The sequence below is a fragment of the Theropithecus gelada genome, chromosome 8, assembly GCF_003255815.1.
Source record: "Theropithecus gelada isolate Dixy chromosome 8, Tgel_1.0, whole genome shotgun sequence".
Classification (NCBI taxonomy): domain Eukaryota; kingdom Metazoa; phylum Chordata; class Mammalia; order Primates; family Cercopithecidae; genus Theropithecus; species Theropithecus gelada.
In genome coordinates, this window is record NC_037676.1 from 92,141,071 (window position 1) to 92,213,159 (window position 72,089).

The following is a 72,089-nucleotide window of genomic DNA, read 5'->3' on the forward strand; positions in this document are numbered from 1 at the left end:
ATCATGGCAAAGGGGGAAACAAACACATGCTTCTTCACATGGCAGCAGCACAGCAGCAAAAAGTGCAGAGCAAAGTGGGAAAGCCCCTTATAAAACCATCAGATCTTGTGAGAACTCACTATCAGGAAAACAGCATGAGGCAAACTGCCCCCATGATTAAATAACTCCCACTGGGTCCCTCCGATGACTGATGGGAATTATGGGAAGTACAATTCAGGATGAGATTTGGCTGGGAACACAGCCAAACCGTATCAGGCAATATGGTCATTTTAATTATAGTAACTTTCTGATCTATAAGCATGGGATGTTTTTACATTTGTTTGTGTCATCAAAAATTTCGTTCATCAGGCTGTTGTCAAGTTTTCCTTGTAGACATCTTTCACTTCTTTGGTCAAATATATTCCTAGTTATTTTACATTTTTCATAGTTATTGTAAATGAAATTGCCTTTTTTATTTGGTTCTCACCTTGATCATTATAAAGGTATAAAAATGATACTGATTTTTGTACATTTCCTTTGTAACCTGAAATTTTCCTGAATTCATTTATCAAATCTAAGGGTTTTTTTTAAATCAAATCTTGAGGGTTTTCTAGATATGAGGTCATATCATCAACAGAGATATATTGACTTTCTCTTTTCAATTTAGATGCCTTTTATTTCTTTGCCTTACTTAATTGCACTGGCTAAGACTTACAGCATTATGCTGAATATGAGTGGTGAAAGTGGGAATCATTATCTTATTTCCAGTTCTTAAAGGGAATGTTTTCACATTTTCCTCATTCAGTATGATATTGGCTATTGGTTTGGCACACATGGCTTTTATTATTTTGAGGTATGTTCCTTCTATGCCTAATTGGTTAAGGCTTTTTTATCATGAAGTGTAGATGAATTTTATCAAATGCCTTTTCTGCATCTATTGAGGTGATTCTATGTTTTTTTCCTTAATTATGTTTATGTGATGAAGCCCATTAATTGGTTCACATATGGTAAAGCATCCTTGCATATGTGGTATAAAACCCACTTGATGCTGTACTATCTTTTTGATGTGCTGTTTGATTTGGCTTGCTAGTATATTGCTTAGGATTTTTGCATGTATGTTAATCAGGGATATTTATCTGTAGTCTTCTCTTTTTGTTGTGTCCTTATATGCTTTTGGTATCAGCATGATACTGGCTTCACAGAATGAGTTAGGAAGAATTATCACCTCCTCAATTATTGTAAACAGTTTCCGGAGGACTGGTACCAGTTCTTCTTTGTATGTTTGGTAGAATATGGCTCTGAATTCATCTGGCACTGTACTCTTTTTTGTTGGGAGACTTGTAATTACTTGTCCAGTCTCACAACACATTATTGATCTATTCAGGATTTATATTTCTTCCTGGTTCAAATGGGAGCTTGTATGTTTCCAGGAATATATCTATTTTCTCTAAGTTTTCTAGTTTGTGAACATATAGTTGTTCAAAATTGTCTCTGATGGCCTTTTGTACTTCTGTGGTATCATTTATAATGTCGCTTTCTTCATTTCTCCTTTTGTTTATTTGGTTCTTCTCTCTTTTTTCTAGGTAGTGGTTTATCAATTTTGTTTATCTTTTCAAAAGCAGTATTTTGGCTGGGTGCAGTCACGCACACCTGTAAACCCATCACTTTGGGAGGTCAAGAGCAGAAGAGTTCAAGACCAGTCTGGGTAATATAGTAAGGTCCAATCTCTGAAAAACATTTTTTTTAAAATTTTTTACAAATTGTTGAGCATGGTGGTATGTGCCTATAGTCCCAGGTACTCAGGAGGCTGAGGTGGGAAGATTGCTTGAGCCTAGGAGTTCAAGGCCATAGTAAGCCATAACTGCACCACTGCACACAAGCCTGGGAGACTGAATGAGACCTGGTCTCCAAAACAAAAACAAAACAAAACAAAAAAGAAAATCCCTTTTGTTTCATTGACCCTTCCTATTTTTTGTTTGTTTATGTCTCTGTTTCATTTAGTTCTGCTATAATCTTTCTTATTTATTTTTCTTCTGCTAACTTTGGGCTTGGTTTGTTGTTTTATATATAATCAGCACCTTGAGGTGTGATGTTAGGCTATTAATTTGTGATCTTTCTTTTTTTTATTATACAGGCATTTAACACTGTAAACTTTACTCTTAGCACTACCTTTGCTGTATCCCTGAGTTTTCATGTGTTGTGCTTCCATTTTCATTCACTTCAAAAAAAATTTAATTTCCATCTTCATCACTGACCCAAACATTCATCAGGAGCATGTTGCTTAATTTCCATATATTTGTATAGTTTACAAAGTTCCACCTGGTATTGATTTATAATTTTATTCTGCTGTGATCTGAGAAGATACTTGATATGATTCCAATTTTTAAAAATTTATTGAGACTTGTATTGTGGCCTAACATATGGTCTATCTTGGAGAATGTTCGATGTGCTGATGAGAAGTTTGTGTATTCTGCAGTTGTTCAGTAGAATATTCTGTACGTTTGGTGAGTCCATTTGTTCTAGAGTATAGTTTAAGTCTAATGTTTCTTTGTCGATTTTCTGTCCCGATGATCTGTCTAGTGCTGTGAGTGAGGTGTTAAAATCTCCCACTATTATTGCATTGCTGTCCATATCTTTCCTTAGACCTAATACTATATGTTTTATGAGTTTGGGTGCTCAAGGATTGAAATACATATTTATATATGTATATATATGATTTATATCTATCTACATGATTGTTACATTCTCTTCCTGAATTGATCACTTTATCACTATATACTAGCCTTCTTTTACTTTTTTTTTTTTTTTTTTTTACTGTTTTTGATCTGATGTCTATTTTATCTGATTGAAATACAGTTATCCCTGCTCACGTTTCATTTCTGTTGGTATGGAATATCTTTTTCCATCCCTTTACTTTCAGTCTATACTTGTCTTTATGGGTAAGGTGAGTTTCTTGTAAGCAGCATATAATTAAATCATGTTTTTAATCCATTCTGCCAATCTAAATCTTTTAAATGGAGCATTTATTCCATTTACACTCAAGGTTAATATTGATATGTGAGGTTTTGTTTCTGTCACATTGCTAACTGTTATCTAGTTCTTTTATAAATTCTTTGTTTCTATCTTTTTCTGTTTGTCTTTCTGGTTTGGTGGAATTCTTTCAAGTTGCTATTTGATTCCTTTCTCCTGCTCCCTTGTGTGATTGTTTTATAAAGTCTGTGAGTTTTATACTTTCATTTCCACGTTTAGGACTCCTTTGAGCAATTCTTGTTTGGCTGGTCTAGTGGTGACAAATTCCCTTAGTGTTTGCTTGCCTATAAAAGGCTTTATTTCTTCTCCATTTAGAAAGCTTATTCTGACAGGATATAACATTCTTAGCTGACATTTTATTTTAGCACGTGGAAAACAGCATCTCATTCTCTTTCGGGTTGTAAGGTTTCTGCTGATAAGTCTATTAGTCTGATGGGGGTTCCTTTATAGGTAACTAGACGCTTTCTCCCTCTGATTTTAGAATTATTTCTTTCACGGTGCCTTTTCACAGTCTGATGATTGTATGGCATGGTGAAGTCTGTTTTGCAATTGATTTTCTTGATGATCACTGGGACTTTGATATCTGAATTGTCTAAATCTCTTGCTAGACTAGGGAAGTTTTGTCAATTATTCCCTTATATAGGTTTTTCTCAACTTTTTACTTTTTCTTCTTCCTCAGGAATACAAGTTTGATTGATTTATGTGGTCTCTATGTCTCAAAGGCCTTGTGCATTCTTTTTTGTTCTTTTTATTTTTCTCTGACTAGCTTAATGCAAAAGACTTGTGTTCAAGTTCTGAGATTTGTTCTCCTGCTTAGTCTAGTCTACTTTTGATGCCTTCAAATGTATTCTGTATTCTCTTCAATGAATTTTTCATTTCCAGAAGTTCTGCTATTTTTTAAGATGTTTATCATCTCAGTAAATTTCTTGTTCATATCCTGAATTGATTTTCTGATTTATTTGTATTAGTTTTCAGAACTCTCTTGGATCTCATTGAGTTTCTTTAAAATCAATATTCTAAATGCTCTATCTGGCACTCTAAGGATTTCTTTTTGGTTTGGATTCATTAACAGAAAATTACTGTATTCATCTGGGGGTGTCATAATTCCTTGCCTTTTAATGCTTCCTGTACTATTATGCTGATTTCTGTGCATCTGGAGATATAGTTGGTACTTCTTATTTTTAAATTTACTTTTATTGGCCCAGGCCTTTTCTTTTTCTTGAGAATGTGACTGTAGTATATGTTGGGTAGGTTCTTTTGGCTTTTCTTCTGGGTGTGTTCAGTGGTAAAGACGGTATTGCTTCCTTGGACATAGTCTTAGTGCAGTGGCTTTCTCAAATGCCAGTTTTAGTAGCAGCAACCTCCTGAGTAGCCAGGGTGGTAGGGGCAATGATTGTAAGAAGCTTATTTTGTTCCCAAGTGCTCTATAGTTACGTCAGCAAATGCTGTAATGGACTGTGCACTCCACCCTCTAGGCCAGTAAGTAGGTGACACTTGCAGGTAAGACCCATCTGCAGTGGTAGCAGTACAGTTTATGCCCAATTTCCATTATCCCAGAGAAGTGCTTAGGTGTCCCAGATGATTGGTTGGGCCATGAAATGCTCAGTGGTCTGGATACCATGCTGTCTGAGGGAGGGGGATGCACAGCTGGGCCCAGCTGGACCGGTAAAGCTTGCACTCAATTCCTTCAATGGTGGCTGCCAGCCCCAGTGGGGATCAGAGGGCAGTCCCCAGGTCCCTGGAGAAATGCCCAGATGAGGAGTGGTGCAATGCTGCTGCCCCAAGGTCCCAGCACAGGGATGGAGGGGTAGTCCCAGTGCCACAGCCAAGTGAGAGGGAATAAAACCTGCCTCCCACTCAATCCCAAGATGTGGAAAGGCTCATTCCCCCATCCCTATTGTGGCATCCAGTTGGGGCACCTACCAGTCTCTACAGTTTGATTCCAGTCCACAAAACTGCCCCAGGCCATAAAACTCTCTGCCCAAGTCAAAACCACAACTCCTGGACAACATTCCTCCTGTTTTGGTCCTATTAAGAGGGAAATCCCAGTTCTAGCACCAGTGGCTGGAGCCCATGCTACATTCATTTCTCAGTTCTGGCTGTGAGATCCCTTCCCCAACTCCAGTTATGGCTGTGAGAGCCCCTCCCCAACTCAAGCTGCAGTTCTCCAATCCCAACCTGAGTCTCTCTAATGCCAACAGCTGTTGTCATGCTAGCTCACAAGATCCCATGCAGTTTGTTATAAGCCAGGGTCAATAATGCCATCCTCCTATCAGTGCCCAGGTCTGGGAAAGTACATGTGACACTTTAGGAGCCATTCCTTTTCACTGGCTCCCTGCTGCTCCCCAAGTTAGACTCAGGGCTTGGGAGGGTCAAGGTGCTCTCCCTTGGCCTGGATTACACAATTTCCCCCAATAGGAAGGTGGATCGCAGACATGGTCACTCACCCTCTCCTATACTGGAGATTCATTTGTGGATTTTAGCTGGACTCAACAATGCAGGCTACTGACCCACCTTCTCTTTCCCAGAATCTAAAGTTTTATTTTACACTTCTATTGAATTCCCTTGCTCTTTTTTGGATGAAAGTTCAAAGTTTGACTCTCTACACACTATTTTGCTTCTTTCAAGTGAGAGAGGTGTGCTGGAAAAGCCTCTAGTCTACCATCTTGGAGGAAAAAAAGAATGAATTTTAAATGTTCTCACTACAAAGCAGCAATAGGTATTCAAGGTGATAAATATGTCAATTAGCTTCATTTGGTCATTCCACAATGTATCCATGTATTGAAACATCAGATTGTACTGCAGTTATTGTCAATTAAAAGTTAATAAAACTATAAAAAATCATTTGTGCATGAAAAGCAGAAAGGAGAACATTTTTCTTGCTTCCAAAAAAGCAAAAAGAAAATGTGGTAACAGAATAATAGGTATGCAGTACTTTCAGCTTCCTTTCTTCTTGTAAGCACAGGATCAAAGTAGGTGATTTTAAGGAAAATTATTTTCCCCATCTTCTTATACATAATAGCCTATATATTTCACTTGGATGTAATTTTATGAAAGAATGATTACAGAGAGGTAGTCCAGTCAACTATATCTTAAATCCAAAACATTCCAGTTTGAGGATAGATGAAGGGCAGCAAGGGGTAAGATTCCTTGGGTCTTTTGCCTAGTGCTCCAGCCAGCTAATCAGAGCTTTTAAAATGTAATGCTTATTTTCCTTCTGTTGCTACTATTCTTTATGTGTAGGGCTTTTTCAAAGCACCTCACAGAACAGGGTAGCTGGGCCTAGAGAAATTATGTTGCTAATCTTGAGTCTCCTGGCCTAATGCCATCAAATAGCACCTAATCCCTACTATCATCCCATATAAATATGCACTTTTTAGCAAGCAAGATCCCACATATGGAATACTACCAAAAATTTTACTTACTGATTATCTTACTCTAAATCACTACAATGAATCCTTTATTTAAAGGACTTCAATTCTTTTAGCTACATAACTCAGATCATGACAATGTGGTAAGATTTGAGTCAGAATTCATGTACGAATTGCATGTTTTATGTCAGATTGTGCTCCATATTTCCAATGTTAATGACTGAAAAGTATAAACTGTTTCAGTGAGCAAGTAAAATGAGCAATTTGCCCAGGCTATAATGTGAAAAATTATAGCAAATGAAAATTTTCTGAAGATTCATAATTTAAATGAAAAAAAAATTTTCTAGATATGAATTTACCTGGTTAATTAACGAAGGGAGGTCTCTAATTACCTTTAGATTCTGAACTTGTTTTGTCCTGGTCCATATTTCTATTGAGTGGAAATCACAGAAACAAAAGAAAATAGCATCTACTAAGAGTATGCCATATACCAGACACTTTTACATAAATTATCTTACATCCCATATATATTAGTTAGAGCAGTAATTTCACAGAGGAAAAAAAAGATCATCAAAAAGATTAAGCAGACTGCTCAAAGTCACACACTGCACAAATGACAAAGCAAAGAACTGAAGTTGTGAATATATAAATCCAAATGTTGTATTTTCAGGAGAGGACAGCCAACATAGCAAAATACACTTTGAAAAAAATCACAAAAGGCTAGAAGAATTACATATATATGAAAAAAACCTTATTAGTTTCAAAAATGTGTGTATATAAATCAGATATTATACACATTTATTAGAAAGCTAATATAAAAAATAGAGATAGATTCAGAGAAATGGAATCTTTCATACACTGCTATGGGATGTGAAACGAAGCAGTCACTCTGAAAAAGAGTATGGCTGTTTCTTAAACAAATTAAAAATACTTTTACTGTGCAATGTAGGAATTATACTCCTGGCCATTTATCTCACAGAAACAAAAACTTATCTCTACATAAAAATCTGCACACAATTATTCATAGCAGCTTTATCTATAATAGGCAAAACTTGGAAATAACTAAAATATCCCTCAACAGGTGAATGGTTAAAACACTATGATACAGTACACAATGGATACTAAAGAACCAAACACCAATTCTTTTTTTTTTTTTTTTTTTTTTTTTTTTTTGAGATGGAGTCTCGTTCTGTCACGAGGCTGGAGTTCGGTGGCACAATCTCGGCTCATTACAATCTCTGCCTCCTGGGTTCAAGTGATTCTCCTGCCTCAGCCTCCCGAGTAGCTGGGACTAGAGGAATGCACCACCACACCCAGCTGATTTTTGTATTTTTAGTAGAGATGAGGTTTCACCATGTTGGCCAGGATGGTCTCGATCTCCTGACCTCATGATCCACTCACCTCGGCCTCCCAAAGTGCTGGGATTACAGGCGTGAGCCACCGCGCCTGGCCCCAAACACCAATTCTAAGCAACAACTTGGATGAATCTCAAAGTCATTATGCTGAGTGAACAAAGCGAATCTCAAAATATTTAATGTAATAGAGATGGAAAATAGATTAGTGATTAATAGGGATTAAGGATGTTGGGGGAGTTAGGAGGTGAGTGTGAAAGTAAAGAGATAGTATAAATGAAATCTTTGTTGTGGTGGGATAGTTCTGTACCTTGACTGAGGTGGTGATACAGGAATCTACACATGTGATAAAATGACACAGAACAATATACATATATTAGATGAATGCTATATTACTGGTTTTTATATTGTATTATAATTCTGTAAGACATAACCACTGGCAGGAACTGAATGAAGGATACATGAGACCTCTCTGTATTACCTTTGCAACATCCTATAAATTTATAATTATCCTAAAAAGTATTTTTAAATTGTAGCTGAGTATATTAGATTCCTGGGGCTGCCATAACAAAACTACACAGAATGGTTTAAACAACAGAAATCTATTGTCTGGAAGTTAGAAGTCCAAAATCGAAGAGCCAGCAGAGTTGGTTCCTTCTGGTAACTATGAGGCAGAATCCATTCCGTTCTTCTCACTTAGCTTCTGGTAGTCTAGTCTGTTCAATAGCTTGCAGATAGTGTTCTCCCCATGTCTTCACAGTATCTTCCCTGTATGCATGCTTGTCATGATGTACAAATTTCCCCTCATTATAAGGACACAGTCAGGATTAGGTCCCATCCTAACGACCTTACCCTAATTTGATCAGCTGTAAAGATTCTATTTCAAAATATGGTTGGTCACATTCATCAGTATTGAAGGTTACGACTTCAACATCTTTTTGGGAAACATGATTCAACCAATAATACTGGGTCTAAAAGAATCAATTGTGCAAGTACAAGAGGGAAAACCTGTTTTAAAGGCATTTCATTAAGAAAAAAAGATGAAGAAAGAAGAAGAGGAAGGGGGAGAGAGGGAGGGGCAGGAGGAAAAGAAGGAAAAAAAGAAGGAGGAGGAGGAAGAAAAGAAGAAAGAAAAGAAAGAAAGAATGAATAAAGAAAGAAAAGAAAAGAAAGAAAAATTAATTGAGGCCCAACCTAAATTAATAGTTTAGCAGGGCTGCCTACAAAAAAAAAAAAAGAATGCCATCTTCCTTTCTGTGAATAGATTCAGATCAAAGACAGGTACAGTCACAATCCCTCTCATCGGTCAGATTTCACACAAAATTTTCTAATGTATTTGGAGGTGGGGATATTGATGAATATAGGACAACCACAGAGACTAAAAACCAAGGTGAAGTAAAATAAGACTAAAGATGACATATCTATCTTCAAAGTATTTATCTTTTAAATCCCTCATACCACCTTAAAAGGGGTAGACCCTTTGTTTCAATTCTCTAGGTAGGAGAATTAGACTTAATACAGTAAAAGCCGATAATATTAAGGCCAGAATCACTTCCTAAAATTTAGAATGTTAGACAATTTTATCAAAAGAAATCTGTAACCAATGGAAACGGCTTGCTCAAAATGTAATGATTTCCCTTTTGCCAGGGAATGTTCAAAAGAACTGGTCAACTCTTCATTAGATATTCTTGAATTAGGTGGGAGATTGTACTAGCTCAGTATCTCCAACTGCTTTGTTTTGTTTTTATTTTTCAGCACTTTCACAGGAATATATATTAACTTCACCTTCTTAGAATTTTTTAAAAATAATTTCACCATTTGTCCAAATGGTAAAAGATTTAAATGTAACTTTAAATTGAAAAATGTTGGGAGCAAGCCCCCCAAAATCTGGCCATAAACAAAATCTCTGCAGCACTGTAACATGCTCATAATGGCCCTAAAGCCCAAGCTGGAAGGTTGTGGGTTTACAGGAATGAGGGCAAGGAATACCTGGCCCGCCCAGGGCGGAAAACCGCTTAAAGGCATTCTTAAGCCACAAACAATAGCATGAGCAATCTGTGTCTTAAGGACCTGTTCCTGCTTCAGTTAACTAGCCCAACATATTCCTTTAATTCGGCTCATCCCTTCATTTCCCATAAGGGATACTTTTAGTTAATTTAATATCTATAGAAACAATGCTAATGACTGGTTTGCTGTTAATAAATATGTGGATAAATCTCTGTTCGAGGCTCTCAGCTCTGAAGGCTGTGAGATCCCTGATTTCCCACTTCACACTTCTATATTTCTGTGTGTGTGTCTTTAATCACTCTAGCACCACTGGATTAGGGTCGCCCCAAACGAGCTGGTCTCGGCAGAAAAATATTTGAAAAAAGTGTTATTAGTAAATATCATATTAAAAGGTTGATTTCCATGTAATGTTTCCTAATAATTCTAAAGAAAAAAACATCATTTTATCAGCCAATTTAAATATGACATGTTCAATTTTAGGATGGCCAAATGAGAAACATGATTTTTCTAATTAGATGCAAAAAGTATATTTTTCTATCTCCTCATAATAATAGACTATCATCAGATATATCAAGTATTAAAAGTTTTGAGGGGAAGGTACCAAATGTACCCCAAACATTAGTTTTCCCATGTAGTACATTTATTATTATGCAATTATAGAGACTTCCCCGGGATTTGTGCTTTTAAAACTTATTAGGTGCATTTAAACCAAAAATTAGAAAAGTCTACAATATGAAATGTTTGAAATTCTTAAATTTGTAGCTTTTTAAGTAGTTTATTTTTCCCTTTTGTGTCTTGTGTCTAATTGAAGAGATACACAATTTCAAGGTGCAATTTCCTAACATAATACATATAGGTATAAATAAGCCTTATCTCATAGAAAAACAAATCTTGATGTAATTTTATAGAATTTTGACCAGATGAAATCAGTATATAGATGGGATTCTTGTTTTTCAAGCCAACTTTGCATTCATATTCTAATATTTTCTTTCTTGTTTAGTTGATGTATTTCAGCATCAGTATCCCTTAAACTTTCTATCTTTAGCCAATTAAGTGTGGGAATTGAACTATATGTATATGAAGATATATATAATTTAATTATTTCCCATATATGTCTGATAATGTATGTTTTTAAAACTGTATACTGGTAAATCCTATCATGAAAGCTAAAGGTTTAGGGTTGTGATTAAAAAATATTTAGAAGGCTTCTGATAAAAAGAATCTTAGCATTTACATGAATTTAGAAGCACTGACCACTTCAGGAATCAGCAGACCAACAATGTACTATCCATCTTAAAAAGGAAGGAAAGTAAGTGTGTGAAGAAATAGCTGTTTTCATCATCTACAGGAAAAGAAAACTAGTATAACTTCAGTGAAGAACAATTCAATGACATGAACCAAAGTTATAAACCAATATACTCTTTGATCCAGCAATTTGGCTTCTGGAATATGTAGATATATATGTATGAAATAACACAAGCAAAAATTAACTATTGCAGCATCATCTGTAATAACATATGTGTGAAAACAAAGTAAATGCCCATTAATGGGGGATAAATTATGGTATATCCATCAGCCTTTAGAAAATAAAAAAAGATGAGGGAGCTTTTTATGCATTCATATGGAAAGATATCCAAGATACATTAAGTGAAAAGTAAGCAAAGTGGATGGGTATATAGTGTTGTAACAATTACATAAAAGTGACAGATATTTTATATATTTTATATATAATTAAATGTAAACATGCACACATAATATATAAATATAATATACAAATATATAATATAATGTTATATTATATATAAATAAACACATTCTCTTTTTTTTTTTTTTTTTTTTGAGACGGAGTCTGGCTCTGTCGCCCGGGCTGGAGTGCAGTGGCCGGATCTTAGCTCACTGCAATCTCCACCCCCCGGTTTTGCGCCATTCTCGTCTCTCCGGCCCCCGGGGAGGTGGGAACACCGGCCCCCCGCCCCCCCCCCCGCCTATTTTTTTTTTTTTTTTGTATTTTTTAGTAGAGACGGGGTTTCACCGTGTTCGCCAGGATGGTCTCGATCTCCTGACCTCGTGATCCGCCCGTCTCGGCCTCCCAAAGTGCTGGGATTACAGGCTTGAGCCACCGCGCCCGGCCGAATAAACACATTCTCTAGGAGCTTTCTTTAAAAAAACAGAAATCGAGACCGGGCGCGGTGGCTCAAGCCTGTAATCCCAGCACTTTGGGAGGCCGAGACGGGCGGATCACGAGGTCAGGAGATCCAGACTATCCTGGCTAACACGGTGAAACCCGGTCTCTACTAAGAAATACAAAAAACTAGCCGGGCGAGGTGGCGGGCGCCTGTAGTCCCAGCTACTCGGGAGGCTGAGGCAGGAGAATGGCGGGAACCTGGGAGGCGGAGCTTGCAGTGAGCTGAGTTTCGGCCACTGCACTCCAGCCCCGGCGACAAAGCGAGACTCCGCCTCAAAAAAAAAAAAACAAACGGAAATGAAAAGAAATATATATTATATAATATATAAATAAATACATAAATAATATAATATATATATTTTAAATATATAAATATATAAATATCTATTATATATTATATAAAATATTACATATTATATATTTATATTATATTTAATTTATATTTATTATTTTATAAATTTAATAAAATTATTTATCAATTATTTATAATAATTTATATTTTTATAAATAATAATTTATAATATATACTTATAAAATATATAAATTATTATATATTATAAATGATAATTTATAATTTAATTAATAATTAAATATGTAATATTAACTTATTTAAATAATAATTTATAATATATTTAATATAATATAAATATATATTACATTATATATTTATATATAAAAACATATATGTTATACATTATGCAATATATTAAATTATATAATATATTTATAATATTAATATTTTCTATTATATATTAATTATATAATATATTATATCATATTAATATGTATGTATTATAAAGTATATAATATATATATTTGCATATAACATATAAATATGAAAATATATGAATATTAAAATATAATAAATAATATATAATATATAAATCTATATTTATATATGCATATACAATATATACTTATATTTATATATGTGCATGTTTATTTTATATTTAAACCAATTAACTTTTTATTGAAGTATAAGAGTGAATGTGAGTGTAATCTCCAAGAATTTTTATAAACTGAACACACCCATGCAACTGGCATCTAGATCCTAGGTCCTGAATAAAAAAATAGAACATTGCCATCATCCCAGATACCTCATCATTCCCTTCTAATCAATGCCTCTCTCCTACTAGAGAGAAGATTTCTATAAGCATAAGTTAGTTTTATTTATTTTTGTACTTTATACAAATGAATTCATGCAATATGTACTCTTCCATATCTGGCTTTTTTCATCCAACATTATATTTGTACACTGTTTAATTTCATTCCAATTTAGTATTACATTGCATAAATATGCCAAAATTTATTTATGTATTCTACTATTTATGGATATCTGGATAATTTCCAGATTGAGACTATTATAAACACCACTGCTATGAACATTCTAGTAGATGCATACACATGTCCACATACCGAAGCAAGGAATTACTGGGTCATGGGGTCTTCATATCTACAGTTTTAATAGATACTGACATACAATTTACAAAATTGATTGTACCAATCAACACTCCCATGAGCAGTGTATAAGAGTTCCTGTTGCTCCAAATCCTCACTTGCACTTGGTATATTCTGTCTTTTTAATTTTATTCTTTCTACTATTTGGACAGTAGTGTTGCACTGTGAATAAAATTTGTGATTCCCTGATAATGAATGATGTTGAGCACCTTTCACCTCTTTTTCAAGGTATCTAAGTCCTCTTCTCAATTTTTCCATTGCATTGTAAGTCCTTATTGTTTTAAATTTTAAACCACGTGAATATGGTTTTAAAAAGTAAATTTAAAACTAATGTAATTAACAATACAAATAAATTCCATAAAGTTCTATGCTTCATGTTCTCTCCTTCTTAGAGATGTATATTAGCATTTGAAAAGCTCTGAAAAGTTCTACATTTTTCACCACCACAAAACAGTGTAGAGAAATGTTTTTTCCCTTCTGATATAATTTTCATGGAATTAACAATTGTCTCCTTCTTTTTACTTGTATTTTTTTACAATTCATTCTCCAATTTTATCCCAGATTTCATTAGATCTATCCAACATCTACATAATTTCTCAAATACTCAAATTAGATAATCTATCATTTCAATTACTGTAACTACTGTTTTCTCTTAAAGTCTGCCATCTCCCTGTTCAGTGAAAATGGGTTGCTCTCCAATTCTGTCATATTTCTCTCATTCTGGAGTTTCCCTTCTTAATTTCCTGGTCCTGTTTTCTGGATCCCATGTCTTTCTTTTTTTAGGCCTACTCCCATGTTTTGCTGAACACATTCTCTAGCAGATTTCTTTAAAAAAAAAAAAAAAAGGAAATGGAATGAAAGTATTTCATCTTTGTATATGTGAAAATGTTTTTATTCTGCCCTTATATTTGACAGATAGTTTGACTATAGAATTCTAAGTTGGAAGTTACTGTCCTTTAGAATACCGAAAAAATTTCACTTCATTATATTTTAGGATAACAATGACTTAGTAACATTGTTAAGAAATCCAATGCCATTCTAATTCCCATTCCTTTAATTTTTGTTTCTGCCCTTTGAAAACGTTTAGAATCTTCCCTTTATTCTTAATGTTCTCACCTTTTTAATGATGTGCTTTAATGTAGGTATTTTTACTTGGTGGGCCCTTTAAATACGAAGACACCTGCCCTGGCAAAATTTTTTAAACTATTATTTTGATCATTTCTTCTCTGTTTATGCTTTGTTCTCTTTTTCTAGGACTCATGTTTTTAATTAATTGACTGGATAAATATGTCAGGCCTCTGAGCCCAAGCTAAGCCATCATATCCCCTGTGACCTGCCCGTATACATCCAGATGGCCTGAAGCAACTGAAGAACCACAAAAGTGAAAATAGCCAATTCCCGCCATAACTGATGACATTCCACCATTGTGATTTGTTCCTGCCCCACCCTAACTGATCAATTGACCTTGTGACACTCCTTCTCCTAGACAAGGAATCTCAGGAGCTCCCCACTGAGCACCTTGTGACCCCCGCCCTTGCCTGCAAGAGAAAAGCCCCCTTTAACTGTAACTTTCCACTACCTACCCAAATCCTATAAAGACTGCCCCACCCCTATCTCCCTTTGCTGACTCCTTTTTCGGACTAAGTCGGCCTGCACCCAGGTGATTAAAAAGCTTTATTGCTCACACAAAGCCTGTTTGCTGGTCTCTTCACACTGACGCGCATAACAGAATGAATGGATAGGAAAGTTTTCTGAGTACTTTTTAAGAAAAAAGCTTATTGGCCGGTGGCTCAGGCCTCTACTCCCAGCACTTTGGGAGGACAAGGTGGGCGGATCACGAGGTCAGGAGTTTGACACCACCTTGGCCAACATGGTGAAACCCCGTCTCTTTTTTTTTGTTTGTTTGTTTGTTTGTTTGTTTGAGACGGAGTCTCCCTCTGTCGCCCAGGCTGGAGTGCAGTGGCCGGATCTCAGCTCACTGCAAGCTCCGCCTCCCGGGTTCACGCCATTCTCCGGCCTCAGCCTCCCGAGTAGCTGGGACTACAGGTGCCGCCACCTCGCCCGGCTAGTTTTTTGTATTTTTTAGTAGAGACGGGGTGTCACCGTGTTAGCCAGGATGGTCTCGATCTCCTGACCTCGTGATCCGCCCGTCTCGGCCTCCCAAAGTGCTGGGATTACAGGCTTGAGCCACCGCGCCCGGCCAGGTGAAACCCCGTCTCTACTAAAAATACAAAAATTAGCTGGGGGCCGGGCGCCTGTAATCCGAGCTACTTGGGAGGCTGAGGCAGGGGAATTGCTTGAACCAGGGAGGCGGAGGTTGCAATGAGCTGAGATGGCGGCACTACACTCTAGCCTAGGTGGCAGAGCAAGACTCCCTCTCGAAAAGAAAAAAAACAAAAAAAAGTGTATTAAGCAAGAAAGCACAGAGCATCAGACCATATATTTAGTGCTGAACATTTTATTATAAATGATCAAAAATTTTTAACACACTATCGTTTACAACCTTCCACTATTGTAAAACCTAACATTGCTACTTTCATTTCAGGTAATGCAAAAATACGAGACGCATTAGCTGTCTGTAGGCAGAAATCTGTTCGAGTCATTCCTTATTACTGAAGCCCTAGAATTAATTAAACATCTAGTATGGACTTGGTATTGTATATAACATTTGCACTCATATCTTACAAAATAGTCACCTAAGTAGAAAGGTGTTCAAAGCAGCAAGATGGAAAAACGTTTGCAGTCTTTTTTGGTTGGCATGAAACACTGACTGCATTCCTCCCAGATTTATAAGAAAGAATTATTTGCAGTCTTACCTGGAGTCAGAGGGATGGACTCTCTCAAGGTTATTTTTCACTCTGTGCATATATATACTTACGGAAGTAAGAAAGAAGAGGGAGAAAGGCAGATCCCACATAACAGCGGTTAAACACCTGAACTTGCTCCACTATGACAGGGTTTATCATCCATCTCTCAGTCCTGAAGTGACTGGAAATATGGAAATTGGAGTCCAGGTAGACAGGTGAGAGTACAACCTCTTAAGTGTGGGGCCCTCGGAATTCACAATACCCCCAAATCGCTTCCTGCGCAGGCGGAGAGTCTGGAGGGAGTCAGAAAGCAGAACCCCGAGCCCCCTAAGAAAGACCCCAGCCGGACGCTGCAGCTACCGGGATTGGCAACTTCCGGAAGACCTGTGGCCCAGAGAATTTTGGCGGTCGGGGTGAGGGTGAGGGTGAGGGTGGGGGGTGGGGGAGGAGTGGGGGGAGGGGTGGGGGTGGGGGTGGGAGTTGGGGGAGGGTGGGGGTGGGAGTGGGGGGAGGGGTGGGGGAAGGGGGTTGGCGGCTAACCAATCCGACACCCGCCAGGCTGAAGAGAGGGGCTTCCCAAAAGCAAAACTTTCCCAAACCTGGGGGATGGGAAGAGAAGACAAAAGGAGCGCCTCTGGCTCCCTTTCCCACTTCCCGGCCGCCCGCCCCAGCTCTCGGCCTCGGCTGCGCGACCCGGGCGGAGGATCCCGGTCGCAGGCCGAGGCGAGAGCCAGGCGGAAGGGCCGCGAGCGGGCTGCCCCTCTCCCCGCCTTGCTGTCCGCAGCTGACGTAGCCTGCGAAGTTTGGGGAGGGAGGAGCTCAGGCAGCCTGAGCTGGTGGCGGCGCGCGCCGGGGAGGACCGGCCAGGGCAGCGAGAGAGGAAGCTCCTTCGCGGCACTACGGCGTTGGCACTAGTCTCTAGAAAAGAAGTCAGCTCTGGTTCGGAGAAGCAGCGGCTGGCGTGGGCCGCCCGGAGAATGGGCGCCCTCGTGACCTAGTGTCGCGGAGCAAAAAGGGTCTTGCCGGCCTCGCTAGTGCAGGGGCGGATCTGGGCTCCCGAGTGCGGCGGGGGAGCCTTGGGAGCCGCCGCAGCAGGGGGCACAACCGGAACCGGCCTGAGCGCCCGGGACCATGAACGGGGAGGCCATCTGCAGCGCCCTGCCCACCATTCCCTACCACAAGCTCGCCGACCTGCGCTACCTGAGCCGCGGAGCCTCGGGCACTGTGTCGTCCGCCCGCCACGCAGACTGGCGCGTCCAGGTGGCCGTGAAGCACCTGCACATCCACACCCCTCTGCTCGACAGGTAGGCAGCCAATGGGGTTCCCGGGAAGAGCCCCCAACTATCCTGCATCCCCTCAAGCCCCCTGACAAGCGGGCTCTAGAGCCCAAATGGCAGTGACCGCTTGGGGCCGGCCCCACCTCGTCACCTCTAGGCAGCCCTTCAAGCTTGGGAGGTAGGGAGCACCGACCCTTCAAGCTCTGGCACGGTAGGGAGCACGCACTTCTCTGGAGATGCAGCAGTTGCATTCCTCCACGCATCTCTCCATTTCCCTTTCTCTCCTTCCCTCTTACTCCTAAGCGTTCTCTCTCCGTACTCCAAAAATCAGCAATCACTGCCTAACTCTAAACGCCGGGTTTATTGAAATTGGTGTGTGTTTATATGTAGTGGGTGTGGGTTTTGCTTGCTTTGTTTTTTCCTTATTTTTGAAATCGGGCTGTAGGGCTGCAGAGTCCAGTAGGTAGCCCTTAGCCACAGGTGAGTACTGAGCACTTGAAATGTGCCCGTCCGAACTGAAATGTGACCTAAGTGTAAAATACCAGAGTTCGAATGCTTAGTATTTATTTTTAAAAACTTGTAATATTTTATTAATATTTGATTATATGCTGAAATGATAATATTTGTGATATCTTGGGTTAAATATAAGATTAAAATTCATTTTAATGTGTTTCTTTTTACTTTATGTGGCCATGAGAAAATTTTAAATTGTATGTGGTGGTTTTCACATTATATGTTTATTGGACAGAGCTGCTTTAGAATCTAGGATGTTTTGCTTTTTATTGTTTTTGTTTTGTTTGTGGTTTATTATGTGTTATCAGGAATGTTTTATATCAAACTCAATACAATTCAGTTTCTCCCACTCTCAGTTTCTCTCATGGGAAGATTGTTAAGTAGAGGAAATGTGTGCTATTTTTGCCACAATAAATTGAACCAAAAGACTGTTAAATGGCCAGAAATTGTAAATGGCTTTCACTTACTGGTTTGTACAGGTTTTAAGGGAAGGTTAACATTAGTTTCTGTTTTCAGAAGAACATTACAACCACGTGCCATAGACCTGTAACTGTGTATTAGTCAATGGGTCTGGTCACTAGTCTTGTGTATTTTACTTCCTACAGGGATTTAACTAGGCCCAGCATTCAGTTCTTAGTGAGTTAACATCCATGATTACAACATTCTCTTCTCCTCCTCCTATATCTAATGTGAAAATACGTCATCACAGATGCCTGATTGGCCAGAAGCTGTGAGTATCCAGTATCAGATAAATTCCTCAGCTTCTGCCCTGCCAAAGTTACTGGATTTTCACCTACCTGTGACTTTTCTTCATTGTCTCACTGTCAGGCTTGGATGGCATAAATGGCACAGGAGATCTGGGACACCTCTAGAGCTTGTTTCCACTTCTTTTCTATCATAATCCAGATTCAGTGATATACAAGGTGTGGTGTCTGTTTACTCTGGGCCTTATGTTCTGTGGCGCAAGTGCTGGGCAAGTGTGTATATGTGTCTGTAGTCAACTTTTAAGGGTGGTGGTTGGTTAGAGAGGATGGATATATGTTAGAACCAGTTATGCAAACACTGTATGGAAATAAATATAGCACTGATGGACCCAATGGGTATTGAAAAGCCAATTGATCCTCCCACTTTGGGTGCTGCTTCTCAGGATTTTAGTTTATCTAAGCTTTGTACAGTTTGGGGACCAAGAAGTGAAGAGGGAGTTTCTTTCCCATACTCATGAACAATTTTCATAGTCTAAAATTCTTCACTGAATTGGGTAGGAAATTAATTCTGTCTTCGAGGAAGCCATAAGACCAGTGAAACACTCTGGCATTACTGCATCACATTCTTTTTTCCAATTTGTTACTTAAGATCTTATCAGTGCAGTATTTATGTAGTCTGAGCATTAGACAAGGCTATGCAGTTGACTCACTGGTGTCTCTTTCCTCACTTATAAAATAGGAATAATAAATACATGTGTGTCTCGGGCTATGGAGAAGAATGTTTGCATTGTTCTTTGGGATGACCTGAAAGAAAAATAAGTTTATGCAATGTTACATGCCCTTATTTTAATGATTGGTGAATCAGTCTCCATAATCTGACTTCTGTCTGATGAGTGGACCTTCCCCAACAATCTTCCCACCCCTTATGAGTAATGAGTCCAATTGGTTGTTCAAATACCCTGTAGATGACGTAACTTTTTTGATGAAATTTTTGAGTTAATTTTGGTGATGTGACTATAGAAGCTGTATTTTACGCCTTTATTTTCAAAATATAAAAATCAATTTTTACAATCTTTTGGCTTTTAAAAAAAATTTCCTACTCACTCAATCTTGCCAAAAATCTATCTTCAAGAACTGTCCAACTATATTCTTTGACCAAGCAATAGGGTAGAAAGAATGCAGGCTTTAATGTCCCATAATTGCAATTCAAATCTGACGCCAACCCTGCCACTTATTAGTGTGACCATTAGAAAAGTATTAATTTTCCTGAGCCTCAGTGCCCTCATTTATGAAGTGGAGATAATGAAACTATGTTTAGAGGGTGATCTTAGGATGCTAGTGCATGCAAAGTGACTGACGTGTAATAGGGTCACAGTGGAAAGAAGAATGTCTTTTAATGGGAGGAGGAAAGAGTGTATGAAGTATCACTGAGACTTCTGCAGCATGCACTCTCTATTGTTCTTAGTATCCAGGAATCTTCAGGGTCATCCTCTGTTGTTGGCCCAAATCTCTTGGGGCAAATACAGAACTATTTCCATCTAGGGAATAAACGTTTAATTGAAATGGGTCTCACAAACTGATATAATTGGTTTCCTAGCAGTTGGAGTATTAAGTGATTGAAGGACAGAGAATGAGAGAAGCTTTTCACTTTATGCCTTCTTGTTACTCTTGAATTTTAAGACATATAAATATATGACCTATTCAAAAAATAAATGACCAAGATTCTTTTGCTTTGTTTTTTTTGTTTGTTTTTAAAAGCAATCCATCTTAGTCTGGTCTAGAATGTCTGTTGCTATTCATATTTCAACAGCCATTCATTCAGAGTTTGAGAGGTATAAGAATTAACTTACCATCATTACTTACCTAATAGGCTTCTCCTGGAAACATTTCTATTTCTGTCATTGCTGCAACCAACATCCAGTCACCCAGGGTAAAAAAAATAATGACATCTCCCATTCCTTTTCATTTTTTGTTTAACCCCCTACAGTCAGTCACCACAACCCGAGCATTCTATTCACTTAGTGGTTTTCTTTCCATTTCCACTGCTACCTTTGTAGTTTTAAGTTCATGTCTTAACTGGTATTAAAATCTCCTAACACCTGACTTTCAAACTCTACCACTTTCTTCTAATCCTACATCTTGTTGCCAAATTAATCATCTTAAAATTTTATTCTACTGTCATTCCCTGACTCAAAAACTTTCAGTCACACCAGCTACGTTGGCACACCCCTGTAGTCCCAGCTACTCAAGAGGCAGAGTAGGGAGGGCCAGTCTGGGCAACACAGCAAGATCTGGTCTGTTAAAAAAAAAAAAAAAAAAAAAGTTTCCAGCATGCATTCTGTATGTAAAAAAAAAAAAAGCATCAAACAAACCATCAGTCACAATTTAGTGGCTGCTAAATGAAGTTTCACCACCCTAACCAGGCTTTAAGACTGAGAAATGGCCCTAACCTGTCTTATTCACCTTCACTCCTTTTATATTACATATCCTGATCTGCATTAAACAATTCACAATTTCCCAAATTGAGCCTTCCCTTTAACTTCCTTGAATACATTTGATACCTACCTATTTGAACATCTGATACATTACTATGTCCAGGGCACTGTTCCAAGTGCTAGGCATTATACAGGTTAAAAAGAAAGCACATCCCCTCTTCAAGTGGAGGCCTCATTTGTCTTAGATACCCTCCAGTGTTTAAATTCTGTTCATTCTTATGGTACAGCTGGGATCAAAATCCTACTTTTCTGAAGACTGTAAATGACTCTCCTAACCTCAAATGTACTCTCTTTTCTCTGATTTCCCAATAGCTTCCTTTTCTTTTCTCTTTTGGTGGCATTTATTACCTTCTGCCTTGTATTTTTATTTTACTTAAAAGATTTCTGGGCAACTCAAAGGCAAAGACTATATCTTTTTAATTCATATATTTTCCATAATGCTGAGCATCATTCTTTATCCATAATAAAAGTTAAATGTGGCCAGGCAAGGTGGCTCACACCTGTAATCCCAGCACTTTGGGAGGCTGAAACTGGAGAGTCACTTGAGCCCAGGAGTTTGAGGCCAGCCTGAGCAAAATAGTGAGACCTTGTCTCTACAAAAATAAAAAAATAAAAAAATAGGCATGGTTGCATGCCTGTGGGGCTTGCTGGCTGCTGGGGAGGCTAAGGTGGGAGGATGGCTTGAATCCAGGAGTTTGAGGCTGTAGTGAGCAGTGATCACACCACTGCACTGTAGCCTGGGTGACAAAGAAAAATAGAAAAAAAAAATAGTTAAATATATATTTGTTTTACATATGCATAAGCAAATGAACCTGGGAGCCAGTTACCCCAGCAATCTATTAATATTATTAAGCATTTACCTGTTCTCAGTGTTCTTTTCCTGAGTTCTGGTATATAATTTATAAATATTATTGACTTTTATGCAGCTATTAAATCTATAACATTTAAATGTTTTAATATTCGGGATATTTGGAAAATGTTTATATGGTATGCAACCATAAAATTTAATATAATATTCTGATAAAACATGTTCATTTGAATACAATGTATGTGTAAACTTAATTATGTAATTAGTTCAAGCACCGATTATTCTAACCTAGATAGACTTTATTAATTTAATACTATGTTCTTTCCCTTTCCTAGGAAAAGTACAATAATAATAACCTGTGTTTAGCACTTTTACCTGTCAGTGGCTTATAGAAGTTATTTTGGTCTCTAAACAGACTTGTGGAATATATAGGGTAGGTATTATTTGTGTTTTAAATATGGTGAAACTAAGGTGCAGAGAAGTTGCATAATTTACATGAGGTCACATAGTTAATTAATGAAAAAAATCCAGGCTTAATCTTATAGGCATGATAATTGTATATTTTGTATTACTTGAAGTAATTATGCATTTTCTTCTCTTAGTGAAAGAAAGGATGTCTTAAGAGAAGCTGAAATTTTACACAAAGCTAGATTTAGTTACATTCTTCCAATTTTGGGAATTTGCAATGAGCCTGAATTTTTGGGAATAGTTACTGAATACATGCCAAATGGATCATTAAATGAACTCCTACATAGGGTAAGTATTACACATTTTTAGTGGCCATAATTGCCATTTTCACTATTCAAACTATATTTTACTTTGATTTTATGTTTGATCAGATTATTTCGGGGTATATAGATGAATCAAAGAATAATGAAAAACTATCACAGGGATAAAATTTTACCTTTTGTGACATTTTTGTGTTGATTAAAACACTGTGGATTCGGGCCCTGCACTCTAGATTATTTTGCCTGAGTTACCATTCCTAACATTTATACCAAATTCTAGTATTTATATGCATATTACATGGGTAGAAGTGGAAAAGATAAACTCTGCACACTGTAAAATCCACTGTTAAGTGATATTTTATTTTATGTTAATAGCAATTTCAAATTCAAATTTAATGTTACTAATACCAGTTCATGAAGTTCTGAATTAGCAGGCCAGATATTAATAAATTATCTCTGAATACCAGATACATTAGCTTTTCTAATAATAGACAGTGGTATGAGCCATTTACCTTTTTTCTCAAGGTACCAATCACTTTCTCTTTGTGAATCCCATGAGTAAACAAATTCAGGGGTCCTCATTCTCAAAATATATGTATTCATTATTAATATTATCATGAGTCTGTAGTTTCAATAAATCTTTTTAAACCACTTGGTCCATTTTGTGAGGGTTGGCTTAATTAAAACTGTAATAATCTATAAAATCCAATCAATGGATACTCCTAAATGATAGTGTAACACAATGCCCTGTAAGTGGCCAAGGGAAAGTGGGTGCCACTGTCAGTCAGTCATAGAGTAACTTCCTCTCTGTTTCAGAATACATCACATTCTATTCGTGACTTGTGATCATTTGAAACAAGGATGGAATAAGTAACTGGTGTCAGTCTGTAAGATTTGTATAACTACCACAACAACCAAGATACAAATATTAATAAATCATAATTTCTCGTTTATTTTTGTTGAGAAATGAATATAAGTAGAAATCTAACATTTTCTTCCCACACCCCAGCAGATACTCTGGCACCCAAATTTGCAGCTCACTGGACATTCTACAGCCTCCTCCAGGGGACTGCTAACTCCTGGAAAAAAAATCATAAAATATAGAGTGAGCACTTCTCTCCCTTGTCTCCATGATCACAAGCCTCCATATTACATTATGCTGCAGAGAGGCCTGGTAACTGCTTTAAACTGCGTAATTTTCAGAAAAAGTTACCTTTTTTACAGATTAAAAGATTCAGTTTCTCTAGGGGACAGGGCTCTGTGTGTACCAGAGAAAGTAATGTTCCACATTAGTCTTTTGTGTTTCATTTGGTTTCCTGTATTGCATTATTTAGGGTGGGATTTATCTTGACGTGCCCTCCCCCAACCTTACAAAATTCATTGAAAAAACTCAAGATGTATCATAAATAGTCTAAAATATTTTGAACCACTCCCCCTGCCAGATTGATCACTGAACTATAAGCTGACGCATTTGCAGAATAACTTCTCAAGATCAGTTTTGTACTTTCAGTAGAAGCAGTCTTTTTCATAGCATTTAGAAAAATGTGGCATGGTGCCTGGTGATTCATTGTTGATCTTCCCAAATTGCCTGGTCTTCCGAAGTATGTTCATTCTCCTGGGAAGCTACATTAACTTTTGTGTTCAGAAAACATTTATTTTAAGAAAGCTCAGATGGATGTTGAGTACTATGAAAAATAAAACATTATGTTTTAAATGTGTCTATACTGTATAGTTTTAGAAACAAAAATGATTGTCCCCTTCCACAAAAACAAATCAAAAGGCTAATTTTATAAGCTGGAATGCAGACAGATTAATTATATGATTAAATGTATGATAACTTAGTGCTTAGTCAATAAATATGGTCATAATTTATAACTGATGCAGTGATTATAATAAAGTCTGATTTTATATTAATAAAATTAAAATAAAAATTTTGAATGAATGGCTTGGTATTTACTAGAAATAAATTGTGTGTAATTTTGTGTGTATTTGTGTGCGCTCAAATTACTTGATTAAGACATAGAATGGAGAGGTGGATGTGGGTGTAAGTGTATGACTTTTGGCTATGTATAGACACAAAATAACTGAGATCTGTGTCAGTTGAAGAAAGACCCAAAACCATGTAGTTGCATGACCAATATAAACTAAAAGGAAGTATTCGTGCTATGAAGTTATCATAACTTTCTCTAGAAAGTGAGGAAAGTAAGACACGTAAATGTTAAACCCTATCAAATTGACGCTATTTTATAAAAATGTGCATATGTTTTAACCTTAGTTTATACTGTATTTCCTCATGGAATATTTAACTTCTAAGTGTGAAACGTAGTGAAATTTGGACTAATTTTATTTTGTTTCTTTTCACATATATATGAAGAAAACTGAATATCCTGATGTTGCTTGGCCATTGAGATTTCGCATTCTGCATGAAATTGCCCTTGGTGTAAATTACCTGCACAATATGACTCCTCCTTTACTTCATCATGACTTGAAGACTCAGAATATCCTATTGGACAATGAATTTCATGTTAAGGTAATTACTTTTTTAAAAAGTTTATCTGTTTCCTTGTCCTTATAGTTTTAAAAATACTTTTTAGTTATTTCTTCGACCTAGACTGTTTCATATCTCTCCTTAGAGTTAGAGACCAACGAATAGTAATTTCCGTAGCCCTTAATTTCTATCTTCTATTCTCCTTCTTACTACTGCAGTTAGGAAGCTATTCCTAGACAGAGATAGAATTACGATATAAAATACAAAGCCATTATGTTTCTTCATTGAATTGTCAAGATCACCTTTTTTGTTTTATTTTTTATTTTAAAATTATTATATGTTTATAGGAAGATGCAAAGGTAATAAAGAGGTTTCATGTATCCGTCACCTGGTTTCCCACATTGTTATGTCACACATAATTATAGTATAATTTTAAGACCAGGAATTTGACATTAGTACAATGCGTGTACATAGTATCATTACTTTATCACGTGTATAGATTTGTGTAACCACAACAATCAAGGTACAGCACTTCTCATAACATCACCACAAAGATACCACTCATGCTACCTCACCCACTTCCTCTCTACCACAATCTGTACCTCTAACAACCACTAATCTGCTTTCCATCTCTTTAATTTTGTCATTTTGAAAATGCTATATAAGTGGAATCATATAGTATGTGATATTTTGAGATTGGATCTGTTCACATCACATAATGCTCTTGAGATCCATCTAAGTTGTGCTTGTAACAATAGTTGTTTTTTATTGATAAATAGTATTCCACAGTATAAATGTACCACAGTTAACCATTCAGGAATATTTTGGTTCTTTCCAGTTTGGGGTAATTATTTACAGAGCTGCTGTGAACAAAGCTATACAGGTTTATGAGTGAACATAAGTCTTCATTACTCTGTGATAAATGCCCAAGAATACAAATGCTGGGTCATATGGTAAGGGTGTGTTTAGTTTTTTTTGTTTTTTTGTTTTTTTTGATACAGAGTCTCGCTCTGTCGCCCAGGCTGGAGTGCAGTGGCCGGATCTCAGTTCACTGCCAGCTCCGCCTCCCAGGTTTATGCCATTCTCCTGCCTCAGCCTCTCGAGTAGCTGGGACTACAGGCGCCCACCACCACGCCTGGCTAGTTTTTTGTATTTTTTCAGTAGAGACAGGGTTTCACAGTGTTAGCCCAGATGGTCTCAATCTCCTGACCTCGTGATCCACCCGTCTTGGCCTCCCAAAGTGCTGGGATTGCAGCATTGAGCCACTGAGCCCAGTCGGTGTATTTACCAGATAGGCCTACCAACTTGGAAGTCTAATATGTTTAAGTGCATTAAAATATTTTATAATATACAAACCATTTATACATTTACTCTTTGACAGTATTACTACTGTCAAGAAAGGAAACCAGGCCAGGAGCGGTGGCTCATGCCTGTAGTCCCAGTACTTTGGGGGCCGAGGTGGGCGGATCACGAGGTCAGGAGATCGAGACTATCCTGGCTAACACGGTGAAACCCCATCTCTACTAAAACATACAAAAAGAATTAGTCGGGCATGGTGGCGGGTGCCTGTAGTCCCAGCTACTCAGGAGGCTGAGGCAGGAGAATAGCATGAACCCGGGAGGCGGAGCTTGCAGTAAGCAGATATCACGCCACTGCACTCCAGCCTAGGCAACAGAGCGAGACTCCATCTAAAAAAAAAAAAAAAAAGAAACCAAATTGGTTATTCCTTTACTTAATGAATGTTTATGAAGCAACTACTATGTGCTGGGCATTGTGCCAAGCACTTGGGCTGTATTACCCAAGATCAAGCACTTGGGCTGTATTACCCAAGATCAGAAATTGACTACTGTTCTGATATAATTTGTTTTTTGAGAATTTTTGCTGGCCCTTTCATTTTCTATATACTTATAAAATACCCCTTTTTGTAAACTTTTTGAAATTTTTAAGCCAGGTGCTATGGTTTGAATGTGCCCCCCTCCAAAATTCATACGTTGCCAATGTGATAGTGAAGAGGTAAGGCCTTTAAGGGGTAATTAGGCCATGAGGGAGGGCTTTTCCATCCCTCCTGAATGAGATTAAGAACCAAAAAAAAAAAAAAAAATGCTTCATGCAGCTTTCAGGTAGCTTGCCTTTCTGCCTTCTGCCATTTGAGGAGGCCACAAGCAGGTGACCACCAGACCAAATGTCAGTGGCTGGATCTTGAATCTCCCAGCCTCCAGAACTGTGAGAACAAATTTATCTTCTTTATAAACCACCCAGTCTGTGGTATTCTGTTATAGCAGCACAAAAGGACTAAGACAGAAATTGGTACAATAAAAGTAAGGAGTTTCTACAACAACCATCTAAAAATGTGGAGGTAGCTTTGGAACTGCATAATGACATATAGGCTGAAATCATTTTTGAAATGGATGCCAGAGAAAGCCTAGATTGCCATGAAGGGAGCATTAAGGGCAATTCTATTGAGGGCTTTGAAGTGAAGAGAAGGGCTGTAGAGAAACCTTCATTCTTTTAGAGATTACTTGAGTGGTCATGAAGAGAATCTTGCTGGACATATGGACAGTAAAGACTATTCTGACAAACAGGCTCAGATGGAAAGGAAGAACATGGTATTAGAAACTGGAAGACAGGTCATCCTTGTGGTAAAGTGGCTAAGAACTTACCTGAACGATGTCTGTGTCCTGGGACTTTGTGGAAGACAGCACTTAACATTGAACTAAGATATTTGGCAGAAGAAATTTCTAAGCAACAAAGTGTTCAGAATGCTGGGTGGCATCTGTTAACTGCTTATAGTAAAATGCAAGAAGTAGAAATGACTTAAAGGTGAAATTTATAATCAAATGGGAATTAGAATGTAAAGATTTGAAAAATTCTCAGACTGACCATGTAAAGAATAAAAAATTCTTTTTAGGAAAGAAAAACAAGAGTGTGGCAAAGTAACTGGTTGATAAAGAAATTAGCATGGATAGAGGGAAGATAGGTGCTATTCATCAAGACAATGGGAGAATGACCCCAGACGCATTTCAGAGATATTCAAGGCTGGCCAGAGTGTGTGTTCCTTGGTTATTCCAGTTGTGGTTCACATAGATCCAGATGTGGCTCATGTCACTGCTCCAGAGGGCAGTATGCCTTGGTGACAACCATGTGGTGCTAATTCTGTAGGCATGCAAAGTGCAAAAGCTGTGGAGGCGTGACTTTCTCTACCTAGATTTTAAAGAGTGCCTCAGAAAAGCTCAGGGCCCAGGCAGAGATCTGCTTCAGGGTGGATCCTTCACAGAGTGCCCACTATAAGGCAGTGCTTAGTGGAGCTATGGTAACAGGGCTACCCCTAGAACCTCAGACCTGTAGAGCCACTGGTGTGCAGCACCAGCCTGGGAAAACCAAAGCATGTGACTTGAATATGTAAGAAATGAAGCGTGGACTATATCTAGCAAAGCCACAGGGGCAGGGCTGCCCAAGGCCTTGGGGTTCAACCTCACCCCAGTGTGTCCAGACGGTAGTACATGGAGTCAAAGAAGATTATCCTCAAGCCTTAAGATTCAGTGTTGTTTGGTCTGTTGTGTTTTAGACTGACTTGGGACCTGTTACTCCCTTTTTCTTTCCTGTTTCTTCCTTCTGGAATGGGAACAGCTATTCTATGCTTGCCCTACCATTTTATTTTGTAAGCACATAACTTACTTGATTTCACAGGCTCACAGCTAGAAAGGAATTTGCCTCAGGATGAATTTCACCTTGAATCTCACCCATATGATGTTTAGAAGAGACTTTGGACTTAGGCTTTGAAGTTGATACTAGAACAAATTGAGACTTTTGGGGGCTATTGGGCTGGAACGAATGTATTTTGTATATAAGAAGGACATGAATTTTAGGGGGGCCACAGGCAGAATGCTGTGATTTCAATGTGTCCCCTCTAAACTTCAGATGTTGGCAATGTGATACTATTAACAGATGGGACCTTTAAGAGGTGATTAAGCTGTTAGGGCTTCTCCTTTATAAATGAGATTAAGGCCCTTAAAAAAGAGAGACTTCATGCAGTGTTGGAGGATTGAAACACCAGAGTTTAAGGATAGGCTCCTACAAATATGTCAGACTTATTCTTAGGTTCCTAGGTTGCATACTTTAGAATACTCCATATATTTCTATAGGTTGCAAATGTTGATTTGCAAAGTCAACATTTTTTCCCCTTTTTAAAAAATCAGACTGGCATTCACTTTTCTGATATCCTATAATACCTCTCCATTTTGTCCCACAAAGAACACTAATAGCACTGAGGAGGTATTTGCAAATTATCTGAATAATTTGAAATATATAGTTGTATAACTTTTCAACTTCCTTAGACTTCATTTTCTTCATCTCAGACTAGAAACTATTCTTGATAGAGAAAACAAAAGCAAAGTAATAATGACCTCTACTTTCTTTTTCATCCATCAATAGCGTATACTTGGTCCTTTTCTGTGAATTCAGTTTTTTAAATCTTGATTATTTTTATTTTTTTTCTTAAATTTACTCTTTTATTGTAGCAAATGAATGGAAGACTCATTTATTCTACCCCTCCTTTTTGGGGATGGAGGCCATAATTTTTTTTTGTCTCAAATTCATCTAAATGCTAATAAAATTATGTATTTTGTTAAAATCAGTAAAAAATATAGGAAGTAAACAATGGAAACAAATGATGTGCTGCATGGAGCCCATTTCACTCTGCTGAATTCTAAAGTATGCAGTAAAATGTTCTAAGGAATTTAAATGTCTTTAAGGATTTCCCATACTCCCTTGTCAATTAAATATTATTTCTGTTCTTACATTTTGTCTTACATTTTTAAAAAATAAAGTAAAAAATAAGGAAGCTTTTAAATATTTAGTTATAAGATACTGTATAATATGTGCACAAGATTTACAATTGAAGCAAAACTGTACAGGACGTATCAAAGGCACAGAATATTGTCACTGATAATTCTTTAGACACCTATTGTATTGGACATAAATATGCTTTATATGCAATTATACTATTTCTATGAAATACTTCATTTAGTGATCAGCATAAAATTGTATAATAATTATCTTTACAATTTTGAGATTTTGCTTATTTCGTAATTTAAGAATGCTACCTTTAGGGCATTATGAATACAACTGTATAAACCAGAATTGTAAACAATGACCAGTGACAATTGCATGAGATGTGAGTAGAATTGGCAGCTCTGTGAGATGTGGAAAGCACATGGTACCAAGCTATATGTCATGACAAGGTGTGCAAGGTACACACTCATTGAGAATAACAGACAAAAAATGTCTCTCTTTAATTTTCAAAAATTAGTTTCTCTTTTGAAATTTGTAATGTTATATTAAACTTTAAGTCAGTATGTATTGCTTCTAGAGTTATTTGGCTCAGCACTATGGAATTTAATTTTGTAAAAAGTTGGTGGAATATATAGAAATAAAATATTAAAATATATTACATTTTCTCTGGTTTGATATCTAAATACAGTGAATATACACAAAGATAGTTGACTTTTGGACTTTTTAAAGAGGAAATTTCTTAATTCAATTATTTGCTCTTTTCTCTTACAGATTGCAGATTTTGGTTTATCAAAATGGCGCATGATGTCCCTCTCACAATCACGAAGCAGCAAATCTGCACCAGAAGGAGGGACAATTATCTATATGCCACCTGAAAACTATGAACCTGGACAAAAATCAAGGGCCAGTATCAAGCATGATATATATAGGTATAATAAGGATTGCTTTTTCTCAGAGTTAACCTTGTCTCAGACACAAAATTAGTCAACCAGAATTTTGAAGCTACATTTTAAACTGTGATTTTTATTCTTCTCTCATAATTGTGGTGAAAATAAACTTGAGGCCATGGTGATTAATATTTTTCAAAGTAAAGAAATTTAATGATTTGCTTTAAGAAACTTTTACATCCTTTAAGAAATTTTAAAGCATCTTTTCTTATCCTATCAATTTATAATATAATAGTTAAGGATTTTTATCATATGTGACTTGGAAATGCAGAGGGAAACAGTAGTTCCTAACATTTTAGCTTTAAGTTTCTCAACCTGTTCAACCTTTCAGCTTTTGATATCTATACATCTTTTTAGATAAATAGACCAACTCTTAATCATACTGGGGATATTTCTATTTAAAGAATCCCTAATATTTGTATATGTGTGAATTTTTTATACAACAAATCAATGGATTTGATCGTATTTTCATATTTCCGATGCATATTACTTATAGTCTCATAATGCAGTAATAAGCATAAGACATTGCTCTTGACACTGGTTATTTAACCAGAATAAAAGGAAGATGATTATTTACATAGGTTTAAGAGATGGGGACATTCACCTCATGTGTAAGTTACTCTTATCTCTTTTAATATACTAATGAATGCAAAAGCACACTCTCTAAATTTGCTGTGAACACATTTTATAGTCCTTTAAATGGCTTTTTGCCATCTTTAATAAATAACCTGTTAATGAATCATTTTAGGAACAAATGCCATATCTCTACCAGAAAACTATATATTTAATTAAATTGCATATTCCTTTTCTTCAAAAGCATTTTAATTTTTGTTATTTCTCATTAAATCCAAAGCCAGCCAATCCATTTTAGTGGCTGCACTAAAACAATTCATATAGTGTCTTTTACATTCACATTGTATGAATATAAAAAATTGCCCTTTTATATTTTGTTTTCTGATATTTTTAATTTATTTCGAATGACGTACTGAGGGGAGGGGAAATGTATTTATAGCTTCCTAAGGTAAAGATCATGTTCTCCTCAACAATTCTTGAAAACTGGTTTGATTCTATAAAAATGGGCCAATTTAAGTCTACCAGTCATTCATTTTGTGAATTTTCTCTTTATGTTCAATTTCAATATTCTCTGTTGGGGAAATATGAGGAAATATTATTCCTTTATTTGGGTAGGAATTCCCTCTGTACTCCTCGCTTTCCCTGTAACAAAAGGTGTTGGTAGTAATAAATTCTATGTGTCCATTTTGAATGCATGGTTAATGTTGGGGTGTGGCAAAATTCTTATATCCTATTTAACCATTTATTCTAATTATAAACTCTATGCAGCTTAACCCTGTAATTGACATCTGAAGTTAAACTGTAGGCAGGATATTTCTACTACCAAAGAAGATAGTGCTGAGAGCAGAAAAAAGGCAGTAGAATAGAGCTCCATGAGACAATTTTTTTCTTGCTCTTTGTTCTTTGTGAAAAGTAATATCATTTAATTAAAGGGCATAGCTTATCTGAGTGTTCAAGAATTAATCCTAGTATTAAATCATCCACAAAAAGTTAATCTTGCATGTAACGTTAAGCTTTTATTATAGTAATTTCCTAATTTTTTAACTTAAAATTGATTTTCTTTCAAAACTAGATGAGCATTTGTCATCTTCATTGTATACAGTAATTCTTTGCTGCCTTATCACTTTCAAAAATGGTATCTTCACAGTCAGCTTTTAAAAGTAGTGCTATTTTAGTTTATTAGATAGAGTTCATTTAAAATATATAACATGTATGTTCTTATGTTAAACAGCTATGCAGTTATCACATGGGAAGTGTTATCCAGAAAACAGCCTTTTGAAGGTAAGTATGTTTTGACTTTTTTATGCTCAATAACATCATGTTAGTAGGTCACTCTCAGAACTATCTAAAAATCATGTTATTTTAAATCTGCTTATTCATTTTGTGGAAAGCACACTAAAACGACAATTTATCAATTGTGAATGCATCACATACTGCAAAATATACTGGGTTAAGGATCCAGTTGTGAGTCTGCTATATACTGGAAAATGTACTGGATTAAGGATCAGAAAAACCCAGATTTTAATTCTTGTTCTGACAGTAATTAACTCTGTGATCAAGTCACAAAATCTCTTCAGTCCTCATTTTTGTCACTTGCATAGTAAGAATTTTAAATTACTATTTCCAAGTTCTAGTCTAGCTGTAAAATTATTTATATGATAATTTAATTACTACTCCCTCTATAAAGACTAGCAAATATTGAAGACTAATCTGTCCTTTTTATTCCCTGAAAATATTGTTTATTTCTTTATTCTGAGGTTTGTGTAGGTCAGCTTGTTGTGTAACAAAAAACAACCTTGGAATCTCCATAGCTTATGAAATAAACATTTATTTCTCATTCACATTAAATATTAGTTGCTGTAGCCCTTCTTAGTTCGGCTAGGTTTTGCTCAGCTCTGCTTTACAAATATTCTGTTTACCAAATCCAATCATATGGCCAAGCCCAGAATTAATGAGGTGAGGATATAAACTCCTTCCATAGGAATAGACAAGTCTGGCAATGGTTTGGGATATATATATTCCTTTTACAGAAAGGGGGGTAAGACATTATTCCTAAAATTTTAATATTCACTTATTTTCTTTTAGTTAGTTTTAGATGTAAGTAATATGCTAAATCGTAATATATTTCTAATGAATGCAATCTATTTGTTTTGACAGATGTCACCAATCCTTTGCAGATAATGTATAGTGTGTCACAAGGACATCGACCTGTTATTAATGAAGAAACTTTGCCATATGATATACCTCACCGAGCACATATGATCTCTCTAATAGAAAGTGGATGGGCACAAAATCCAGATGAAAGACCATCTTTCTTAAGTGAGTATATAGTTTTAACATGGACTCTTTGAATTACAGAATTAGTTAATATACTGTGAATAAAATATTCCTTGAAAAATTGTGCAAATTAGATGACTAGCTAGAAGTAAAGTTTAAATTATTTTCCGACTTATCATAGCATTTATATATGAGTAGCTCCTTCTAGAGCAGAACTGAGAATTCCTAACAAAAAAGAGAAATTGTGTGATAGGAGTAACAATTTCCTTCATATATTTAACAAATATGTCTTGAACCCCTACCATGTGCTGTGTATATACTGGAGTAAGCCCTGGGAACAGAGTAGTAAAGAAGACAAACTTTCTGTAGCTAGTTCACATTCTAGTTGAGAAGGCAGAGTGAAAACAAATAAATAAGCAAGACACAGATTGTGACAGTCTTATTAGGAAATAAGCAAGGTAATAGACTAATCAAGGGAGGGAAACAAAGGCCTTTTTCTAGGAGCGAGCATTTGAGCTGAGATTTGAAGCTTGAAAAAGAGCCAGTCATTCAAATGCTGAAGAAAAAGTATTCAGCCAAACAAAACAGCAAGCATAAAGGCTCTGGGCCTAGAAGAGAAAAAGTTTTATATTCTCAAGAAACAGTGAGAAGGCCTGTGTAGCTAGAATATAGTAGGCAAGGAGAGGAATTAGATGATATTGGAGAGGTAAGAGAGAGGCTATTGGCCATCATTAAAAGGTTAGATTTTTATTCCAAGTGGAATGGAAAGCCATTAAAGTATGTTTTGCAGGGAAGTGACATGATCTGATAAGAAGTATAGGTGAAATTCTTACTGCTCTGTGGAAAGTTGATTGGAGAAAGGCAAAAGTAGAAGCAAAGAGGCTAGGAAAGAAACTTTCAGGAATTTTCTAATTGAGGTGGAAATTCTGAAGATAGAAGAGTTACAGAATTAAGATAGTATTTCAGAGGTAGAATGGATCAGACATCCAAATGTAAATGTAGGAGAAAATCTTCATGACCTAGGGTTAGGCAGAATCTTTAAATATGACATCAAAAATAAATAGGATTCATTAAAAAATTTATAATCAGACTTTGAAAACATTGGAAACTTTTACACTTCAAAAGGTCCTATTGAGAAAAGAGACAGCCAGGCGTTTAGTGTCCACGACTTTAGTCCCAGTTACTTAGGAGGCTGAGGCAGGAGGATCACTTGAGCCCAGGAGTTTGAGGATGTATCATAATAGTGCACTGTGATCGTGCCTGTGAAAAGCTACTGCACTCCAACCTGGGCAACATAGCAAGACCTCATTTCCAAAAAGGAAAAAAAAAGCAGAACCACAGACTGGGAGAACATATTTGCATAACATGTATCTGCTAAAGGGCTTGATTCTGGAATATATAAAAAACCCTGACAAGTCAATAATAGGACAGATAGCCCTATTTTAAAATGAGTAAAAGATCTGAATTTCACCACGGGAGATATACAAATAGCTAAAAAGCACATAAAATGATGCTTAATATTATTAGTCATTTGGAAATGCAAATTAAAACTGCAATGAGTTACCACTTTATACCCACAAAAATAGCTATAATTAAAGACAGAAAATAACAAGTGTTGACAGTGATGTGGCAAAACCAAAATCCTTATACATTGTTAGTGGGAATATAAAATGATACTGCCTCTTTGGAAAACAGTTTGGCAGTTTCTTAAAAATGAAAGATAAATTTACCATACAACCAAGCAATCCACTAACAGGTAACCCAAGATAAATGAAAACATGTGTTCCCACAGAGACTTGTATGTGATTAGTGATAGGAGCATTGTTTATAACAGCCAGCAAGTAGAAACAGTCATAATTACTGTTGCTACTACTACAACAATACATGAATCTGTTCCAGGAAGAGTCCAGGATCCTAATATAAAATTGAACATCACTAACATATTGGTAGTCTGGACTGGTTCATCTAAGAAGGTAATGTAGATAGCAAAGAGGGACCCATAGTAGAGCTCTGAGGCATTCCAGCACTTAGAAATGGAGAAGAGGAAGAAGAAAAAGAGACTGAGGAAGAGAGGACAGTAGAGAGTATAGTCTTTGTGTCTTGGAAGTCAAGGAGGGGTATAGTCAGACATGTCTAATCTGCCAGGAGGCCAAATGAGACAAGCAGGATTTTCCAACATTGTCATCACCAGTAATCCAAACAAATGGAGTTTTAATAGAGATATGAAAACAGAAGACTGATGTACATTTTAAAAAAAAAGAAAGAAGTGAAGCCAAATATGGACAATTCCAGCAAGATGCTTGGCTCTGAACAGAAGCAGAAAAAAATGAGGTGATAGCTAAAGGATGATATGGGGTCAAAATTTTTTCCTATGGCCAGGCACAGTGGCCCATGCCTGTAATCCCAGCACTTTGGGAGACCAAGGCAGAGGGATTACTTGAGTTCTGGAGTTCGAGACCAGCCTAGGCAGCACAGCAAGACCTTGTCTCAACTAAAAAAAATTAAAAAATTAGCTGGACATGGTGCATTGCCTGTAATCCCAGCTACTTGGGAGACTGAGGCAGGAGGATTGCTTGAGCCCAAAATGTTGAGGCTGCAGTGAGCTATGATCGTGCCACTGCACTTGCACTCCAGCCTAGGTGACAAAGCAAAATGCTGTTTCTTTAAAAAAAAAAAACAAAAAATCCTGGAGAAAGGTAAGAAACAGTAATAGAATATGTGAATGATACTGTTTACATTTGTATGAGTATATGGACACTTTTTTCTACTGTAAGAGAAATGAGGTTGGAGAGATGGATACAAGTACAAGAAGTTTGTAGATCTGGTTGTAGGACCCTGAAGGAATTCCCTCTCATGGCTTCTATTTTCTCAGTGTAGTGTGAGAGCAGATGATCAGCTAGCTCAAAGGAAAGATGGAGGATGGGATGTAAGAGGTTGAAAAGGGGAAGATAAAATACAATGGTGTTACCCCTGCTTTCCCTTTCTAAGTTCAGAATATATTAAGAAAAAGATGAGGAAGAAAGACAGATGGTGGTCAAAATATCAGTTTCATTACTGATAAAGCTAATTGGAGAATGTACCTTTAGATCTGCAGCCAAATGGGCTTAGTAGCATTTTACCCCTACAGTTGATAGCTTTACCAGCCCACCACAGGCCTCACCCTGCTTCTACATAGGGAAGCAGAAAATGTATGCATTCTTTAGGCAAGCTGACTTTTAAAAGAAGGAGAAAACTGCAAAGGAACCAGATAAGCATGCTGAGTTTTTCTCCAAGATTAACAAATGAGGTAAGTCTGAGGGGCAGAAAGAAGATGGAAGAATTCCTCCTATACTTCTCCTTCCTGAGGATTGAACTGGAAATGTCATCTTCCTGTTGGAAACATGAAGAAAAGGACTTAAGCGTCTCCTCCAGCAGTACAAGATAATCATGTAAGACAGCAATTCCCAAACTTTTAGATCTCAATACTCTTCAAAATCATTGAGGACCTCAAAGAGCTTTTGTATATGTGGGTCATATCTATTAGCATTTACTGTATTAGAAATTAAAACCAAGGAATTTTAAAATGTAGGAATATACAAGAACACGTTCCATTGTCTGTTGAAGCAGTGTTCTTATCACACCTTACTTATGGGCCTCTGGATAAATCCACTATATACTCGTTTGGGGATGACAGTAAACAGGGAAAATAAGTACTAGTTACTTTGAATATAGTTTTGACTTCATGAACCCTCAGAACCACCCCCCCACCCCCAGGGGTCCCTAGGCCACACTTTAAGAACCACTTATCTATGAGAACAGTAGATGTATTTGGGAAGCAAAATAGGATTGCTGAGAAGTAGTATTTAGTGTTTAGTTTGGGCCGTTAATCTAGAGAAACTAGTGACCCCACTTCTGGTCAAGATGGAGTAACAGGGGCCAATTTGCCCTCCTGCCTGAAACAACCAAAAAACCTAGACAAAATATGTGAAAGAGTGGTTTTTAAGACACTAAATATCAGGAAACAAAGAACAGCAATCTCTGATGGACGGGAAACAAATGAAGTCAGCCTTCCGATTGCCCAGCTTCCTGCCTTGAGAGTTTCTAGATGCAGCATGGGGAGAGGAAACTGAGGTGGAACCCAGCTGACACTCAGGGTCTAGGAGACAGGGATGACAGTGTGGGTAGACCAAGGCAGATAGACTTCATAGGACATCGCACCGGAAGGGAAAAGGTACACAGAGGAAGAGCCCCAGAGATTTGCAGAGGGTTCCTCTCAAGTATTCAGTGGAGCACTGATCAGTACAGCGTGGATAAGTCAGTAAGCCAAAAGCCAAAATCTTCAATGAGCATAGGAGAAAAGCAGAAGTTTGCAGAGAAGTGTTGCCCAATGGCATGAACTTTAGAGGATCTAGAATTTTCACAGAAAGAAGAAATTACTATTTGGAAATGGCAAAGAGAGGACAACAGAGATATGTACCCTTCCTCATAGCTCTGGAAAGAAAGAAAGATAAAATATTAACCCATTACCTTAGCAAATTTTGATTTGTAAATACAATACTGATGAACAATGGATATAAGTATTGAATGAAAAATACAATGCATTGCTTTTTTTACTAATGAGAACTCAGTTTATTTTTAGACTGTCTAACTAATATTGCCTATAAACATATCCAGCCTTATATCTGACAGTACGGTGTGAGAGTGTGTGTGTGTGTGTGTGTGTGTATTTAATTTATCACATTTCTTACAAAGTACTGTTGTCTGCCTTAGACATTTTTCATTTATAGCCTTTGGGATGCTACTGGTTTTGTTGTTATTGTTAGGTTTTGGACTTTGTTTTTAAATGGAAGCACAACTTTTTTTTCCTAGGATGACAGCTTCCTATTTTCAGTGGGAAGGTACCGTCATTGATTTATAAACACACTACTGCCCTATACAGCCCGTCAGTTTTATTTTAAGGCTCTGGTGTATATTGGAATGGTGTGAAAAGCAGATTCTGGGAACCTGAAAGGGAAAGGAAGAATAAAAAATCAATAATAGGGAAAGTTTAAGTGTATTCAATAAAGAAATTCTGTCAATACGACCAAATGGAAGAACAAGAAATTACAAAGGGATTTCTAGATACCAGAGTAAGCACAAGATGCCTACTTTTGGATAAACCTACTGAAAAGAAATGAAAAGTTCACAATGAAAGAAATTTTGGTAAAAAAATAAAGGAAGCTTGAAAAACTAAAAGCAAGCTATATTTTTCCTTTTTTAAAAAAATATAGGTTAACTGAATTAAGGAAAGGAGGAAGATCAGTAAACCTTTGTTGAAAAAGTGACTAGAGAATATACATTCTGAAAATGGATTTAACTGTTCAATTAATGTACATATTAAATGGCAAAGTAACACAGTAGCAGAGAGGAATCATAAATATTCTGTTTTTCAAAAGCCTATCAAAGTATAGTTTACTTACCTTAAAATTTATCTATTCTAAGTATACATTCATTGACTTTTTAGTATTAATAATTTTACAGTTTGCAGCCATTACTATAATCCAATTTTAAAGTATTTCCATCAACCCCCACAAAATCCCTCATAACTATTTACAGTCACTGCCTGTTCTCATCACTAACCCTACGTAACTAGTAATCTATTCTCTGTCTTTCTAGATTTGCTTTTTCTGGATATTTCATATAAATGGAATGATAACAATGTGTGGTCCTTTTGCATCTGGCTCTTTTCACACTTAGCATAATGTTTTTCAAGTTCATCCAGGTTTCAGCATGAATCATAGTTCAGTAATTTATTGTTGAATAATACTTCATCGTATGGATGTATCACATTTTGTTGATCCATTAGCCAGTTGATGAACATTTTGATTGTTTCTACTTGTTGCCTATGTGAATAATGTTGCTATGACTGTTCACATACAAGTCTGTGAACGTATGTTTTCATTTTTCTTGGTTAATTATCTGTGAGTAGAATTGCTGGGCTACATGATAAATTTATCTTTAATTTTTAAGAAACTGCCAAACTGTTTTCCAGAGTAGTCTACATTATTTTATTCCCACCAGCAATGTATGAGGGTTTCATTTTCTCCACATCACTGTCAACACTTCTTACTTTCTTTTTAATTATATTTTAGTGAGTATGGAGTGATGTCTCATTGCAGTTTTAAAGTGCCTTTTCTTATGATGTTAAGCATCTTTTCATGTGCTTCTTGAAGACATTTGTATATCTCCTTTAGTGAAATTCAAATCTTTTACTTGTTTTTTAATTTTGCTATTTTTCCTATTATTGTCATGGGTCTGTATTTATTGTAGATACAAACCCTTTAGCAGATACATGATATGGAAATATAGTGTACAAGATTGCAGCTTATCTTTTTATTTTTTCTTAATACTGTCTTGAAGTGCAAAAGTGTTCAAATTTTTTGAAGTCCAGTTTTCAGGTTTTTTGTTTGTTTGTTTGTTTTGTTTTTGAGATGGAGTCTTGCTCTGTTGCCCAGGCTGGAGTGCAGTGGTGCAATCTTGGCTCACTGCAAGCTCTGCCTCCCGGGTTCACGCCATTCTTCTGCCCCAGCCTTCTGAGTAGCTGGGACTACAGGTGCCCGCCACCATGCCCTGCTAATTTTTTTTTTTATTTTTTTATTTTTTTGTATTTTTAGTAGAGATGGGGTTTCACTGTGTTAGCCAGGATGGTCTCAATCTCCTGACCTCGTGATCTGCCCGCCTCAGCCTCCCAAAGTACTGGGTTTACAGGCATGAGCCACCACACCCGGCCCAATTTTTAGGTTTTTTTAACGGATTTCATTTTTGATGTCATATCTAAGAACTCTGCCTAACCCAAGATCATGAGGATTTTCTCCTATGTTTACATGTAGGTGTGGGGTCCATTTCAAGTTAGTTTTTATGTGTAGTGTGATATAAGTATCTAAATTTATCTGTTTCCAGGTGTATATCCAACTGTTTTAGCATCATTTGTTGAAAAGGCTATCCTATCCTTTCCCCATTGAATTGGCTTAGCACATTTGTCCAAAAACAGTTCTTTTAGGTTCTCAACCCTATTCCATTGTTGCTTATGTCTATCTTTATGTCAGTAATAAAAGCTCATAAAACAGCTGAATGTCATCACTTTGGGAAGAACTGACTTGAGGCCTTGTACGTTAAATGTTAGCATTTCACTTTAATAATTAGAAGCAATCTGAATTCAACCTATATTTTTTTCTCTTATGTAGAATGTTTAATAGAACTTGAACCAGTTTTGAGAACATTTGAAGAGATAACTTTTCTTGAAGCTGTTATTCAGCTAAAGAAAACAAAGGTAAATTGCCAAATGGAATGCTGGAAATTAGTAATTTAAACAACTATATATTATTCATGGAGTTTTTTGGTTAAGTGTAGTTTTTAATATATATACTTTTCACAGATATAAGCTATAGTTTTGGAGTGAGAAAATTTACCAGAGACTATCAATACTACTTTTCCTTTGTCACCAAAAGCTTTTCTATTTCATTCAAATGGCCACCTTCAGATTTTAAAGACATTTCCAGGACCAGGCGTGGTGACTCACACCTGTAATCCCAGCACTTTGGAAGGCCAAGGCGAGTGAATCACTTGAGCCCAGGAGTTTGAGACCAGCTGGGCCACATAGCAGGACCCTACCTTTATTTAAAATGTAAAAAAAGAAAAAAAAAAAAAAAAGACATTTCCAGAACCCTTATATATCAGACGTAAATTTAAAAATGAATAATCACAGCCAGTTGTTTACAATGAATGCACTGAGCCATTAGAGGCATTTGTTTGTTTTTTAATGTACATTTATTTTCCTAAAGTTGTAATGCCTAGAGAATTATAGATGTCTGGGTTCTCGCACTTCTCTTTTAATTTAATGTACATTTTTTTCTGACATTCCTTGCCAAGTTTAACTGTAGAATTTTTATTATATTTGAGACCAAAGTGTGTTTGTTTTTTCATTTTTCCTCTCAAACACTTCATGTTTTATAGACCAAGGTAGCAGTAACAGTTGATATGAATTACCTGGGAGAGCTGTGTTATTTACTCACTCTGATTCTTGTGGGTCGGAACAATTGAAGGGGCTATTACTGCAGGGTTGTTTTTTTTTTTTTTTTCAATATTACTCAAAATTGTTTAAAAAGCAAAGCAACCACAGTTCATTAAGGCAAGTGCTAAACTATGCTTACTTTGCCCTAACGAACTGTGGTTTGTTAGGAGATGTGGGTTTCATTAAACTGTAGTTAATATACAATATAAAAACCAGCCATTAGCCAAACTCGTGGGGTGTGAACAAGCAAAATCTACAATTTTTATAACCAAGTGATATTGCTTGCCCCTTGTGGCTTGCTGGATCTAGTGACATAACCCTTGGTTTCAAAGGGAAATGCATAAAGGAAGGAACTTAAGAGGAACTGTGTTTTCGTTCTTTTAATAACTTGTCACTGGCTCCACCACTTCTGAGTAGGTAGTGTTTTCCAGAGGATACCAATTTCTCTATTCCTTAATAGAGTCAATTTTTTTTTTTAGTTTGTAAAGATGGGGTGTCCCTCTGTAACCCAGGCTGGAGTGCCGTGACAGGATCATAGCTCACTGCAACCTCGAAGTGCTGGGCTCAAGCAATCCTCCTACCTCAGCGTCTCCAGTAGCTTGAAACTACAGGCGTGGGCTACCACACTCAGCTACTTTTTAAGTTGCCATATTTTTTCCACTTAGGATTGTTCTTTTAAAAAAAAAAAAAATCTTGTATCGATTCTGTGATACTTATAGGGCAAGAATATCATCTGATTTTTATAGATGAGATAACTAAGGTACAATAGTCTTCCCTTATCCATGGGAGATACATTCCAAGACCCCAGTAAATGCCTGAAACCATGGGTAACACTGAACCCCATGTATACTGTACATACATACCTATGACATAGACATATATACTTTTCCTATACATATATACCTATGATAAAGTTTAATTTATAAGATAGGCACAGTAATACATTAACAATAACTGACAATAAAATAGAACAATTCTAACAATATTCCAGCATCACTATTCTTGCACTTTGGGCCATTAGTACTAAGAGTTGATTAATTAGTAATGAGTTACTTGACCGGCCTAGGCAATGTGGCAAAACCCCATCTCTACAAAAAATAAAAAAATAAAAAATAAAAAAAAAAGCTGGGTGTGGTGGCACATGCCTGTAGTCCTAGCTACTCAGGGCTGAGAAAGAAGGATCACTTGAACCCAGGAGGCAGAGGCTATAGTGAGCTGGCACTCCAGCCAGGGTGACAGAGTGAGACCCTGTCTCAAAAAAAAAAAGAGTTCCTTGAGTACAAGCACTGTGATCCTGACAGTTGTTCTGATACTGACAGGGTGGTGGCTTATACAGCATGGATATGCTGGACAAAGGGATGATTCACATCCTGGGTGGAATGGAGCTGTAGGGTATGATGTTTCATCATACTACTTAGAACTGAATGTGATTTAAAACTTATGAGTTGTTTATTTCTAGAATTTTACATTTAATATTTCGAAACCACAGTTGAGCAGGGTAATAGAAACTGTGAAAAGTGAAACCAAGATAAGATGGGGACTACCGTATAGGGAAGTTAGTCACTTATGTACACCTCACACAGTAAGCTAATGTCAGGGACAACAGTGGAACACAAATTAAATAAGATTCTTCATAAAGAAATTTCTGAGCTAGGTGTGATGGTACATGCCTATAGTCCCAGTTACTCTGAAAGCTGAAGCAGGAGGATCGCTTGAGCCCAGGAGTTCCAGTCCAACCTGGGCAACATACCAAGACCCTGTCTCTTAAGAAAAAAAATTTCTGAAAGCCAAGATTAGTAGGGAAATTTGTTTTGAGTTTCCTACATTTTTTCAGCTCTTGGAAGCAGCTCCCATAATTTATGTTTTCCTAGGTAATTGGCTTCTATATCTTGAATAATAAACACTGAACAAAAATAGGTTTTTTTCAACTCATTTCTTCTTAGGGACTGATTCACTAGTTCACAAGTAATTTGAATTATCATAACTGATCATTTATGAAAAAGTGTTACTAATTCAAGGATATTGCATTATCAGAAATGTTTTGGCAAATTTTATAAGCACAGAAAAACCTTACATAACAGAGACAAAACCAAAAACTCATTTTAAAGGGTCATATAACAGTACATTTATAGATGTTTTTTGAACTGCTGTGTTTAAAGCCCTGTGCTAGGTACATTATATACACAGAATAGGAGTAATTTCCTCCTGAAGTTCCTTAGCCATGTAAATGGAGCATGCAGTCATAAATGTGCATAATGGATGGCTGGGTGTGAATTCACCAGTTTCCAAATTCTGAAGAATAATTGGCATTATGATGGTCTGGGGAAGAAAATGATTGATAGGTTTTTAAATCACTGAATAGTGATGGAAACTAATCCAAGTCTAGCTTATATAGACAGGAATAAATCACTTAATTTTAACACAAAAGAATAGTATTTTAAGTAAATCATCTACTCAGCAGCTACCATTTATTGAATGCTTACAAGTAATGTTAGGGCCTTTTTGCATATATTACTTTTCATTTTCCTTACAGTAATCCTTCAAAACAGGTATTTTTATCTCCAGTATACAGATAAGTAAACTGAGATTAAATCTAATGTCCCACATCAAACAGATGTGGGAATCTAAATCACATCTGATTGGCTCCATGGCCCCGCCATTCCATTATTGACACTCTACCCCCTTTACTTAGTCTAAGCCTCAATCTCTTAACTATAAAATGAAAATAATAATACTTACAGGCACAGTGCCTAAAATGTGGTAAATACTTTATTATAGATAGACATACAATCATACTCCCCAAAATTTATTAAGTACCTAGTTTATACCAGTTATTTCGTATTTATAAGCTCAATCTCTAGAACCATCCTGCATGTAGGTATTATTAGATTTTAAGGATGAAGCTCTGAGACACTGAGAGAAGGTAACCAATTAATATTAGGTAAGATTCAAAGTCTGTGTTTCTAAAGTTATTTCCCTTGTTCTACACTGTCTCTTCCTTCAGTTATATGTTATATTCCCAACTCTTTATATTTTCTTGCCATGTATTTTGCACAAACATATAAAATGTGTTAATTAGATTGTATTTTACTTCTATAATTTCCTAATCACCTCCAGTTAAAGTGTATATGCATTTATGTATTCATTCCAGTTACAGAGTGTTTCAAGTACCATTCACCTATGTGACAAGAAGAAAATGGAATTATCTCTGAACATACCTGTAAATCATGGTCCACAAGAGGTAAAAAAAAAAAAAAAAAAGTTACATTAAACTCAAAATGTGAGAAGAATTTGAAAAAATCATTTGGTCTAAGCGGTTCTTTTATAGAAGGAAAACTAAAGCCCAGGTAGCTTTTAGGATTTGTTTGGTAGCTCATGGCAATCTCCAACTTGAAACCCAGCTCTACTGATTCTCAGTTCATTTTTCATCCCATCAAATCACAATTATTGCTTTTTTGTTTGGCATTGAGTTCTGTCGCTGTCATTGGTTTATACAATAAATGACGTCCCAGGGTAGTATGTAGGCAAATCATTGATTACAGTTTTAACACTATATTTATGCTACCTTGTTCTTACCTCTTATCATAATTAATGAGAGGCTAACATTGCTGCCCAAGAAGAAAGATTTCTTTAGTAGCATTCAGTCAGACTTATATTAGTCTGAATTAGTAATTTCTGTAAAATGAACATACATATACATTCTTAAAAGAAAGTAACATAGATTGAGCATCCCTAATCCAAAAATCCAAAGTGCTCTACAATCCAAAACTTTGAACACCAACATGATGCCACAAGTGGAAAATTCCACACTTGTGTTAGTCTGTTTAGTGTTGCTATAACGAAATACCTGAGACTAGGTAATTTATAAAGAAAAGAGGTTTATTTGGCTCACAATTCTGGTAGCCAGAAAGTTCAGGATTGGGCAGCTGAATCTGATGAGGGCCCTAGGCTGTTTGCACTCATGTTGGAAAGTAGAAGGGGAGCAAGCTATGCAGAGAAATCACATGGTGAGACAGGATGCAGGAGAGTGAAAATGAGGAAGTCAGGGTCTTTAACAGCTTGCTCTCTTAGGAATCCATTCACCACTTATAGAATGGCACCAAGCTATTCATGAAGGATCTTCCCCCATGACCCAAACACCTCCCATTGAGCCTCACCTCCGAACACCACCACATTGGGGATCAAATTTCAACATGAGATTTAGTGGGGACAAATAAACCATATCAAACCATAGCAACATCTGACCTCATATGATGGGTTGCAGTCAAAACACTGTTTCACAGGTGGGCACAGTGGCTCAAGTCTGTAATCCCAGGACTTTGGGAGGCCAAGGTGGGTGGATCACTTGAGGTCAGGAGTTCGAGACCAGCTGGCCAACATGGCAAAACCCCATCTCTACTAAACATACTGGGCATGGTGGCCCATGCCTGTAATCCCAGCTACTCGGGGGGTTGAGGCAGGAGAATTATTTGAGCGAGCCAAGATTGCACCACTGCAGTCCACCCTGGGTGACTCCATCTCAAAAAAAAAAAACTTTGTTTCAGGCACAAAATTATTTTAAAATATTGAATTAAGTTACCTTCAGGCTGTGTGTATAATGTATATATGAAACATAAATGAATTTTATATTTAGACTTGAGTCCCATCCCCAAGATATCTCATTATATATATACAAATATTCCAAAATCTGAAAAAAAGTCCAAAATTCCAAACACATCTGGTTCCAAGCATTTCAGATAAGGGATACTCAACCTGTAGTATCTTCAAAACTAACCTTAAAAATAGTACATCACTTTTTTAATCACTTGATGTACAGTATTTCATTTGATCCTTGAGCCCATTCGTGCATATTTTTAAATAGACAGTGCGGATAATACAGCCAAAAACCTGAGAGCCAGAGAGTTTAAATGCCTTACTGAAAGTTAGCTAGTAATTCCATGACAGAGCTAGGAGTAGAGTTCTCCATTACTTTTTCCATGGCTTCCTGTGCCTCCATGTGGAAGGAACCTGAGATGCTGAGAACAGGCATTTCTAAATCTGTAGGAGACCAGACTTGCAGATACCAAATTTCTCATTCACTATTCTAGTTACTGGCCACAGCCTCTGAGATCATGTAGAAAATACTGAAAAAAAATAATTATTCTGATGTCACATTATTCCCCTATTTCCCCCATTTGTGTTAATTAAGAAAATAAGTTTATCTTTGTTGGTTATTTTATAGATGTATGTGTTTCTTTAATTTTGTAAAGTATAATTTTTAGTACTTTTGTAGGCTGGGCACAATGGCTCACACCTGTAATCCCAGCACTTTATGTGGCCAAGGCTGGTGGATCACTTGATTGCAGGAGTTTGAGACCAACCTGGGCAACGTAGCGAAACCCCATTTCTACAAAGAATACAAAATTTAGCGTGGTGTGGTGGTGTGTACCTATAATCCCAGCTATTCAGGAGGCTAAGATGGGAGGTTCACCTGAGTTCAGGAGGGCAGGGCTGCAGTAAGCCTAGGTTGTGCCACTGCACTCCAGACTGGGCAACAGAGTGAGACCCTGCCTCAAAAAAAAAAAAAAAAATTAGTAGTTTTTATCTTCATTTGTGATAAGCCACAAACAAGAACTATTTAGAAATTAAAGCTCTATAATTTTTATTAACCTAAACCCTTTATTTTCTATTTACTTTAGGAATCATGTGGATCCTCTCAGCTCCATGAAAATAGTGGTTCTCATGAAACTTCAAGGTCCCTGCCAGTTCCTCAAGACAATGATTTTTTATCTAGTATGTAAATTTTCCAATCATTATTTACTTGCAAGTCTTCCATTTTCTTTCAAGATCATATTTCTGGCAAGCAGTCATGATTTCTATGGAACTTTAATTTGCATTTATAACTCATGTTTTAAAGTGACAGAGTCTAAAGATATGAAAAAATAGTAGTGTGATATTCAACAAATACATTTAAGTTTTAAGGCATTATGTTTGGCCAGGCGCAGTGGTTCACACCTATAATCCCAGCATGTTGGGTGGCCAAGGTGGGCAGATCACCTGAGGTCAGGAGTTCGAGACCAGCCTGGCTAACATGGTGAAATCCCATCTCTACTAAAAATACAAAAATTAGCCAATCATAGTGGTGGGTACCCATAGTCTCAGCTACTTCGGAGGCTGACACGGAAAGATTGCTTGAACCCGGGAGGGAGGTTGCAGTGAGCCAAGATTGCACCACCGCACTCCATCCTGGGTGACAGAGTAAGACTTTATGTCAAAAAATAAATTTTTAAAAAAAGGCATTATGTTAGACACTGCCAGAAAATGTCCACAAAAATAATCTCTTATAAGAAAAAGAAGTGTTTCTAAATAACTATTATATGAGATGGAAAGTGATATAAGAGAGACATAGATCTAGAGCTATGGTAGTATGGGAAGAGTAACACTGTACAAAGGACTTGCACAACAACTTTGTGAGAGAAATGTCCTCATTTTACAGATTTAAGGACTCTGGATCACATAGCTAGTAGCTGGCACATCTCAGACTTTTGATAAATATTATCGTGTCACTCTACTGTACCATGTTATCATCATGAAATTATTTCTGGCTGAAGGCTGGATCTGTAATAACAAAGGATAGGCATTCCAGGGAAAAGGAACAACATACAGGTACAGAAGCAAGAACATGCAGAGAACAGTGAGTAATTTGGTTTAGCTAGTAAAGAAGATGAATGAAAGAAGATAAAAGCTAAGTAGATTGGAGTCATATCATCAGAATTCTAACCTTCAGCTAAACTATTTGGACTTTTTTACTTCAGTAGGAAGCAACTATTGCAATTTTTTGAGCAAGGCAGTGACATAAAATTTTTTACTTTGGGAAGATTCATTCTGGCTGGAATGTGTAGGATATTTTGAAAGGAAAAGGAAACTTGAGATGGCGAGATCAGTTAGGAGACTATTACTGTAGTACCCATGAGAGATTATTAAGAACCGATATAGAGTGAAAGAAAGGAGGGGTGGTATATGAGATGTTATAGACAACTAGATGATAGGACTTTGTAACTTTTCACTTATAGGAGCGATGAGAGAAAAAAGCGGTAAAGCCAAATAAATTGTTAAGCCTAGGGACTGGGAGAATGTTGGTGCCATTAAAAGAAATAGAAGTTAAAACAGGTTGCGTGCGGTGGCTCACACATGTAATCCCAGAATTTTGCAAGGCCAAGGTGGGCAAATCACTTGAGGCCAGGAGTTCAAGACCAGCCTGGCCAACATGGCAAAACCCTATCTCTACTAAAAATATAAAAAAATTAGTGGGTATGATGGTGCACACCTGTAATCCCAGCTCCTCGGGAGGCTGAGGCACAAGAAACGCTTGAACCCAGGAGGCAGGGGTTGCAGTGAGCTGAGATTGCGCCACTGCACTCCAGTCTGAGTGACAGAGCAAGACTCTGTCTCAATTAAAAAAAAAGAAGAAGTTAAAACAAGTTTTAGAGTTAAGAAACATTACACTTTCAATGTTTTTTGTTTTTAATTTGAGGTACTAGGAGCACACAAAGGGTTGATGTCCAGAGGGCTTTTGAAAATATAAGATTAAGGTTCACGGCTGGGTGTGTTGGCTCACAACTGTAATCCTGGAACTTTGGTAGGCTGAGACGGGTGGATCACCTGAGGTCAGGAGTTCGAGACCAGCCTGGCCAACATGGTGAAATCCCATCTCTACTAAAAATACAGAAATTAGCCAGTTGTGGTAGCATGGAACTGTAATCCCAGCTACTTGAGAGGCTGAGGCAGGAGAATCTCTTGAACCTGGGAGGTGGAGGTTGCAGTGAGCTGAGATCGCAACCATTGCACTCCAGCCTGGGTGACAAACTCCAAAAAATAAAAAATTGGGGAGGGAGGGAGGGAAGGAAGGAAGGAAGGAGGGAGGGAGGGAGGGAGGGAAGGAAGGAAGGAAGGAAAAGAAAGAATATATAAGGCAAAAGTTCAATGAAGACAGAAAATGTAATTGTGTGGATTGGGGAATAGAGGGGATGATTAAATCCCTGAGGCTGAGTGGGATTCCCAGAAGAGAAAGTAGAAAGACAGACATCATATATAGATTTAGAGAACATACTTAAACTTCAGAAGGAGTAAGAAGACACAGGAAAAATATGGGACTATGTGAAGAAGTAAAATTCTATGATTTATAATTTACATAGGACAGACAATTGCTGACAGAAATTGTAGTGAAAGCATTCCATATAAACCCTTTTTTGTTTTAAGAAATATCTACTTGCAGAATTCGGTTTCTGAACTAGCCTTAATATTAGTGGAAACTAAAGACATTGGAGCCTACCTTCTGTCTGCTCAGATGTTGACATGTTAGCCAATAGGAACTTCTAAGGCGTATTCCACCTCTAATGAAGATGTTGTATTTTGTAGGAAAAACTCAACACTGTTCTTTTATGATGCTGCATCGCTGTCCTGGAAATCACAGTTGGGATAGCACCATTTCTGCATCTCAAAGGGCTGCATTCTGTGATCACAAGACCACTCCATGCTCTTCAGCAATAATAAATCCACTCTCAACTGCAGGAAACTCAGGTAAATATTTACTGTGAAACACCTTGTAAGTGATGCCATTTAGCTTACATATTTATGTTCAGTGGGTTTACCATACAGTGAGATTTATTTGTCTTTATTTCCTCAATATGATAAATACATACCTTCTTAAGTAGGAAAACAAATCCCAGGAGATGGGAACGATGACATGGCCCAAATGGTGTTCTGTGAACATCTAAATAGGGAGGCAGTACTAAGAGGAGGTATTAACATATTACTAATTAACAAATTTGCAGGTATCTTTTATATTTGAAACAAAATGGACATTAAACAAAACTGAACAAATCCTAGAAGATGGGAATGATGACATAAAGTGGTTTTTGCCCCATGATTCATACCATATAAAAAGGCAGTGCCTTTTCTGGGGAGTGAGGGGGAGATAGCCCAAATCTCTGAGTGTTTCCTGAAAAATGATAGCATTCCCCCAAATACTGGTGTTCCATATTGGCACAATCATAGGAAAATTAGGTTTTATGCTTTATTGATTTTTCATGGAATTTTACTTATTGCTATGTATCTGTCCTCACCTTTTAAATATTCATTCCTTGCTCTTTTTCAGAACGTCTGCAGCCTGGTATAGCCCAGCAGTGGATCCAGAGCAAAAGGGAAGACATTGTGAACCAAATGACAGAAGCCTGCCTTAACCAGTCGCTAGATGCCCTTCTGTCCAGGGACTTGATCATGAAAGAGGACTATGAACTTATTAGTACCAAGCCTACAAGGACCTCAAAAGTCAGACAATTACTAGACACTACTGACATCCAAGGAGAAGAATTTGCCAAAGTTATAGTTCAAAAGTTGAAAGATAATAAACAAATGGGTCTTCAGCCTTACCCGGAAATACTTGTGGTTTCTAGATCACCATCTTTAAATTTACTTCAAAATAAAAGCGTGTAAGTGACTGTTTTTCAAGAAGAAAAGTCATTTTATAAAAGGATATTTATATCTCTGTTGCTTTGACTTTTTTTTTAATCTAAAATCCGTGAGTATTAAAAGCTTTATTGAAGGTTCTTCTTTGGGTAAATATTAGTCTCCCTCCATGACACTGCAGTATTTTTTATTAATTAATACAAGTAAAAAGTTTGAATTTTGCTACATAGTTCAATTTTTTATGTCTCTTGTTAACAGAAACCACTTTTAAAGGGTAATAATTATTATTCTTGTTCATAACAGTGCCTTAAGGTATGATGTATTTCTGATAGAAGCCATTTTCACATTCATATTCTTCGTGGATTATTTGTTACTCGTCTAAGATGCAATTTGATTTTATGAAGTATATACTGTTTTACCCACCAGAAACAGTACAGAATCTCTGCCCTAAAATCCCAGGCTTAATTGCTCTACAAAGGCTTATTAATTTAAAACTCCATTAATAGGATTACATTTTAAAGTTTTATTTATAAATTCCCTTTAAAAAAGATATTTCAAAGGTAAAACAATACAATATAAAGAAAAAATAAATACCGGCTGTCTGTCTCCATTTTTAACCTCAGCCTTCCCTACTGTCACCAACAACCAAGCTAAATAAAGTTAACAGCCTGATGTTTATCCTTCTGTCCCTTTCTTCCTGCTTATATTTAGAACATATCCTCATTTGGGAAAGGATCTTTTCTGCATATTATTATTATAATAATACATCATACTGCAACCTGCTTTTTGAATTTAATAGTACAGCCTTCCAGATCAGATATGGCTCTAACTTACTCTTTTTACTTGCTGCCTAATACCCACACTGTTTTTATTTTCTTAACTTGTCCGTATCAAATTTAGCCCAGACAATAAAAGTACAGTGTGAGCACTTTTTTGGTTAATGGGTTATATTACTATATGAGAACTTACAAGGAATAATAGCCGTTATCTGAAACCGCATAGCAAAGTCAGCAGAAAGTGAGATACAGAGTAAATTTGAAAAGATGAACTTTCAAGAAGCAACAGACCCAAACCTGAAAAAAGTTTGAATAAAAGAAATTAGATGGCATTGAGGCAATTAAATATTTTATTAGAAATATAAGTATTTTAATCTACATTTTAGTGCTTGACATTAACTTGTAGCTCTTACTGTGCCTTTCAGAAATATGGAAATCTATTAATTTCCATATTTGGAAATTAAATGAAAACTGAACACATGAGTTATCTATTAAATTTTAAAAAGCATTAAGATACACATTTTATTTGTTAAAGTAAAAAATAGAGAAAAAAATTCTTTTAGAAGCTTTCCCTTTTCTCTATACATACTCTAAAAAGAAATTATTTTGAATATCGATGGCCTCAAATTGACTTTTATACTGATTTCATGAGGTATATCTGGATTGATAAAATGAACTTTGCCCTGTTTTTTATTCTCTGCAAAGATCTAAAAACTCATAGTCTGTGTGCTTTATGGCTATGTGCTTACAGCCACTTTCTCCCACACTTTACTGTATGGAAGACACATGTGTAGTCATCCATCATCACAGCTATGCAAACTTTTTCTGCATAAATAATAACATGTTAATAAGAAGATGTCAGGGATTAAGATGAATCTGCAATGAGCTCTCATCATCTCTTCATAGGATTGTTACAATCTCAGCAGTTGGTTTTTATTATAACCCCTATTTAGTAACTGCTACTTAGGGGAAGATGAGACAGATTATGCTGAGTATGACTAGTTAGTGTACAACAGGGTCTGGCATAGAGTAGGCACTTTCTGAATAACTCTGTAATGAATAGTGTAATGGAATGAAAAAATAGAGAAGGGGAGATGTTTCCTTTAAATCTTATTTCCCAAAATGTAGTGCAAGCACAGCTAGTAGTAAGTGGGATTATTTTAGGTCATATGTAGGCTTACCACAAAATGGCATCTGAGTCACTTAGTAAAGGACATTCTTTTCCATTCTTTTTTGAGCCTTATAATTAAATAAAGGAGAATATCTCAATTTTTGTGCTAACATCTTTTTATCCCTCTTGTTAACAAAATGAGAATAGGCTTTAGGCTCAGAACTTCAGAAACAATATTAGCAAGAATTTTATGGGTTTTTTATTACATTCTATTTGAAATTTATACTTCTACATATGACAAGTAATAGTTTTCTGTTTTTACTAAAGTTTTATTTCATAATATTTAAATAAAGACAATTTAAGTACTATTAAGTAAATTATAATGCAGATATAATGGACGTGAATGTGCCAACAATCATAGAAGTAGTAAGAAAATGACAGATTAAAATTCAGTCGCTCCAGGAAGGGACCTAGTAATTTATTTTTTAACTAGCTAGTATTAGATAATGCTAGAGGTGTCATTCCTTGCAGTGGATTTTAAGACAGTGCTACCCAGAAGTACAGTCCACAGACTAGCTACATTTAGCATCACCTGTAGCATGTTAGAAATGAAACTTCATGACTCCTATCTCAGACCGACTGAATCAATCTCTGGGGGTAAGGTCTAGGAATCTGTTTTAACAAACTCTCCAAGCGATTTTTACTCATGGTAAAGTTGAAGACCCTTTATTTTAAGAAATACTATAGATTTGTACATAAAATAATTTCTCTCTAGGTTCACAGATGTGTTTTCATGAAGTCTGATAGCCACATGCCTTCAGAATGTACACGCTGAGATGATGTTTGATTACAAAATTTTACTTTTGTTTTGCATCCAATTTGAATTCCCAAAACAATTTTAACATGCTTTGAATTCTGGAAAGATAGCTTCACTTAAACATGAAAATCATGGCCAAGTGCGGTGGCTCACGCCTGCAATCCCAGCACTTTGGGAGGCGGAGGCGGATGGATCACAAGGTCGGGAGATCGAGACCACGCTGACAAACACGGTGAAACCCCGTCTCTACTAAAAAATACAAAAAATTAGCCGGGCATGGTGGCGGGCGCCTGTAGTCCCAGTTACTTGGGAGGCTGAGGCAGGAGAATGGCGTGAACCCGGGAGGTGGAGCTTGCAGTGAGCCAAGATCACGCCACTGCACTCCAGCCTGGGCGACAGAGCGAGACTCCATCTCAAAAAAACAAAAACAAAAACAAAAAAAACCCATGAAAATCAGATCACTATATTAGAATCTACAACTCAGTTCTTTAGGGAAGAACTTCAGAAGGGGCAAATGCTTGAATTATGACAGCAGTAGAGCTGAGCTGATATAAGAGGATCAATACAAGAAGCGAGACTAAATTATGCTGAAAGTCATACTAAAGAAATTTGCATAACTATGAAAGATTTGGATGTTGCAGCAGTTGTGTCAAGCCGTGGGGGCTGTTTTTTATTTCTCGCTACCATTAATCTGCCTACCCTCAGCCCCTTCAAATAATTTATGAAGAAAAAAATATGGCCAACTGGGAGAGAAGGAAAATCAGTAAACGTTCATATTTAGCCATTCTCACAAACATGTTTCAGCCAGGCGTGGTGGCTCACGCCTGTAATCTAAGCACTTTGGGAGGCCGAGGCGGGTGGATTACCTGAGGGCAGGAATTCGAGACCAGCCTGGCCAACATGGCGAAACCCCGTCTCTACTAAAAATACAAAAATTAGCTGGCAGAGGCCTGTAATCCCAGCTACTTGGGAGGCTGAGGAAGGACAATCACTTGAACCTCAGAGGCAGAGGTTGCAGTGAGCTGTGATCGCACCATTGCACTCTAGCCTAGGAGACAAGCGAAATTCCATCTCAACAACAACAACAAAAAAAGTAATGTGTTTCTTCAAAATTGTGCCTCCCATCTCCCACACAGCCTAGTTCTCAAATTACCTGTTGCTTTTTCTCTCTCCACTGGATCATTTCTTTTCAAACACCCAGATTTCCTTTAAAAACAAAATTTCTTTACTTAACCTATCTATCCTTTTTCATTCTTTTCAAGTTTATTCTACACGACCTCTATTTTGTTACCTATTTCTTTGTTTAAAATTTGATGTCATGTAATTAACGAATGGGTTGAAAGGAACAAGTGTGCATCTGATGCTTCAAAATCCTTACCCGAAAGATGTTAATAGACGTTTATCTCATGAGTAAACACTTCCATACATAAAGGGGGAAGCTTATTAGTACTACCCATACTTTTTTTTTTTTTTTTTTTTGAGATAGAGTCTCACTCTGTCACCCAGGCTGAAGTGCAGTGTTACTATCTCAGCTCACTGCAACCTCTGCCCCTCCAGGATTCAAGCGATTCTTCTGCCTCAGCCTCCCGAGTAGCTGGGATTACAGGTGCCTGCCACCACTCCCAGCTAATTTTTGTATTTTTGGTAGAGACGGGGTTTCACCATCTCAGCGAGGCCGGTCCTGAACTCCTGACCTCGTGATCCACCTGCCTCCGCTTCCCAAAGTGCTGGGATTACAGGTGTGAGCCAACGCGCCTGGCCAGTACTATCCATACTTTCATACACTGATTTAAAAATTGATTTCCAGCCAGGCACAGTGGCTCACGCCTGTAATCCTAGCACTTTGGGAGGCCGAGGCAGGTGGATCACGAGGTCAGGAGGTCGAGACTATCCTGGCCAACATGGCGAAACCCCGTCTCTACCAAAAATACAAAAATTAGCCGGGCCTGGTGGCATGTGCCTGTAGTCCCAGCTACTCAGGAGGCTGAGGCAGGAGAATCTCTTGAACCCAGGAGGCAGAGGTTGCAGTGAGCCGAGATCGCGCCACTGCACTCCAGCCTGGGCAACAGAGCAAGATTCCATCTCAAAATAAATAAATAAATAAATAATAAAAATAAAAATGGATTTCCCTGTAGTATGTATCAACTCGTCCTGATTCCAAACCTTGGAATATTTTATAGGGTAAATCTAATCCCTCTTCTACGACAGTATCTTATATATTTCCAAGGAGTTCTTTTATTTCTGGTGATTTTTTTTTTTTTTTCTGCTTCAGAAGAATTCCTACTTTCTTCAGTGGTTAAGAGGCATGGTCTATATTCCTCTCAAAGTATGGTAGCCACAACTAAACACGGTGTTCCTACTCAGGTCTTGCCAGCACAGTTAGGATATCTGCTCCGTTATACTTAAATAAAATGCTAACGGACCATTTTATAGTAGTCACATGTTATTGTCAAATTAATATTTAACTACCAGCTAACAAATTCTTCATCTGTACACTTGTGTTGTTTTGCCTTATTTCTCCACTTTTCAAAGAGGTAAATTGAATTTTTAGGCTCATATATAACAATTTGCCTTTATCTCTTTTTTTTTTTTTTTTTTTTTTTTTTTTTGAGATGGAGTCTCGCTCTGTCACCAGGCTGGAGTGCAGTGGCACGATCTCGGCTCACTGCAACCTCAGCCTCCTGGGTTCAAGCGATTCTCCTGCCTCAGCCTCCCAAGTAGCTGGGATTACAGACAGGTGCCACCACGTCCAGCTAATTTTTGTATTTTTAGTAGAGATGGGGTTTCACCATGTTGGCCAGGATGGTCTCGATCTCTTGACCTCATGATCCTCCCTCCTCGGCCTCCCAAAGTGCAAAGTGCTGGGATTACAGACGTGAGCCACAGTGCCTGGCCTATCTCCCTTTTTCTAATTCATCCCTAGTTCCAATCATTCAATACATTATTTTATCCCTAAATCTGGAATCTTCCAGCTTGTCATCCACAAATTTGACAAACTTGCTTTTTATAGTTTCATCCAGGTTACTAATTAAAATGTCGATTGTGCTGAGCCATCCAAGCATGAAGTTTGCAAAATACCACAAGCCTTCTTCCCTTCAACTTGACAAAGCTCATAACTATTTAAGTACAATCATTAATCACTAATGAATATAATTGGAATATTTTAAAGTGGTTCCTTTTTTAACATAAAAAATATGGAATCTACAAATTTAGCCTACATGGTCTCTATTTCTGGGCAGTTTTGAACACAAAGAATTGGCTTGTGTTTTCATTGAAAATGTGTGTTTCAATGTAAATCCACTTTTTTGCTACAAGTACATTCAATTATTAAAATGGGGAATGCCTCTTCTCTTAAAATATTAAATGGGGATTGTTCAGGCTCTGCTTATAAAATCTGGTGCAAGACACTCTCTGCCTACCAAAATCCCATGATTAAGGATGCCAACCACATAAAGAACCTCCAAATTCAACATCTGAAAAAAAAAATACTAAGAAAATGAAAGACTAGACAGAAGATAATTTTAAAATATGTATATAATAACGTTAGAGAGACTTGAGAAAGTTGTCTTCAAAACTAGAAGAAATTATTAAAAAATAGGAATAACTAATGATCTAGAAACATTTAAACTATTATTCTCATAACAATAACACAGAACCCATCTATTCTTGAAAACTGTCCTTTTTCTCACCAGGACTCCTAACCTGGGAGTTTGTTAGGGTAGATAACCAGTCCAAGTCTCTACCTTCCAAATCTTTGGTTGATTCCTTTTTGGATGTATTTAGCAACCCTGAGCAAACAAGGAAGCTACCAACAAAATAACTGAAAGTACTTTTCATTGCTAGTTTGAAGTCTCCTCCCCTCACTAAACACATGTTGCTGAGCTTTTGCCTTGTCACTTCTTCCTTCCCACTGTGACTGATGAACTCCTCATCATACTAAGAGATGCTTAGGGCTGGCAGGGTGCCCATCACCTTTGTTTCCACCAGTGCCCGTTAGTGGAATGGTACAAAGTCTAAAGGGGCAAGAAAAAAATTTTTTGAAAAATTAACTCTTTAGTGTTTTGGGCACAGCCTGATCACAAACACATGAGATATATTTCGCATAGGCCTCCCGACAAAGTTAAAAGGACTCAAAATTCTGAATTAATTTTGATCCCAGGAGAGAGTTAATAGTTTTAGAATTTTAAGCTCATTAATCTAACTGAATTCATTCTAAGGAATATGGAAACTAGTACTGGGAACCTGGGCCCAAGAAAATGTTTTAACTTTAATTATTTTTGAATTAGAAGAAAAAAATGGATATATAACAATGAACAGTTTAGATTACATATATCTTTATAATAATGCAATTGTAAAAAAAATTTTAATATCTTTTGCAGAGGACAGAGCCCACAAAAGCATAAGTGCCTATGTCAGAGGTGTGTGAACCAGAGCAACTCCATTTTGAATAGGGGCTGAGTGAAATAAGGCTGAACCCTACTGGGCTACATTCCCAGGAGGTTAGGCATTCTTAGTCAGGGTGAGACAGGAGGTTGGCACAAGATACAGCTCATACAAACCCTACTGATAAAACAGGATGCGGTAAAGAAGCCAGCCACAAGCAAGATGGTGACAAAAGTGACCTCTGGTCATCTTCACCGCTCATTATATGCTAATTATAATATAATTATAATGTATTAGCATGCTGAGAGATATTCCCACCAGGGCCATGACAATTTACAAATGCCACGGCAACCTAGGGAAGTTACCTTATGTGGTCTAAAAGGGAGAGGAATCTTCAGTTCTGGGAATTGCCCACCCCTTTCCTGGAAAACTCATGAATAATCCACTTCTTATTTAGCATATAATAAAGAAATAACTATAAGTATACTCAGTTGAGCAGCCCATGCCACTGCTCTGTCTATACAGTAGCCATTTTTTACTCCTTTATCTTCTTAATAAACTTGCTTTCACTTTATGGGCTCACCCTGAAATTTTTTTTTTTTTTTTTTTTTTGCACAAAGTTCAAGAACCTCTCTTGGGGTCTGGATAAGGACACCTTTCCAGTAACACCTAGGGCCCATGAATGCCCTCATGCAGCTCTGACTGTGAAGTGGCTTACCTGATGGTAGTCTGAAAAGTTTGCTTGAGACTGTAGCCACTGTGAAAGTTGACCTTACAAACTGGGTCATTCTTGTCACACCCAACTAAAACAGAGTCAAGAGTAGCAGTCAGGGCACATACCATTGCTCCAAGAATGTAATTCTCTGCAAGCTTGGTTGCTGAGACTGCCTGCTGTAACCTGAAACCAGTTTTATCTAAAGGCTACTGAAACAATCTGCTGCACCTCTAAGACTAGTTTTACCCACTACCATCACTCACCAAAACGCTTGCCAGCTCCCCAAAACCTTACTTGAGTCAATGAACTTTCTTGAGTAGTGGTATGTAATATTTCTCCTTTTTATAAATGCTCTAACCTTCTCTTTGTTCTTTAGATATACCAAAGACAGGACTAATCAGACACGGTACTCCAGAGGTGCTAGGATAGGGGGCAAAGGGCAGGGAAACTGAATAGTGGCAGATTAGGCTTGTCATTGTCAGGAAGGACCAGTGGCCCACAACACTAGCGTGTAGAGGAAAAAGTAAGTGGAAACACAATGAATACTGCAGGTTAAAAGTGTGGCCCTCAGAGCTTGAGCATTTTCCCCTTTCCACTTGCCAAGACCCTGAAAAAAGGCTGAGATTCAGACTTCCCACCAACCATTTCAGGTTAGAGCCTGGGCCACATTCAATTTAACTTAGAAACATAAATAAATCTGTCTTGTTCCTGAGTGTTACAGGCAAAATCATGTCTGATATATTGACTGGTATGGTCTTTTTTATTACTATTGTTGCTTTAGGTTGTGTATTGACTGATTGCCCCCAAAATGATCTGTTGAAGTCCTAATCCCCAGAATCTGTGAGTGTGACTTATTTGGAAAGTGGTTTTCACAAATGTCATTAAATTAAAGATCTCAAGATGAGGCCATCCTGGATTAATTGGGTGTGCCATAAATCCAGTGACAAGTGTCCTTATAAGAAGAGGGCTGGGCATGGTGGCTCACGCCTGTAATCCCAGCACTTTGGGAGACCGATGCAGGCAGGTCACTTGAGGCCAGGAGTTTGAGACCAGACTGGCCAACATGGAGAAACCCCATCTCTACTAAAAATACAAAAATTAGCTGGGTATGGTGGTGGGCATCTGTAGTCTCAGCTACTTGGAGGCTGAGGCAGGAGAATTGCTTGAACCCAGAAGGCAGAGGCTGCAGTGAGTTGAGATCATGCCACTGCACTCCAGTCTGGGCAACAGAGTGAGACACTGTCTCAAAAAAAAGAAAGAAAAGAAAAAAAGAAAGGAGAGAAGACACAGACAAAAGAAAAGGCCACGGAAGGCAGAGGAAGGGATAGGAGTGGCACAGCCACATGCCAAAGAATGCCTGGAATCATCCAAAGCTGGAAAAGTCAAAGGCAAAGGACTTTTACACCCCAGCCTTCAGAGGGCGTGTGGCCCTGCCAACACCTTGATTTTGGACTCCTGACCTCCAGAACTGTGAGAGAATAAATTTCTATTGTTTTAGGCATCAAGTTTATGGTAATATGTTAATGGTAGTCTTAGGACACTAAGATACTTCATTTTTAAAAATATACTTTATTTTTTATAGTAGTTCATGATTTCTTGAAAGATTGAAAAGCTGGTGTAGAAAGTTCCTATACACCCTGCACCCAGTTTCCCCTACTATTAACATCTTCCATGAGTATAGTGTAGTTGTTAAAATTAATGAACTAATATTGATAATATAAAAGAAAAATAAAATCTCAGGACCCTCTAAATTTATCATGCCAAGGGGGAAATTAAGCTCTGGAGACTGAGTCATGAAGCATGTTTACAATTAGATTACAGATTAACTCTCTTCCTCATTGTTCTTGTTCTGCAAATGACTAGAAGAGACCAGAGACCAGACCTTTATCCACTTACAATTACTGATCTTTGTTATAGAGTAACTGCCTCCTTTATTCTTCAATACCTAACTCAGACTAGATGGTGCAAAAGATCCGATAACTATTAGAATCTCAGTGTGAAATGCTAAATATACCTCTGAAAATAGGTAATTGGAAATCTAAGCTGTTGGAACTCTAAATTACTTTGAACCTTAAAGAAATGTGAGGTTATGGGGCCTGAGTCACGTGACAGGCAGCTGTAACCTTTCTTGCTCTGATTATAGATTAGCCTTCCTCACCTACATTGTTTTCTAAAATGTTATATATTACTAAAGGGCACTAGGGAAGACCCCTTCCCGCTTCCCTGTTGATCTTTATTATAGATTAACTTCCTTTTATCTTTCTCACAAAAAGGCTTTATGGTTATCACATTGTCTTCAGATGGAATATTAAATATACTCTTTGGAAAGGAAATGAAAACATGCTGTATGGAAAACAAAATGAACTATAACTAATTAAATGTTTATAACTCATAAAGCAGCCTTGTATAGAAAATGTTATATATAATCCTACTCTATTTTCTGCCTATATATGCAAGAACTTTTAACTTCAGAGCATTGACACCATTTCTCTGGAGTCTGTGTCTTTTAAATAGCCGCTCCCAGCTTTTCACTTTAATAAACTCTTTATAACTGGATTCTGATCCATTCGATTGTTTCAGCTTGACATGCCTTTCCTGAAAAAAAATACCACCTCAACAAATCAGATCATTGTGACTCTACATTAAGCCTAACATAGAAAGATGCTGAAATTCTGCTAAACTTCCCTAAACTTTGTGAATATGAGTAATAACTTCTATACTTTGGAACACTGACTTCCATTCTTTAGAATCTCTGCTTCCCAAGAAGCCTGGCTTCAAACTTTGCACTTGAATCCACTCTGTTTAAACTAGATTCTGAGTCAGACATGGTGGCTCACGCCTGTAGTCCTAACACTTTGGGAGGCTGTGGCAGACGGATCACTTGAGGTCAGGAGTTTGAGACCAGCCTGGCCAACATGGTAAATCCTGTCTCTACTAGAAATACAAAAAAAAAAAAAAAAAAAAAAAAGGTTAATCAGGCAATCCCAGCTACTTGGGTGGCTGAGGCAGGAGAATTGTTTGAAGTAGGAAGGCAGAGATTGTAGTGAGCCGAGATCACACCATTGCACTCCAGCCTGGGCAACAGAGCGAGACTCGCCTAATGTCTTTTTTCTGCTCCAAGATCCCATCCAGGATGCTGCTGAGGTGTGGAAAATGATTCCCCAGCCTATGGGGCTTGGGCATGCTGAGTGCTTTTGAAAATTGAAAGGACTCAGAAACAAGGTCCTGTCTAACCTTGTGTTGTTTCCCCAGCCCACTTCACCTCCCAGGACAGGAGGGGACTCTCTCTGGAGTTTCCTCATCTGTTCGAAAAAGTGTCTTACAGAAAAAAAAAAAAAAGCATACAATTGCCTTCTATCTGCTTCCTAAAATCTCATTATCTATTGCAGAAAAAAGACAAGAATGCAACCACACCTGGACAGACTTGTTTTTAACAAGATAATTCCTGCCTCTGGAGCTCAGAAAAAAGTTCAAACAAAATCCTTTACAAGTTAATTACTGTTCCCCAGTCCATCTGTTCTCCCTAATAGTCATTTACTGCCCCTCAAAGAATTGCCTATATCCCCCAGTGCCTCCCTCCCCTAGGAAAAAGGGTATATAAGCTGTACCCCATTGGAAGATTGGGGAAATCACTTTGTGATTCCACCACATTAATACATTTGTATGCCTTTTCTCCTATTAATCTGCCTTTCATCAATTGATTTTCAGCAAACCTTCAGAGCAAAGGGCAAAGGGGAAGTTTTCCCCTGGCCTCTATAATACCACATTACATTTGGTTGCCCTGTCTCCTCAAACCTTTGCATGCTTTTTGACCCATCAATGAAAACACCTTTGCAAATATTATGACAGTGAGAGAACACTAGCATGACTCATCCCCTCTTGCTTCTAGTCTCACAGGCTGGCTGTCTTCACTCATTCCTGGGCATAGACCAAGCTAATCATGGGAAAATTGTTGGTATATAGTTTAATTTTGAAATAAGGATCATAATAGTCCTTCCCTAAAACTGACCCCTGCCTTGCTCAGAGACCAAAGCTGGCTTTGTAAAATTAATGAAAGTTTATGACTTTAGGATTGTGGGAGGGATCTGAATTCTGATAAAATGTAGGCATAGCTTCTACATTCCCTTACTGCTCAGGAGTGGAGTCATGTGGCCAGAGGTCACAAGATCTGTGACTTCCCCACTTGCTCCTATAGATAGTGTCACTATTGTAGAACCTAAGATTGGTCTTCTGAGATGTTTTTCAGATTTTTGCAGTCTGGCAACTGACTGATCCCACCCAGACCCGTGACTCATGACTCAACCGGTTCTACGGCTCTCACTCAGAGGCAGACACAGCACACAAGGACCGTTTTCCACACCCCTATGATTTCATTCCCACCCAATCAGCAGCACCCATTCCCTATTCCCCTGCCCACCAAATTATCCATATAAACCCTATCCTCTGAGTTCTTGGTGAGACTGATATGAGTAATAACTCCAGCCCTTCCATTCGGCTAGCTCCACATTAATTAAACTCTTTCTCTACTGCAATACTGCAGTCTCAGTGAACTGGTTTTGTCGGTGCAACAGGCAGGAAGAACCCATCAGGGGATTACATGAATTCAATATCCAAGAATTTATTCTAAGGAAATAATCATAGGTGTGTGTAAAGATTAAGCCATGATGATATTCACTGAGGCATTGCTTAAAAACTGTTGAGAAACCAAAATAGTTTTTGCTTTTAGGGGTTATATCAATACTTATTTGCCACTAGAAGTTAAAACTGAGAAGTCAAGAATATATTAATTCATTTAAAAACAATAATGAAAAATACGTCTTTATGAAGTTAAGACGTATTTTTCATTTTTCATCCAAAATGAAAAACAGTTAATGAGAAGAGCCACATTATTTTACATTTTTGCATCTCTATTTGAACGTTTAAAAAAGTAAGTAAATAGAAGAGAACTGAGTTTCATATCTGCATTCAATCTGTTGCAAAATCACATGTCATGTAGCCTCTGGAAAACTCCACTGTTCACCTGTGAGAGTATGAGAGTAATAAATGCAATAACATCTCAGAATTATTACGGAAATAGTTTTGACCTAGCAGACCCCCTGAAAGGTCAGAGTTTCTGGGTGATACTTTGAGAAATGCTGGCTTAATACAACAAAAAGTTTAAAACAACATAAAAATTTCAAATAATCAAAGATATTATAAATGACCCTCAATACTATTAAATGAGAATAAACACAATTCTTATTAACTAAATCATATGCATATTTATATCTTTTTATTCTCTTATTATGCTGGCAGAATTACCCCTTCTCCTGCTAAGAATAATCCTTTGTTTCTGCATTTCTCCTCCAGCTTGTTAGATGACTCTCCCTCTCACTTCACTCCAACTGTTCCCTTAGATAGTTTCCTTCTAGAAACACTTAAGGCTCCCAAGAGTTTCTCATTAAAAAAAAAAAAAAAATCAGCCCTTTCTGTCTACTTCTGTCTTTCTCTTTCCTCTTTCCATTAACAGAGAGGATTTTTTCTTCTTTTTACCTCCCTGCTTTCTAAATTCACAGTCTAGTGATTAGGTGTTCAGATTTTGTTTTTCGGTAAACTAATTACACATTCTGTTTTGGAATTTGCTTCTTAAATATTTATATGTCATTACATGTAAATTACATTATTTTTTAAACTATTATATGGTGCTTCATTATATTGATGTACCAATATTAAATCTATTTCCTCTTGATGAACATTTCAATTTTCCTAACTTTCTGCTATTAGAAAAAATATGAATAGGTATGGCATATATATTATGTTATTCATTTATATGTAAATGAATTTATATAAAATATAAATTTAAATTAATTTATATACTTTTAAAAAAAGTTACTTTAAGTTCTGGGATATATGTGCAAAATGTACAGATTTGTTACATAGGTATACATGTGCCATGATGGTTTTCTGCACCTATCAACCTGTCATCTAGATTTTAAGCCTCACATGCATTAGATATTTTTCCTAATGCTTTCCCTCCCCTTGCCTCCCACCCCCCAACAGACCCCGGTGTGTGATGTTCCCCTCCCTGTGTCTGACTTCAAACCATACTACAAGGCTACAGTAACCAAAACAGCATGGTACTGGTGCCAAAACAGATATATAGACCAATGGAACAGAACAGAGACCTCAGAAATACCACCACACATCTACAACCATCTGATCTTTGACAAACCTGACAAAAACAAGCAATGGGGAAGGGATTCCCTATTTAATAAATGGTGCTGGAAAAACTGGCTAGCTATATGCAGAAAACAGAAACGGGACTCCTTCCTTACACCTTTACAAAGATTAACTCAAGATGGATTAAAGACTTAAATGTAAAACCCCAAACCATAAAAACCTTAGAAGAAAACCTAGGCAATACCATTCAGGACATAGGTGTAAATTTTATATATATGTGCATACTTATTATTATTTTTTTTTGAGACAGGGTTTTAATACCATTCAGGACATAGGTGTAAATTTTATATATATGTGCATACTTATTATTATTATTATTGTTTTTGAGACAGGGTTTTGCTCTTTTTGCCCAGACTGGCATGCAATGGCATGATCTCAGCTCACTGCAACCTTTGCCTCCCAGATTCAAGCAATTCTCCTGTTTCAGCCTCCTGAGTAGCTGGGATTACAGGCACGCACTATCATACCTGGCTAATTTTTTGTATTTTTCGTAGAGATGGGGTTTCACCATGTTGGCCAAGCTGGTCTCAAACTCCTGACCTCAGGTGATCCACCCACCTCGGCCTCCCAAAGTACTGGGATTACAGGCGTGAGCCACTGCACCCAGCCCATACTTTTTAAGTATTATGGCACAGGTCTAGAAATTGAACCACTGGGATCAAAGAGTATGAACATTTTAAATGTTAGTGAATATTGGCAAATTCTCTCCTAGGAGTTGGTATCAATTTACGTTCCCACCAAAAACTTAATTATGGCTGGACTTCTTGAGAGAGCTGTCTATAGCAATTCTCACTGTTACACTTCCCCAGTCACTTGATTCACTCCTCAGTCCATTTAATCTGGCTTCTGTCTGAACCACTCCACTGAAATTGCTCTTGCCAAAAGTGACTAACACACCATCCTAGTTTCTAAATCCAGGGGAAGCTTTTCAGTCCTCTTCCTACGTGATGTGGCTGAATGCCCTCTCCTTTTCTAATGGTTATCTTCCCTTTTGTGACACTAGACATTCCTGCTTTTCCTCCTATGTCTTGGTCTTCTGGTCAGGGGCTTTAGGTGTTGATTCTTCTTACTCAGGTTCAGTCTGGGTCTCATCTTCTTACTCCAAACCCTTTCTCGGATCTACCTCATTCGCCTGCATGGTCTTATTGTCATCTAGACATCAGTGCTCCCAAAGTCAGCCCTTTCTCCTAAACCTGAGATTCACTTCATACCAGACCTGCCAACTGGCATGCTCCACAGCAATCTCCATATTCCAAAGCTGACCTCTTCATTCCTCACTGCAACATACACCCCAAACTTGATTTCCTTCTTATGTTTCCTTTCTCACCATCTATCCACCATCTATACCACCATCTATACCACCATCTATACCACCATCTATCCAGATGAACTTCAATCTTCTATCCCTCACTTCCTTCTCTCTCTCTATGCTCAAACCCTCCACCATCCACATCCAGTTAATCACAAGTCCTATTGATTCTACCTCCAAAATATTTTTGTTTTCAGTATAGCAATGTCAGAGGCATGTGAACCAGAGCAACCGTATCTTGAATAGGAGCTGGTAAAATGAGGCTGAGACCTACTGGGCTGCATTTCCAGATGGTTAAGGCATTCTAAGTCATAGGATGAGATAGGAGGTCAACATAAAATACAGGTCATAAAGACCTTGCTAATAAAACAATTTGCAGTAAAGAAGCCAGCTAAAAACCACAAACCAAGATGATGATGAGAGGGACCTCTGGTTGCCCTCACAGCCACAATGTCACCAGCGCCATGACAGTTTACAGATGCCTTGGCAACGTCAAGAAGTTGCCCTATATGGTCTAAAAGGTGAGGCATGAATAATCCACCCCTTGTTTAGCATATCATCAAAAATAACCATAAAAATGGGAAACCAGCAGCCCTCAGGGCAGCTCTGTCTATGGAGTAGCCATTCTCTTATTCCTTTACTTTCTTAATAAACTTGCTTTCACTCTATGGATTCTCCCTGAATTCTTTTTTGCATAAGATACAAGAACCTTCTCTTGGGGTCTGGGTCCGGACGCCTTTCCTGTTAACAAATTTTTCCATCCCCACTGCACTACCTTACTTCTGATCAACAGTATCTCTTTACCAGATAACTGCATCCACTTAAACATTCATCTAGTATTAAAAGCAAATCCACCCAAGTCACCCTCTGGCTTACTGTACTTCAGTGACTTCTCATTATGCTTAGAAGAAAAACCTGCAGGAATCTGCTAGAATGAGTTAAGATTTGAGGGACTGTTGGAAGGGCATGACTGTGTTTTAGAATGTGAGGACATGAGATCTGGGAGGGGCTAAGAGCAGAATGATATGGTTTCGTTTTGTCTCCACCCAAATCTCATCTTGAATTGTAGTTCCCATACTCCCCATGTGTCACAGGAGGGACCAGGTGGGAGATAATTCAATCATGGGGGCAGTTACCCCCATGCTATTGTCATGAAAGTGAGTAAGTTCTCACGAGATCTGAGGGCTTTATAAGGGGCTTCCCTCTTCCCTGGACGCTCTTTCTTCTTCTTCTTGCCACCATGTGAAGGACATGTTTGCTTCTCCTTCCACCATTATAAGTTTCCTGAGGCCTCCCTAGTCATGCTGAATGGTGAGTCAATTAAACCTCTTTCTTTTATAAACTACCCAGTCTCAGATATGTCTTTATTAGCAGCATGAGAATGGATTAATACACCTACATAATAGAATATTTATATATCCTTAACATGGAATTATAGAAAAAGTATCTAATGTCATTAAGAAGTGAGCAGAATATATTTAGTGAAAAATGTGAGTTTCCAAAACAACATATTCACTATGATTCAAAATGTATAAATTATATATGTACTATGTGTAGCATATACAAAAAATTTAGTAGCAGTCTCTAGATGTTGAGACTGTGATCATTTTATCTTAACCTTTTAAACTATCTGTACTTAAATTTGTTTCTGCAATGAACAGATATTTGTTTTGTAATAGAAAAATATGATGCTTTGAAAAGAATTCTCTTCAACAATATGCAAGCTGATCATGCATCAATAACATAATACTGCTCTTAAAATGGTAAACTCTTGCACAGGGATGAAATTAGTAGCTTCTTCATGGAGAGAAAAAATCAAACCTATTATTTCTAACATTTTCAGATGAATTATTTAATAATTAGTATTCCTTTACCAGAAGGCAAAAAACAAAAGTCTTCAACTGAAGTGATTTAAAGAGCTTCCCTCTCTTTGCTGATATCTCTTGTGCATGTGTAAAATAATCATTAGGGAAGAGCACTAATGCACTTCAGAGTCCTCAATTAACAGCCCTATTTGGCAGCCATTAAAGGAGTTAGGCTTCTAGGAGTCCACCAGTAGGACTAAGACTGAGCTGAAGCTCCAGAAAACAAGAAAGCCAGTGCATCATCTGCCAGGTAAGAGAAGAAGCTTCAGATTCCAAAGGAAATAATTTCACAATTGCTGTTCTTCACACTGGTAAAACCCCTCAGTAACCGTAACTATTTCCCATACGGAAAAACCAGATCTCCTTTTCTTTCTTTTTTATTTCCTGTCCCAAACCACAGCCCCTCTCTCTCACTGCTTCTCCCTGAGAATAGATGCAAGATTCCATGTGCCCTGTTTTAATAATAATAAAAAAAAATACTGAGCAATTAGACACAATGTTCTGGGCTTTCCAATCATATCATGGGCAGAACCTGTGCTTTTCTCAGGTCAAGGCTCCAAAGAAAACTCCACTTCACTAATCAAAGAACTCTCTTGTGGACACAAGACTGCAATCTGACTCAGCTAATGCCCAACTCAAGCTAGATGGGGCAGAGGCAGCATGACTGGATTTTCCCCCAGGAGAATGAAATTTGACTATTTCTATCAATTACCAATCACAGTAACATAACTCTTTGATTGTTTGAACAGAGAGAAAAGTACAAAGGGTACTTTTCTTTGGGGAATTTCTAATAGCTGTTCTTACAAAACCAAGTGGCATATGTAATGTATTTGCTCTGTGAAGCTTTCAGTTATCTTTAAAAAAATGCATAGTTCTTACTGATTTATGATGTGGTTAGAGAGTAAGCATGTGGCTTAAACGATCAGGTGTTCTGATTGTTCAGAAAGGATATAAATAGATTGATATATCATGGATTCATTTTCCTGCACTTTACTAATCTGAAATATTGTTCCATCCTGTTGACCTTGTGTTTTTGCATGATTGATTGACTGATTGATTGACTGATTTTGAGACAGAGTCTCACTCTGCCACCCAGGCTGGAGTGTAGTGGCACAATCTGGGCTCACTGCAACCTCTGCCTCCTGGGTTCAAGTGATTCTCACGCCTCAGTACCCCAAGTAACTGGGACCACAGGCACATGCCACCATGCCTGGCTAATTCTTGTATCTTTAGTACAGACAGGGTTTTGCCATGTTGGCCAGGCTGGTCTCAAACTCCTGACCTCAGGTGATCTGCCCGCCTTGGCCTCCCAAAGTGCTGGGATTACAGGCGTGAGGCACTATGGCTGGCCAGATTTATTAAGATAAATCTGAGTAACCGTGTGTTCTGGATTTTGAAAGAGAGAACCTATTCTTTGCATAGGCTGTCAAACCTTAATTTTTGTCTTACTGAAATGGAGTAAGAACCATACCAATTTCTATACCATGTCCATATCATAGCTATGAGTGTTTTGAAAGTTCTTCTTATGGCTGCAATGTCCTCCCCATTAACTTTTCATTCAATGAGTTTGCAGTGATTCATATGTCATGTCTGGTCTGGATGAAAGCATTTTTGAGCCTTAATATAGACTGTCTTCAGGGACTCAGAGAAAACCTCTTGTATGTTTGCATCCAGGTAAACTTAAATTTTGGCATGATTATATTTCAATTCAATGACAATATACAAAAATGCATCCTTAGATATTTTTGAATTTAAAAATAATAAAGTATTTGGTATGTTAATATAGAAAAATACAACACCAGTGAGTGAACTGTAGTGAATTTAGTACCTCTTACCGGAAAATTTTCCTTGAAGAAAAGCCAACCTATCCTTTGAGACTGTAAATTTTTCACTTGAAAACACTGTGGAAATTCCCAATGGAGTAGCAGAGAAATAAGGATGTAAAAGTAAGGGCTTAGCTGGAATCCTCGGCACACTCTGCTAAGAAAGACACACACATACACACACACAATTGCCTTACACAGCATTATCCACATTGTTAGGTTTCATGACTTCTTGCTGATGTACCCCCCTCCCCAACAAGAAATGTAATGATTATATATACTATTTACTCATTCCAGAATTGATAGTGAACACTGAGCATATGCCAGGCACTGCTCTAGAGAGTAGAAATGCAATGAAAAACATAAAATTCCTATCTTCAAGGTGTTTGTATTCTAGGAGGAGAGACTGGCGATACACAAACATTGTCTTTTGTCAGAAAGGTTGGAATGTATGAGAATGTATCTAAGTAAGAGATTCTGTTAGATAGTGATTCATGTTATGAAGAAACCAACTTAGAATAATAAGTTTCAGATGGATTAGGGGAAGAAGGACCTACTTTAGGTTAAAAAATTGTTAGCATACTTTATTTAAAAGCAAGCCCTGAGAGATTCTCCCGATGAAGAGAAGAAGCATGCCAAGTAAAGATTTGGAGGAGGAGGAGCTCTTAAGGGAAAACAACAGCCGATGTTCTAATGGGGGATTAGCTTCCCATGTTTAAGGGACCAAAAGGAGGCCAGTGTGATTGGAAGGTAGTGAATGAGGGCAAGGGAGCTATGAACTGAAGCAGAATAGTGCGCAGAAGCCAAAATAGAACAGGGCCTTTGGTGAAGAGTTTGGATTTCATGTTATGTGTAATGGAAGCCATCGGTCAAGAGAAACGATATGGTGTTGTCCGATTTATGTGTTTGAAGATCACTAAGGCTGCTGTGTAGAGGATGAACAGTGAGGGACAAGAGCAGGGAGAGCCATTTAAGAGACTGCTCCATAGATGATGCCTCCTCCGTCAGAGGAAGGAATGGTCAGATTTCAAAAGCAGAACTCATAAGATTTGGGAAGTTTCTTAAATTACTTATTAATAAATGCCCAGCAATTCACTGTTAGGCTTCCTCCATCTTTCTAAGATAGAGTTTATCATGCCACATCAGTTTAAACTTCAAACGTCCCAAATATTCATAGGATAGAGGCCAATCTCTGTATTGCAAAACTCCTTAAAGTTATATTATATATTATTATATAATATATATTTATTTATATATAACTGCTAACTTTAAGGAGTTTTGCTATATATATTAGTTATATTATATAATGTATTAATATATTATATGTTATATATATTATAGTATATATAATAAATATATTATATAATACATTAATATGTTATATATAAACACATTAATAATATCTATTATAAAGGCCAGGCACGGTGGCTTACACATGTGATCCCAGCCCTTTGGGAAGCCAAAGTGAGCAGATCACTTGAGGTCAGGAGTTCCCATCTCTACTAAAAATGCGAAAATTAGCCAGGCATGGTGGTGCACACCTGTAATTCCAGCTACACAGGAGACCGAGGCACAAGAATTGCTTGAACCTGGGAGGCTGAGTGGCAGTGAACCACAATCGCACCACTGCACTCCAGCCTGGGCAACAGAGCAAGACTGCATCTCAAAATAATAAAAACATAAATTATATTAATATATAATATGTATATGCCCATTAATTAATAAATATATAATATATATACACAGACATTTTCAGGTTCTATTCCTAATACCACTCTCTCTGTGTCCTAAACTTCAGCTGCACC

General features: G+C 37.3%; 1 protein-coding gene across 1 annotated transcript; it reads left to right on the plus strand.

Annotated features, from left to right (window-relative positions):
- Positions 1 to 16,991: 16,991 nt before the first annotated feature.
- RIPK2 (receptor interacting serine/threonine kinase 2) lies at positions 16,992 to 51,864 on the plus strand. Its single transcript, XM_025395046.1, has 11 exons — positions 16,992 to 17,493; positions 22,589 to 22,742; positions 25,089 to 25,244; positions 30,765 to 30,922; positions 32,745 to 32,794; positions 33,671 to 33,832; positions 40,993 to 41,078; positions 44,971 to 45,060; positions 47,498 to 47,591; positions 50,217 to 50,378; positions 50,956 to 51,864. The coding sequence occupies exons 1-11, from the start codon at positions 17,321 to 17,323 to the stop codon at positions 51,291 to 51,293; spliced, it is 1,623 nt and encodes a 540-aa protein (XP_025250831.1). The 5' UTR covers positions 16,992 to 17,320; the 3' UTR covers positions 51,294 to 51,864.
- Positions 51,865 to 72,089: the final 20,225 nt, after the last annotated feature.

Bases quoted from the DNA above. Each gene is read 5' to 3' on its own strand.
- RIPK2 (XM_025395046.1), top strand. From the start codon at position 17,321: ATGAACGGGGAGGCCATCTGCAGCGCCCTGCCCACCATTCCCTACCAC. The intron at 30,923-32,744 runs GTATAATAAGGA...TATGTTAAACAG, and splicing joins ATCAAGCATGATATATATAG to CTATGCAGTTATCACATGGG. The intron at 47,592-50,216 runs GTATGTAAATTT...TGTATTTTGTAG, and splicing joins AGACAATGATTTTTTATCTA to GAAAAACTCAACACTGTTCT.